The sequence below is a fragment of the Choristoneura fumiferana genome, chromosome 12, assembly GCF_025370935.1.
Source record: "Choristoneura fumiferana chromosome 12, NRCan_CFum_1, whole genome shotgun sequence".
NCBI classification, from domain to species: domain Eukaryota; kingdom Metazoa; phylum Arthropoda; class Insecta; order Lepidoptera; family Tortricidae; genus Choristoneura; species Choristoneura fumiferana.
The window spans coordinates 12,045,457-12,107,914 of record NC_133483.1 but is presented as its reverse complement, the minus strand read 5'-3'; the positions used below and the strand labels follow the sequence as shown (position 1 = coordinate 12,107,914).

General features: G+C 35.4%; 5 protein-coding genes and 1 pseudogene across 5 annotated transcripts in view; 4 read left to right on the top strand and 2 right to left on the bottom strand.

Moving 5' to 3' along the window:
• LOC141433688 (uncharacterized) overlaps positions 1-70 on the top strand; it is a 3,110-nt gene extending 3,040 nt beyond the window's left edge. The window contains exon 3 of the mRNA XM_074095786.1: positions 29-70. Coding sequence (XP_073951887.1) covers positions 29-70 — 42 coding nt within the window. The remainder of the gene's footprint in view (positions 1-28) is intronic.
• Positions 71-1,711: 1,641 nt separating this feature from the next.
• On the bottom strand, positions 1,712-9,802 carry LOC141433349 (protein odr-4 homolog). The gene is given in 8 exon segments (XM_074095346.1): positions 1,712-2,278; positions 4,776-4,952; positions 5,794-5,940; positions 5,943-6,000; positions 6,477-6,656; positions 8,459-8,808; positions 9,253-9,448; positions 9,579-9,802. Coding segments are annotated over 8 exon segments (1,398 nt in total). The 5' UTR covers positions 9,675-9,802; the 3' UTR covers positions 1,712-2,084.
• A 1,671-nt stretch (positions 9,803-11,473) lies between these two features.
• nudC (nuclear distribution C, dynein complex regulator) lies at positions 11,474-50,850 on the bottom strand. The gene is made up of 8 exons (XM_074095352.1): positions 50,483-50,850; positions 49,657-49,734; positions 48,516-48,732; positions 45,906-46,069; positions 13,886-14,074; positions 13,127-13,199; positions 12,616-12,745; positions 11,474-12,219 (listed from the first exon to the last, which is right to left on the bottom strand). The coding sequence occupies exons 1-8, from the start codon at positions 50,555-50,557 to the stop codon at positions 12,168-12,170; spliced, it is 978 nt and encodes a 325-aa protein (XP_073951453.1). The 5' UTR covers positions 50,558-50,850; the 3' UTR covers positions 11,474-12,167.
• On the top strand, positions 20,757-42,085 carry LOC141433355 (uncharacterized). Its single transcript, XM_074095353.1, has 4 exons — positions 20,757-21,299; positions 38,960-39,073; positions 39,714-40,110; positions 40,735-42,085. The coding sequence occupies exons 1-4, from the start codon at positions 21,282-21,284 to the stop codon at positions 40,773-40,775; spliced, it is 570 nt and encodes a 189-aa protein (XP_073951454.1). The 5' UTR covers positions 20,757-21,281; the 3' UTR covers positions 40,776-42,085.
• A 1,899-nt stretch (positions 50,851-52,749) lies between the features above and the next one.
• On the top strand, positions 52,750-55,910 carry LOC141433348 (uncharacterized). Its single transcript, XM_074095345.1, has 5 exons — positions 52,750-53,222; positions 53,616-53,792; positions 54,468-54,797; positions 54,889-55,039; positions 55,128-55,910. The coding sequence occupies exons 1-5, from the start codon at positions 53,043-53,045 to the stop codon at positions 55,700-55,702; spliced, it is 1,413 nt and encodes a 470-aa protein (XP_073951446.1). The 5' UTR covers positions 52,750-53,042; the 3' UTR covers positions 55,703-55,910.
• Positions 55,911-61,115: 5,205 nt separating this feature from the next.
• Positions 61,116-61,809, top strand: LOC141433687 (uncharacterized; annotated as a pseudogene).
• The last annotated feature ends 649 nt before the right edge of the window (positions 61,810-62,458 follow it).

Here is a 62,458-nt window from a genome sequence, read left to right as displayed (position 1 = left end):
GATCACTTTTGTACCTTGTTCCTTCCAGTCGTTACATGATTTCGTGTGGCTTTTCAAACACCACGTTTAAGTGACAAGGTACAAAAGTGATCACTTATTTATGACGTAAACTGTACACACAGTTATGAAGAAAGTGGCGCCCTCCTTCAATTCCTACTGTTATTTATGTATTTTCCAGCTATATATAACTCTTAGATAAAAATAAAAAAAAATAAAAAAAGATATTTTCAATACTCTTACTTCTACTCTTGAAAATCTAATATATAAAATGTGTTTGTGACCAAACTCCTCCGAAACGGCTTGACCAATTTTTACGTTTTTTTTTGTGTATATTATTATTATTGTTATATAAAAAATTAAATCTCAACATTGTTGTACATCAACAAATCAACTAATGGGATGGTAGGGGATTATGAAGACGATATTTATAAAAAACTCATTTTTATTATTAAAAATCACAATTCAAATTACACGATCTCTGTACATAAATAGCGATCAGTATAAAACGCTTAGCTTTAGCTTCGTCCAGGATAAAATCATAAATCTAATTATATGTACGTAGACTTTCAAATACATTATTTTCCTCGGTAAAAAACAGAATTTCATGACAGTATTTAAGTAAAAATACATAATTCGATGTGTCTTTTTCATCAGAAAACTGTCGAATTATACTAAAGTAAATGTACATTTTGTATTAATCTATCTAAACCAGCAACACAGCAGCAGCAGCCTTAAACGAGCAATTCTTGTATATATATAATTTCATGGATCTCGGAACGGCTCAAACGATTTTGATGAAATTTGGTGAGTAGGGGTTTTCGGGGATGAAAGATCGATCTAGCTTGGTCTTATCTCTGAGAAAACGCTTGTTATCGAGTTATAGCCCGAGCAAAGCTCGTTCGCCCCAGATACTTTTTATATTAAACCTCACTTTACAAAATTTTATATCATTCAATTGCCCAGTTTACAGAAAACTTCTTCATTTATCTATATTAAACTTTATTGCACAATAAAAAAAGATACAAAGCGAGGGCTTACGAGTACTTAACGGCAATAGATTAGGCATTCTGAGCCAGTCTGCCATCGAGCAAAACATCGTGGTGCAAAACTTACAAGCTGACTCTACAACATGTAGAGGTCTCTACACATTACACCGTATCATGCCATGTTGGTTATGAAACGTGCTAGTGGGCATAGTCTCATACTTATACTTTTCAATACAAATAATATATTTTTGCCTCGCACGTTGATATAACGGTCATGGTATGATACGGTGTAGTTTAATGTGTAGAGACCATAAACGCAGTTATTTATGAAACTGTATCGTAATAGGGGTCCTTAAAGCAAGAGTGTAGTTTTAAGGCCTAATTAGGGCAGAAGTACCGTTTGTGGCCACTGTACCGTTTTGGCCATTTATTGTTTAAATAAACATTTGAAATAAATTTATAGTAATAAAACATTATAAGCTTTATTCGTTTCAGTATAAACTTTTGAAAACTCAGTAAACATATTGTTTTAATACTATAACTTTTTATATATTACTTCAAATGTCTGCTGGCCAAAAACGGTGCCTCTACCCTACATACAGTTGCAAACAATATTTTATCTACATCCATGTATTAAATCCTCTATCATGTATTCAAGAACCATTGAGAATGACCTGCATTAACGAGAACTAGGTAGGTATGTCTGTCCACGAGCTGCGCCGCGACGACCTGCTGCTGCTCTTGCGCGCGACGCGACGCGCCCCGGTGCTGTAATGTTGTATGAAATCTCATCACGATACAGATATCTGATTGTAATGACCATTACGATACAGCCGTGTTCATAATAGAATCCAATGTCGTAATGCTGGTCATTATCTATGGTCTTTGTATTCATAATGGAGGATTTACTATATGGGTGTAGATAAAATATGTTAACTGGCCAATCCATCGCCTAGCACAAGTGACTGCGACTCGCTATTCCGCGTACCTACCGCTTTTTAACTACCCAGTAGGAAAGAATACAAACAAGCGACAAATCACGATTTGTGCTGTCTGTCAAAGTTACCAGGGTGTTCCGAGAATCCCATAAATAATAAATTAATTGGACTTGGACAGTAGTTTACCGATGACACCGACAATGGAATCGTAATAGTGGACTATAATTGAGATGACAAGGACGAGCATGGCGAAACAAATGCCTGTGATGTACATAAACTGGCTGGCCTCCTGTGGTGTCGCCAGCATTTCTTCGCTGCTACTGTCGCGGTCCAATGCGTCGAACTCTGACGTATCTGGAAATTAAAAAATTTTGTTTAAACTCTACATCATAATTTCATTTTGAACACTTTTCGACTAATAGAAGTGGACGAAATTCGACTTGCAACATTTGACCTGTCGCTGATCTAAATCAGATTTCCGCTGTTTTCCAATGCTATCTTTTAGACTGCGTTTGCACCGAAGATGTGCGAGGAATGTGTTTTTGGATGAACCAATAGAAACGCTTCATTTACCTATCCTCGCACAGCACATCTCTGGTGGAAACACCCGAGCGGAGCGAGGCTAGGCAAATAGAAGAAAGAAAGAAAATAAATTTTTCTACCAACTCTCTGCTCTAGAGCAGAAAAAATGTATGAAAATACTTTATTGCATTGTTTTACATTTTTTTTTAATTGCACCACCAAAGAGGTAACACAAGTATTTTTGCTATAAAATTAGCCTGCATAGTGTAAAAAAATCTAGCGTTAGGTTGCTCAATCTGACCGTCTTATAAAATTTAACAGCTTGCGTATAAAAAAGCCGTATATTTAAAAAAAATTTTGGGTATTTTGTTGGCCAACCTGGCGCCCATCCGAAATTTGGCAGATCGCGGGTAAAAATATCTGCTACTGGCTACTAACTCTGCCAAAAAAAAGTAAGAAATTAAAAAAAAATTGGCGGGAATCTTGCGAGTTTCATTTTTTAAGAGTGCAAATGTAAACAAAAATGGAATCATCGAGTGCTAGTGACATTTCTTTCCTATTAATTGTTTAGCATGAGTTTTTGTTTCGTCTACTATTCCAGTAATAGTTGAAAGAAAAGCAGATTATGCACCTCGCATTAAGGAATTTATATTGCCCTCGTGCTTTTTAAAGCCCTCGCTAACGCTAATAAATAACTTTCTGCTTGGTGCAACAATGTACTATATTTAACGCCATAAAATCATCACAATTAACATAACAATAGAAATAGAACAAAGACAAGACATACATGACGCTAAATAGGTCCCCACTCATAAATGAAGCGTTTCTATTGGTTCATCAAAAACACATTCCTCGCACATCTCTGGTGCAAACGGAGGAGCCTAGGTATATCCAAATACTAGGTACAAAGTACTAAGTACACAAGCAAATACTACAAGTTCAATATCTTATCCGTTACTTCTGCCGCTGAGTAGCAGACTAGCAGTGCCTACGCTGTTGTGTACCAGTGTAAAGGGTAAGATATCCGGGGAAAACTACTGGCACATGAGTTGCTCCATCTTAGTATTAAATTAAACCTTTTGAACGGCACAGTCTCGGCAACACATGACAGCTTTAAATCGTGCCATGGGCGCCACGAAATTGTTGTGTGTTGCGACTGTGGCGTTCAAAAAGTTAAAGTTGGCAAAGCATTAGCATTCAGGTATAGACTAAACACATTAAACATGATAATATCTTTGTGAGATTACGAATAAAGGTATTCTTTGTATTGAAAAGTATGATAATATGCCTATGGCTTTCCTAACCAACAGTCGCCGTCGCGTGTCATGTATTCGCTTGACATTCCGTTCCTGACGCGTTCCTATAACGGTCATGGCATAATACGATGTAGTGGGTAAAGACCTTAAGTAGTTAGTCCGTATTCCTTCCTTTTATTTTTCAAAATGTTTTTTAACATTTAAATACTGTTCCTTTTATAATATTCCTACGAGTAAATCCATAATAAAAAATCACTTAGCTTACGCAGTTTATGACAGTTCTCAAGTTTAATAATATTGTGTCATTAAACTGGTCCACAATAAAATGGCCATCCGCGCCTTTAGTACTGGTGTAATGACAAGGCCGATATAAATATGCAGGGGTCATGATTTTTTTATGATCTTTATAATAATAACGACTCTTTGAACTCATTACTCTTAAAATTCCTCGGGAATATTTCAGCAAGTGGTTGGTTTACTTTGACTGAATATCCTTGTAAATATGTATTTTACAGAACCTTTTAGCTGTAGTTATCAAATGTTTCCATAAATTGATCGAAGTAGATTGCACCGCGTTAGAAGCGTGACATTTTGATTCAAAAACATTTAAAGGGGTGATCCAAGTAATTCAGCCATCTGTTGAATGAAATTTTCCTGAGTAATTTTAAGACACCTTGAATATTTTGTACATGGCGACCGAGCTACGCTTTGCGTTTTTCGAGGATGCGGCGCAAAAGATATAACAATATTTGTTATAATGCTACATTTGATATAATTTGGTTTGCCCAAGAAGTAAACTTTACAGGATTATTATTAAGTCTTACTGATATGCATTCGTCAGCATAGGTCAGGTTTATTTTACATAACAATCATAGAAGCTTAGATACTTCTCGAGTAAATCGAATTATTTCAAATGTAGTATTATTCCAATATTACAGTTATATCAAATGTTGTTATACATATCTATCACTCGTTTTCAGAAGTAGTTGAGCTATACAAGCAAAATATAGCTTTTATCGAGATACTTCGGCTATTTCGCAATATTTATCGCCACAAAATAAATTTAATTTTACCAGCAGGAGTCTCCAAATCGCAGACTACTTCGGCCTCTGTGATCTGCAGATCGAGTAACTCTCTTACGGAGAGCAACGCTTCTGCGGGCGCTTCCCCGGGGAATAAATAATCGCAGAGGTACAACGAGCCCACTGGCACTAGGACACGGCGGGGTGGCTCGTTGAAACATACTTTTTCTGAAAAAAAAAATAGTCTTTGATCGTCACCATTGACAGCCGGAAGACGTCCACTGTTGAACAAAGACCTCTTTAGAGCACCACAATGACAACAAATTGCCACCTGCGATCGGTTATCCACAACTCTCGCGTGACGTTAATCTACCACTAATCACTACCTAGTGGGAGGTCCGTCAACGCTGCGTCTTTCGGATCCTTGTCGCCACTCGAGAACTTTTCTCCCCCAATGTTGATTGTATTTGAATCACTCAGATTCGAACCATTTTAGTTTCCGTGAAACGTAACCACCGCGTGGCAACATGCAAGTCTAGTTTAGGAAAACGCGACTTAGATACTGAACCGATTCAACCATATCAAATCAATCACAATTAGTCCCAGTTCCATTTTAAAGTTTAGTCAAGTATGTCTTCGATCACTGCTAGCCAATACATCAAAGTTAATTATAATTAACTACATATAGCAGCAAAAATTAGTAATTAAAGGCTGTTAACCCACAGCTGTATTAACTAAACTAGTTTTTACCCGCGTTTTCGCTCATGTTAACCATCAGATGTGGCATTTGAACTAAATTTTGAGATTTCGCGAAAATTCCCGTAAATATTCCCAAAGGTTAGATTGTTATCTTTATTAATGTTGCATAAAAACACTTGTGTCAAATCTCATGTTTCTAAACTAATAGATTGAGATTTCAGTATTTTATTCCGATCCGCGGGAATATCGGAATGAAAAGAAGTATATGTGTTATTAAAGACCCAGGTGTAGACACACCTCAAGATTAACTTTGGTGTAAGTTTTTTTACGCACATTCGCAAGATAAGCAAAACATAGATTTTTATCATACCTTCTGGTAGTAGGTTGTCATCAATCAAAGCATCACAGTGCATGGTAAAGCGAGAGGCTAGTGACCGTACTATGTCCTGTTTCACGGCCGTTATAGCCTCACTGACCGTTGCTTTCGGGTACATGAACACACTGGATGATACAACACGCTGAAGTGTATGCTACCGTCACACTCGAGGTATTCAACTGTCTCCGGTAAGGAATTTTCCTAAAAATATGTTAAAATTTAAAAAATGAAACCGAGATACAAAATTAAAGACGAAGAAAGACATACACATCTATCAAGATATTGAATTCAACTTTTGCAATTTTGAGTCACATTTGTAGGAATGAAGATCTGTGCCACACGGATCTAGTAGAGACAACAGCTCTGGACATATTTTCCAGCACATCCAGAATTAAAATTGCTTTCAAAATTTTTCTGTCAAATGGTATAAGATAAGGGTAGAAAGGGATGGTGAATGCATTATGAAAGAAAGAAAGAAAGATTTATTTGGTTCATTCAGTACCACCACCATACAGAATAAGACTAATATACTAAAACTAACAATAAAAACTAAAACAAACTAACTTATTATGCAAGTGCCAGTGTTTGAACATCACAATGGTTTTGTTATAAATAAAATATACTGGTTTATAGGATAAATCCAATATAGTAAATTAAAATAATATAGTTATACTTACAAATGGCACAAATAAAGACACTTGCATAGATTTTAGAACATCTTGCTGTGTTGGTTTAACATTTGTTTTTGGCTTTTTCTTCTTGTTTAAGTTTTCTAAAGCTTCTGAACCATTCTTCAGTTCTCCATCTATGAACATTACGCTTGTTTCAATTGTCTTATGGGCTGATTCCAATATTTGCTGAAAACATAAAAACTTGCTCTAAAAAGTTTCCTCTAAACTCACATGTATAGTCACCAGCACCAATATCTAACACAAAAAAGTGTGCATAATTATCTGACACAACTCTATTTCTAGGGCCGGTAGGTAGTGTGAGATATTTTTTCACACTCCTCTGTGGCAAATATTAAGGCTGATGACTGAACTTAACACTTCAACATATGTTTAAGGATGACTAAGTTTTTGTAACATGGGGAGCGAAATGTTATAATTTTGAATGTTGGCATCAAACTTATACAAAATATTACCAGACTTTTTACATATAATATCATAATATTATGGGTTTGAAGCAAAAGATTGTTCTTAAAATATGTGTTTGATAATCTATACTAATAATATGAAGAGGAAAGATTTGATTGTTTGTTTGGTTGCATTGAATAGGCTCCAAAACTACTGGACCCATAAAAAAAAATCTTTCACCGTTGGGAAGCTACAATAACTCTGAGTTACATAGGCTATATCATATTTTTTTTTTAATTAGGGATCAGTACTAAAACGTCAATAATGTAACCCAAGGTGTAAAAGAAATAGTTATAAAATGTTTTTCATCGCATGTGCTGCGGAAACTATTAAAGATAGAACAAAAATATGTTCTACAATATTCAAGAATGTAATTAATCTCTACAAAAACTTTGCTAAACCACATGTCCAACTATTGTAGTTATGTCACCATAACTACTTTTTTACATTTTAAAAGTTGATAGAAATGTTGAATAAAATCAGACCATTTTATATATATTAATCCTTATCTAAATAAATTATTTCATATTCAAGACTGTTTCAATACCTGTAGATTACTTTTGAATTATGTAAATCAGACGTTTCATTGAAAAAAAATCTATGCGCGGGTCGGGTGTAGTTTTTGGGAATGGAGCTGAAAAATGTCTGAAGTGCCCTTGATTAAAGACCTTTTAAGGATTCCGTGCGCCAAAGGGAAAAAAAGAGACCCTATTACTAAGACTCCACTGTCCCTTTGTCTGTCGCCAGGCTGGATCTCATGAACCGTGATTATCATATTCCCTATAACAATAAATACTAATAAATAAATAATTAAGTGGGGCTCCCTACATCTAACGTGTTTTTTTTTGGAGTTTTTTGTTCGATATTAATAACCGCAACAGGTAGATGCTGAAAATATTCACAGAATATATAGTTGTATATGGCACTATAAAGATAAATAATATTTTAAATTAATATAAAATAAATATTTAAGGGGAGCTTTGATACAACAAACGTGATTTTTTAACGATTTTTGCTAATGTCCAATGTTGTAAAGATAATGTTACGGAACCCTTCATGCGCGAGTTTGACTCACACTTGGCCAGTTTTTTTAAAAATTTTGCCCATACAAACTATGGGCTACCGGCACTGAGACTTTTTTCCCGACTGTCAAAAGGAGGGTTATTTTGAATATTGCACCTATGCGGTGCGGAGCCGGGGCAGGGCGCTAGTGAATGATATGCTGGCTAAGTTTTTATTGAAATATTTTAGTATACCCCTTAGCATAGGTATTACATTTATGTTAAAAAGGAACAACAGCATATTGTAAAATTAGTACTAAGTGAATGAAAAAAACGTTTTTTTTATCAAACAGCTGGCATCCGAGCAGGCAGGTCACTCGAGGTAAGTGATCACCGCCAAATTCTAATTTTAATTTTCATATGTAATTATTATAGGATATTTTCTATGAGATGCAGACAGCAAGAACCATTACTGAGTTCTACCTATCTAAATTTCATAGAAAATGCCTCTAAAAGACTTACCTGAAATTGTTGTTTCACAGAGATACCACTCTTCTTCACAATAACAGGGTAAACATCATCAAATTCAAAATAGCAGTCCAGCCTCTGCCATTGTTGGGCTTTTGGTAAAAATTTCCAATCAACAGGCTTCAGAACTGTGCTCTTAACTGGTCCAACCTCAACGCTTTTGCATGTTAATACTTTAGTACTCGTAGACATGTGCAAAATGAGTCTTTCAGATATTTCCAGACAGTTACCAAACATGTATGGATTTGTATTGAGTAATTTGTATGTGTAGTTTAATATGGCTCTTAGTTTGCTGAAGCAATTCGGATCTTCAAAAACATCTTCATCAGTTGTGACAAAAATACCTGTAATACATAATGTACACAAATTAAGTTAGAGTACCTGAACGACCAAGTAAAATCAGAAACATGTGTTTTCCTAGAGTTAAGGCAAGGCATAGCAAATTTATCAACATTTTTAGAGCTGTTTCCGAGATCCCCTAACTAAATAAATAACTATGTCAGTAATGCTTATTTATAGTTATCAAATGTGGTGATATAGTGTAAGTTGCCTGCAAATTTAATTTACCTAATAGTTGTTCTAATAGCCAATTTTTAGTCCAGGAGTAGTTAAGCTATGCATCGAAACCGACTTGGAATAACTTAATATGTATGACAAGCTAAATGCAAGTATGTATGTACGAACAAAAGTGTTGCTAAAAAAATTACAACATGTAAAGAGTGTCGGAAACTCCTGGTTCAGTCTGTAAGCAACACAGTATAGACAGCTAAGAAGCACTCTTCTCAAACCTTGAACAAACATTCCTCCAGGCAGCATTCTAGTGACATGTTTGGCGTGGTCGGCTACCCACGCTTCTGATACTCCCGACAAGTTTTTAACCGTCTCTGTTTTATCTGAAGAAAAACTGTTATCTGAAACAGTCTCAGGACTTTTCTCTTCAGGGGTGCGAGCCAAATGAATCACGTTCTCTCGTGCCGCGGTATTCTGCAATTTTAAGCAGGTTCTTTATTTTATTGACATCAGAGTAATATCGTAAACTCCCTGAAGAGCGAACGAGTGTGTTAATTTACTGATTATTTAAGAGGTATGTGTAGTATAATTTTGTGATACATGCCTGACCTAGAATAAGTCCTATAACGAAGGATTCCTGAGACGCGTACTGTTCTAGGTATTGAAGGCAGTACTCGGGGGAATACACTGTTCTAACCATTTTAAAGCTCTCAAATAATTTAATTACATACAGGAAGTTACACGATCGACATCAACAATATGGTTTTGACGGATTCGTTTAGTTTGCAGTGCCACCGCTGCACAATTATAACTACTGTCAAACAATCAAACGTCAAACTGTCAAGTCAGTTGACATGACATTGACAGCTACATTTTAGTTATCCCACCCTGGTAAGACAGAGAAATTGTGCCCATACAGTTTAATTATAATTTATTGTAAAATGCTGACGTGATATTTAAATGGCTTCTGGATTAAAATTTAACGAAACGGGTGCATCTAGTTGTATAGGTTTAATTTAGTTGTCCGTAGTAACGTTCAGTACGGTTATTGTAACGTAAATTACTTAATTAATTTTTCGGTTCTCATGCTGGTAAACTTCGTATTTATTCTAGATCCAAGTAACATAAAATAACTTTTTCACTTCTCATGCTCGTAAAGTTCGTGTTTAAGCTGTATGTGTGCATAAAATAAATTCTTCGTCTAAGACCAAGGTAATCAGGTCAACAGCCACAAACAAGTTTCTAAGTACATAATTTATTGAATCAGGCGTTACTTTGCGGAGGTCCATATCAATGAACTAAAAGAATGGGCAAGAAATGAGAAATGAAATGAGGGTGAGCAAGGAAATTCTTTTAGTTCATTAAGTTTCTACATATTTTTTTAAATAATTTTTATTTTTTATAAAACTAAAAATCAATCAAAATAAATGAATGAAATTAAAAAAAATAGAATTAAGATATGAAAAATAAAAGGTAGGTACAGTAAGCGTCAGAGAAAAGGAACCCCCCTGTGTGACACGTGACAGAACTGTCTGGCCCTGCGGTTAACTATCACGATCTCTGAGACAAGTGCATCATAGGGAGATGGTTCAAATCCACTTTTGTTTTATTTATCTCGGTTCAAATCCACTTTTTGTTTTATTTATTTTTTGGTATTTATTTTTGTAGTATTTTGATCATTTAAATAAGTAAAAAAAAATTAAAAAGGCATTGATCATTGATAATATTTTTTTTAACCACATTCGTTTTGATACGATCTTCGCAGGTGTGAGTGAGACAAGAGAACCTTAGCACTAAAAAGTAAATGTGTGTTAATAGTTAAATGGTTTATTTTTGCATTGGTAGGATAAGACCTGATACCGATGCTGAGGATGAATGCGATGATCTCTCACAATGTCCACTGATTCGCGAAATGGAATTCTGGTCATATGCGTTTCTGGTAGGTACTTTGCGTAAATAGATTTGTCTGGTAATTTTAGTATCGGGTCATTCGCGAAATGAATTCTGGCCATCTGCGTATCTGGTAGTTTGCGAAATGCACATCTGGTCATCCGCGTATAAGGTAATTTGCGTTTCTGGTACTAAGCGTCTGAGGGTTAAATATAGCTTGTAGTAGTTGGTAGGCCAAGATAGAAGCAAACATGCAAAAATGATTGCCATCCATCATCATCATCATGTCATCCGAAAGACGTCCACTGCTGGAGTTTTTTTTTAAAGTAGGGACGATTAGCATTATTAGCAGGTAGATAAGAATATTGAGTTTATAGTACGGTACGGTCAAGGACTTAATTCATGAGCCACCATGGAACCATTTCACAGTAAACGTCATAGTGACATCGAAGAAAGAAAGAAAGAAACATCGCATTAATTAACAACGAAAATTCCATTTCCGTGGTGACTCATGAATTTTAATTCATTTATTCTTTAGTCCTTGAGTGTACCTAGGTACTATCGAGCTGGGAATCTAGGATTTAGGGTCTAAAATAAGTATCATCTTCGTGCATCTCCAATAGTTTATTGAAAGAAACTTGTGTTTACTACATTTGACTTGCACTCCGCGCGTTGGTAGTAAAGTTGGTAGCAGTTGGTAGAAGAGAGATTGGGACAGCAGGGCCATACTACGAAGTGCAAAATTCGAACTTCGTATCTTGCCGTCCCGCTGATGCTTATATTAATAATACGAAAGTGAGAGGGACGGTACGATACCAACCAACTCCGATTTTCGAATTGCGTAGTAGCCCCCCAGAGTTGAGTTCCACAATACTCCATTTCGGTCTTAGCGCGCGGAATGAGGTTAGTAATAGTTTTGTATCGTTTTAATTTATTATCTTCACAAAACAATGCAATAGTTAAATGAAATATGGATGGAATATAACATTCTAGAAGGCAAATTCAAGTAGGTATAGTATACATTCAAATATAACCAAAATTATTTTCTCATAGCACAATCTATTTATTTGAATGGTGCATATAAAATAAAACTTATTTAACCAGGAGTGATTCACTTCGATTGTTTGTTGTAATATAATAATATGTACCTACTTGCACCAAAAATGTGAATACAGTACGGTTTTTATTATCTTTGTAAATTAAAGAATGATTCTTACGTAATGCTTTAAAGATGTCATGCCTAAGCTTAATTCATGCGCCATTACGAAAAGCATAACTATTAACACATTAAACATTTAATTGGTTAGTTGAATTTACATTTGGAGAAGTCCATTTCGGGATGTTGCTCCATGAACCTGAAAACAAATGAATTTATTAATGTTTTTAAAATAAACATACAAATTAAAATACCATTGAAATCAATTTTTATCGTCGCCGCCGCCGGACCATATTAAAAGTAGGTACTCGTAACAACCCTGTATTAAGCACCTACCATCTCGAAAACTGTTTAGGTTGCTTGCTAACAACATCGCAGTCTCCCGCCAACATAGCAACTGGCAAGAGATTATTTCAAACTATTACTTTTTCGCGACACTTCATTTATTTTCCAAACAAATGAGCACATTTTGCTACGTAACCCTGGACGTTGCATCGGCTCAAATTGTAATCTTTTTGTAAGTCACATTTTGATCAAATAAAATATAGGTTAAGTCTATCACGGTGGGGGATCTCAGGCTATTGTAGGAACTTACTTTTTGAGTACATCTTGCTTCTTTTGTTCCTCGCTGGTAGGAAGGCCCATTTCCTTCTGCCTCTGGTCGTACATCATCTTTTCCACCAGTCCACGTGTCTCACCGTCCAAATCGGATAACTTAGACGGTTCTGAAAAAGAAAATTATCAATGCCAAACATTAACTCCATGGTCTCCATGAAGATTCGTAATGATCAAATGGAATAGGTGGCTCTCTATCGTTTGCCCGAATTTCATATGCCCGAATGTATCGTTTTCTAGAATTTTCATTTGCCATAAAGTAATTTCTTCAGAGTTGATATTAACCTAACCTAACCTAACCTACTGCATTATACGGTTCTATATATTTTATGGCAAACGTTGGTATGGCAAGTGAAATTCGGGCAAGTAAAGGTAAACAGGAATAGGTATATTCTACTAAGAAAAACAATGATCTCTAGCCTAAATTTAAAGAAGACAATAGTTATAATACTTATATTGTATAAATATTGTTAGTAAATTAAAATACACACCTGGATTGATTTTCTTTGTAGATATTTCAGGGTCTGTCGTGACCAATCTTGACCACCAATTCATTTTGTTTACCTAGAACAAAATAACGGCACATAGTTAGCAACTGTAAGCTGGGTCATTAAATTTGATTGGATCCTCTAAGACACTGTTTCACGTAAATTACGAGTAACGCTAAAAATAAATTAGTCTCACCGTAAAGTGTTACAAGGTGTTCTAAGTTAAAAAGTATGCTGGCATTTTTGTAAAACATGGTAAAGGAAAATGCCGCTTAGCAATAAAAAGGTAAGGTCGGTCAGACTTATGACTACGGGGGCTTTGAAAACGAAATATTTAAAACAGTTGGAGCTCATAGAAAATAACAACGGTTCCAAAAGCTATAGACTTTCCCTTGTATTAAGTAGTCGCCTACTTTTTAAAAGCTTTTAGTCAACTTCGGTCATTCAGTCATTAGTCAAAATTTCTGTTTGGGTCATATGCTGAAGTTTGTCATTATTTACCGTTATCAGATTTCTTGAGAAGACTGTTTATATTAATATTTTAAGAGTCTTACAATACTATAGCTTGACTAAACTTATCTTAAAGAATTGTAGGTACATTGACAAATATTTAATATTAATTTTAACCTGAGAACCTTTTATCCTGAGTCCTGACTTTTTTTAACGAACTTAGTGCTTAAGACGTAGACGTGGTTAAGCTGCTTTGTTATTTTGGATATTATTTCAAAATTCTTGGAATTCTTTATTCAATGAACAATTTACCTTCTCCAAATTAACGAGCAAATTGCGTCCATCCTGTAGCACCCATGTCGATTCTTCAATCTTGACGTCAGAATCGAGCTCGCCGTCAATAATCAGCGGTTGACCCTTGATACCGATCTTCAGATGTTTCTTGGCGATCACTACGGTCAGGTCACGGGGTCTTAGAACTTGGCGGAGTGGAACTCTTAACTGTAAACGAAACACGTGACTTAACAAAAGAACAAGTATTAGTTTTCCAAAGATGGATACACCGCATTCTAGTATTACGATTATGATAACTGATGAGATGAGATGACTTATCAATGTCAATCTGTAAATAAGGCTTGGCTAGAATTCTTCGTCTATTCCTGCAGTTGCAGTTTCTAAATATTCGTAAATGGGGTGCTTAATGTATTTCAAAACAATGACATCCATGACGAGTGTTGTTTGGCCGAAAAAGGGTTATTCCCACCTGTTACCACAAATTTTTAACAGTGGTAACAGCTGGGATTTTTTCCCCATCTTTTACCACTAAAGTACTCAGTGGTAAATACTGGAAAAAAAAACCAGTAGTTACCTAAAGCAAGCAAGCCGTACACGGAGAATTAACAAAGGTTCCGTTTTTGCCTTTTTGACTAAGTACGATTTAAGCTCCGCTGTAATTGAGTCATGCCAGGATACGGTCGGAAAATCCCCAAGCTAACAACATTAAACGTTCGCATTATATCCTTCTGTAATTCTACCAATTTACCTTACATAGAGCTGGCATAAATAATCCAAAGTACTCATTTGAATGTACAAATCGTGGTTACTGGTTGCCATGTATGAATGCGGTTGTGTACTCCACATTGAATGGTTAAACATTCGTGTAGCGGATACGAATTGTAACGGTCGATTCACTGAGAAATAAGTTAAAGGTTAAGGGTATAGCATTTCAAAGCGGACCCAACAGTTTCGTTGTCGGCGCCGGTTGCGTCACTATCAAGTTTGTCATATTTCTGACGTCACAAATTGCTAACTACCACGTAGGGCGCCTTGACATTAAATGCAGCAACGTGTTACCGAATATGTCACACAAGTATTTACTTAATAAGAGCAAAAAAGTATCTCGAGAATTCTTATTCAAAAAATACCCCAATTGTAAATTAATGGCATCAAAAATCTAAATCAGACATCATCAATCATTAAAATACGAGCATTAAATTGTATTCAGTAAACTTATGAAACTCACCGAATCCAAAGAAAAATAAACAATTATTAGACTAATCATCCGTAATTAAAGGCGTAATTTGCAAGGTGTCAGCGTTTGGCCGACCGCGAGGTGGACAGGACAAGGTGCGACCCATGAACTAGCGTCATAATAACATGCATAGAATACGGAATGAACAGCACTAATACAACAATTATGTTTCACAAGAGGACCGTCACAAAAGAACACGACCGACTACTATACGAAGGCGTGATGACCTCGCATTCCTGGCAAGGACGATGTGCTCGCGTAGACCCGACCCTTGCCCGCCGCGACCGGACCTGACACTATACTTTGTGACTCATTTACATAGCTAAATTACTGCTTAATGACATCCCATCTTCACGTAATGATCACAAGGCGTCAAAGCGCTACTGACGGCCAAGGTAAATAACAATGCATCGGCCAGTGTAAAGAGTATTGTGCCTTTTTCGAAACATCAGTTTGCAACCACCAACACTAATTATGTAACCAGGTACTGCTAAACGCAATAAACACTTATTGAAGAGTGATGATTACATTCAAGAAATTTGCAAAACTTCCACATCATAGTTTATGAATGTACCTAATATAGAGATAAAAAAAAAAATAACTACGCTACTTGTAATATTACCTATTACCATAAAACTAAACAAAAACAACAGATTGAAAACTGACCATGATCATTATTCAGATATGCAAACAGAATCTATAAAAAATAACTTAACATAGTTGCGACACAGTTCAATGTTAAAGTTTAAAATAAATGAGAGGACACAAAACGTTTCGGAAATAAGAATCTTTCACTTATTTCTACTCTCGCCGCAACGGCCAAATCTTGAAAAATAATTATGTTATACTTAACATAGTACATGGAATAATTATAAATTTAGCTAACCTAACATTGAATAATAAAAACAATAACAGATTATATGTATGTTCGTTAAGTTTATAATAACAAACACTAAGCAAATGCAGGTGGTAGGACATTGTGCAAGGTCCGCCCGGATTGCTACCACCATCTTGCTCGCTAATCCTGCCGTGAAGCAGCAGTGCTTGCACTGTTGTGTTTCAGCGTGGAGAGTAAGACAGCCGGTGAAATTACTGGAACTTGAGGTATCCCATCTTATGCCTCTAGGTTGGCAACGCATCTGCAATACCCTTGGTGTTGCAGATGTTTATGGGCGGTGGTGATCTCTTACTATCAGGAGACCCACTTGCTCGTTTGCCATCGAGACGAATAAAAAAAAAAGTTATGACAACAAAAGTTTAAGTATTTGTAGCTGTTTCTTTGAATACTTTTTTGAATGGTGCAGTATAATCCTTAACGGATGCAACATCACGATCCAACATTTCTAAGCAATTACACGCCATCTTAAGTCAAATTCAGAGATAGGAGTGTTAATTTGTGAATGCTGCTAATTGTTTAATGATACAGTACGTAAAGTGAGTGATATAATTGCAATCCAATTGAAATTGAACAGTGCGTGCGACTGAGAAATTAAGCAATTCTTCAATGTTTTGTTACTCGAAGGAATTACTTCTCTTGCGAACCTTGTAGTCGGTTGTCTAGCTGAATGGTACAGTGTTGTATAATGGGTTCCTTCACACGCGCGCCTAATTACGACCCCGATCTATAATGGGAATCTCAATTCTGACTGGTCACATCATGCAAGTTTACAAACATCGCGTCCAGAAACATATATATTTTATATACAGAAATATATATATTTTATGAGTCACGTAACGGCAAGTAAAGATGATTCGGGGAAAATAAACCAAGCTGTTAGGAATAGCCGCAGAGATCATATTGATCTTTATATGGGTAAAGCCGTGCCTAAAGTACTTATGCTAAACTACAACATTGCACACGTACTGTAAACATGACACAAATATATTGTTTTATTTAAAATCAAGTTCATGTTAAGTAGCAATTAAAAATTAAGAAAAGTCAACTCATAGGCACGTCATTAAGTTAATAACAAACAGTCGTTACCTGCGGCACTGGTAACCGTTACTTGTTAAAGACATTGATTTAAGTTTTACACAAGGTCTGCAATTAGTTTGAAATCTCTAGGCCATGAATTTTTGCCAACTTAGAGAAATAAAATATGTTAACTAAACACGGGTAAATGTCAATCAACTCAACGGTAGGTAAGTATTTTAAGTTACGCGCATAAGTCAGAATGATTGTAGTAAATTATTGGGTAGGTGTTAAATCTGTTTGTAACTATAAAATCCTTGACCTAAAATACAGAGTAATTCAGGAAGAATTAACAACTTTGAATCAATTACAAAAATTACACCTTACACCATCAAACACTTAAGTCGTTTTATGAACCAATTCTTAACTTTTATAGAATAGACGGTGGAGGATGAATTATTTGTGATCCGCCATCTACTAGGATCCCTTAGTAATTAACTAGCAGAGTGGACCTAAGTGATTACCGCCAGTAAATACAATGGCTTTTGGTACACGGGAACTTGTTTTGAGGCTCATCATTCATAAATTACCCTGGCTAAAATATTTTTTTAGATACGATTCATGGGCATATGCAAGAACAGAAACAAGTAAACGTTTCAAGTAACTATATATGGGCGGAGGCGAAGGAGGAGCAGGACGACTTTAACGTGTATCTGAACACGAGTTAAATAAAAATGTTTTGAAATAATAGGCAGTAAAGCATTTGCCTGACATTTGATATGAGCAAAACATGAACCACGACATGCATAACTTACGTAACCCGAGGTTGGTTACCGCATATCAAAATCCTTGCTGATCCACTATTTGACCATCTGACGTGGCTTAAGTGGAGCAGAAGCTGAATTCGAATAAGATATTTTAAATCTATTTCAAATTTTACTTTTACAGTTCAACTAACGACATGATTGCTATTTTAATTGCCAATCCGTTGCAATGTGTATCAATTGACTGCATTGCAAACGGTACAGTTTTATGACAAATATCTAGTGATATTGTTAATTAAGACTGTAGTTATCGCGACGATGGGCTACTGAATGCACTGAAAATAATATTTGAAGAAACAACTAATGTTTGAAAATAATAAATGTACTAACGTAGAGGCACCAGTGATCGACACTTTCATGAGGTAGTGGGCTTCTTGATAAAATTAAAGTCATTTAAATAGTCATCTTTAAACCAAAAGTAATGATTGAGTATGGTAAGTGTTGCGTTCATTATTTGACAGAAACGTAAAAGTTGCGGACGCTAGGCGGCGCTGACGTCGTACACAATAATAGAACCACATGATCCGATAACAAACAAATTTATTTTAACAAGCAATACATAACATGTTTTTGCTTATTATTCAATCGTGAATAAACAGCAAAAACAGGAAATCAGAGTACGGAATCGATAATCAGTGTGATGCGTGAGCGTCAGATTCTTGTGAAAATCCCAAGGCGGTGCCAGCTCAGAGTCCTGTAATGTAATTCTGCAAGCGGTCAGTCTGTCCTCGGGTTGCACAACAGCGGCAATGGGGCACGTCGTTCGGTCCCACGCCGGTTACACCGGGGCCCAACTGCATTAAGCCTTACGTTACAACATAAGATATGTATCTTCATTGTTTCGTACATTTTAAAAAGGCAATGATTCTATGGTGACCGCAACTAACGTTCGGCCATAAAATATGAATGAAAGATTATTTTTGACGGGTAAATGCAAGAGTGCGGTTCAAGTGCTTGAGGCGGAGTGATGCATAGACGTATAGAATCGAACCAATCTTGTCTCTGCTTCAGTGTCGGATTCTTGGTGGTTGTGCAATAAGCTTATATTTTTTGTCATATTTAAGAGGAGTAATTTTTTTTACTTTTATTATTGTCTTATCACAAAATCTAGAAACGAAAATAGAAAGCAGTAGGTAATTACTTAGGTAATTACACCTGTATAAATCAAGTCTAGTACAGTATCTATAACTTAGGTAGGTACTTAAAAAGCATTTCTGATTTAGCAGGCTTCTAGTGCCACATTTAAATAACTCTAGTCTATCTTTAACTTCCGTCTTTCTACTTACGAAAACTATGCAATGGAGTCAGGTTAAAATTTAACAAAAAATAACACACAAGTGCGAATCGGATTCGTGCACCGAGGGTTCCGAACAAATTTGTAATTATGGCAAAATATGCGCTATGAAAGCCGTATATATAAAAACTTAGTATGAGCAGAGACCTGCATCTAAGCAAAATGTACGCAGTGTGGGGTCATTAATTGGACGAGCGCGAAGCGTCTCCGTTTAAGCTTAGGCAAAAACGCTTTCGTATGTCCAGATGTCTGTTCGGATATCTAGCCAATGCTATTGCTTTATCTATACTCTCTGAGACATGCTCAGAAGAAATTACTAAAGGTGCATACTACGGAAATATTTATCCATTACTTACTTATGGAGTCATATACTAATTGGGGAAACTCTACAAACGTCCAGTCAACTTTTTTCTACAAAAAAGATGTATACGCACTATTTATCGCATTAATAACAAGTATTATCTTAGAACAATTTTGAGGGAAAAAGGTTTTCTCACGCTGACTGGTATATATATTCTTGATTTATGTACTTTTGTCAAAAATAATCCTGAATATTTTGTTAAAAAATCTGCTTACACAAACAATTTACGTAATCAGTACAAACATAATTTAATTCTTCCAAGGGTAAAAACCAGAATTTATAAAAAAGTACATACATAAGCGCAATAAATGTATTTAATAACCTTCCTGTCGAACTTAAAACTCTGGAAGGCAATCAGTTCAGATACAAATTAAAATTGGCTAATACAAAAAGTGTTCTTCAATTTAAAAGAATTTTTTGAATGTGATGGTAGGAAATGAATAAAAATATTGTAAAAAAAAGTATTTAGCTGATAAAAAATATGTATGGTAGGGATATAAATATTGTACGCCGTACATTGGGTAACTGTTGGAACTATAATGTTATGTCATCTTTTGTACACAGTTTGACTATAAATAAATTCTATTCTATTCTATTCTATTCTGTTTTCCTCTATGGGTCGCATTTCTCAACCGACTCTAGTGAAATTTTGTGAGCAGGTTCTATAATTTATGGTTCAAGAGGTCTATGTATAGCTCACAGAGCCGTCAGTTTTATGTTGGTTGGTTAGGACGCCCTTTAATTTTTCATTTTATTTTTATTATAAAAAATTGTATTCCGCACGTCCGTCGAGGCCTGACCATACACAAACGTGGACTGAAAAAAGCTTCGACATTCAAACTCCCTCTTCTACAAATTGTGTATTAAGTTACATTGTTTTATCCTAAGTATCTTACGCCATGAGACTTATCGCAGTCGGATTCCGGTATAGGTGCACAACGTGACATTGCTGCTGTATTGCTTGCTTTAGTGTTTTCCTGTAGGAGTTAGTATAGCCATCGATCTGCAGGTATCCACGCACGCCATTACGACCCAACGTGTTTGCATTATTTGAAGAATTAAATAAATAAAGTTCTAAGGCACTTTGAAATTGGAATTTTTGGTCCAAGGATGCAATACTTAAGACAAATTATTAATTAAATTAAGTACCTATTTAATTCGTCCGAAAGGAAGAATTATTTACGTTAAGAAAGAATTAAAATTGCTGACACTTAGGTACTTTACATTTAAGTACTTATTTATATTTTCATAGCAAATGATTCCTTGACGTTTTCAATATTGGATCATTTTGAATTATTTTATTGTTAGTTATTTATATATTACTTACGTACAAACCAATACACTAGATGGGCAAAATAAGACCACAAAATTTTTAAAACCTCATTTCAGAATGATGATACTTTAATATGGGATTGTTAAAAAGATCAATAAATATTTTGTAAAAAACTACTTTACATAAACGACAAATTATTCACAACATCACATCAGAAAATTTCAAATTTATCATAAAAAACGGCAAAAAAATATAAACAGAAGTACAGCCGTGCAACCTCATATATAAACCTTGGCGATTGTTGCAACACTCTCAGTACGACTCTAGTCGCTTTGCCGCTTGGAGCAGGCGCGTTCATCGACGCCGGCACACGGAGAGGGCGAGAGAGCAACTCGACACAACTAAGAAGACTACCCCGACATGTGGACCAAGTGAATGCAGTGTTTTGTGACGTAATAGTGAGCAGCCTATCAGACGACATTGTAAAAGCGTGGAAGTGACACCCGGTAAACAATGGATACCAAAAGCTCGGTAAGTCGATGCAAGTAATTAAAACAATGAACCCTTGTAATTAGCCATGTGGTTGGCTACGGTGTGAAGTACAATGAGACGCGTAACAACGTAGGACGATGGCTAAAACATTCAAGTCTCGCGGACACAACGTTGTAACCGAAAATTATTTAAATTTTATAATTTATAATAATAATTTCAAATATGGCATTTCTGAGTGATCTGTTTTATCAATGTCAGCGAATAAGAAGATTGAAGTTTGGATCAGCTCGGTCCATAGAAGAAACAAATCTGGTTACGTACTTTCTTTCATCAACATCCGAATGAATGAAACGCAGTCATATTTGGCTCAATCTTAGTAGATTAAAAAAGGAGATGAAACGTTAAGTTTAGTAAAAAAAAAAACTATCGCATTGAAGTAACATCCGCTAGAATTGTTAATCGTATGCCGGAATGTTGTATAACAAACACATTCAGGACTGCTCCGACCGAAAAATAACAAATAAACCTACCTGGGTGCTATAATTTAGGCGCCGCCAAACTTAATTAGATCCTCCTAAAGACTAGCGAACTTTGTTTGCGCTACCACTTCTGTTTTATAATTAATATACGTGTGAAAATAAGTCTGTTTGATGCTAAATATTTGAGTAGCGTAACCAGAAGCGGTTGTGTGATTTTATTGTTTTTTAAGTTATAAATAAATGTACTAGAATAAAAACGCTATGTATGTAAAACAGCATTAAGCAAGGTCTTTTCTTATTACATATGTAATTTTAATGTCACATGCAAAGTGCATTCATCATTGTAGATCTGTCAATCTAGCTTCTCATTCATTTCCTAGCAAAGGAATAAGTAATTTTGAACCTAATCTATTTAAAGATATCTTCTAATTACAATGAAATATAAGAGAGTGATTATGCAACTTGTAACATTTTCGGAATCTGCAGTTTTAGTTAACACGACCAATAAAATCGTTTTGAGGTCAATGATACAGGTAGGATATACTTATACCTACCTATCTATTTTTGGCGCTACAAAATATTTACGTTATATCAATTGAACTAAAAGTAGTTTGTAAATCATAATTAAGAAATAATTATTTCAATAATTGGCAAGCGATATGAACTATCAATTTCGACTACCTACACTTGCCCATTTTGTTGAAGTAGATCGGTAAAAAGTAAAGAACTGTCGCAAGCACGTTTCCTATCATCACAAAAAGCATGCGAAATTTGCATCGTGGGTTTGTAATGAATTGAATGAATGAATTGCAAATGCCAGATAGGATATACGTGTCCTTGTTAAATGTAACACGGAAGGAAAGCAAACGGTATTAAAACAATGCACAGTGCCCGTCCACAAAGAGGTTGGTTTGAAAAAGTTCATTTTCGAAAGTAGGCGAGGCTAAGCGGGCCTGTGCAAACGGCTATTAGGCCCGAGCTAAATGGCACAGGGACTGACGCTAAAACCTGCCCTCGGCACACGACCTTCACATTTCACAAAACCCGGACTTGCGCATCCAGCCAATCCGGACTGCTGTGTGGTGCATTCAAGAAAAAAAACTTTGAAAGATAATAGCGTTGGTCTTGGTCAGTTAAAATCGTGTATTTTATTACTTATAAGGAAGCATAAGCATGCAAAATGCTAATATTCATAATTAATAACTAAAATAAATAATAAAATGATTATTGACTTTTAACACTTAAAATTTGCACTATTCATACGTGGATGCGTAAATTACTTAATACCAGCTATTGGACCGAACTCCGTTTGTGTACCGCGGGAACTTTAAACTTTCCAGGAAACTTGTACTATTATCTATTCTGTGCCAGGAATGAAAATTAATTTTTAATCAGAAATAACGTAGCTCCATATCGAAAATACAAACTGAAACATAGATGCACAGAAAAACCAGAAAAAGAGACCAGCGCTGGTAATCGAACCCAGGTCCTCAGCATCCGTGCTAAGTGCCATACCCCTACACTACCACTGGACAGGGGAGTACCGACACGAATTTCTTCTATGCACAACATATCTCAGCTTGTTTGTTTCTTATTTAGTCACTTAAGCAGCGACACTAGCGACATCTATGTAGTAGCCCTCATCGAGAATCTTTCAATACCCCATTGGAACTAACCGCTCACCCGGACTACGGCTATTAAGCAATCAAATTAAGATTGGTTTTTGGAGTGTTTTTGTATTTTTATTTTTATTTTTTTATTTTTGGTAGTGTAGGTTAATTCAATTGGCACGAAGCTCGGCAAAAGAAATACGCTAAAACAACTGAATAAAATAATGACTGGCCAATACAGGGGGCTACAACAATATTCGAAAATCGAAGTTCGTCTCGTACCGTCCCTCTCACTCTCGTATTAAATAATATTAGCGTCAGCAAAACGATACGAACTTCCATTTCGAATTGCATAGTAGCCCCCTGATTGTCACTTTTTTCGAGTCGTTTGCCATATATTTGGCTAGACGACTAAAAAAAAACTGTTTAGTTCGTCAGTTAGATAATTAAAAAATATTGTGCACGTATTTTTTCTTTTGTCTGTGAAATGAAATTAAAATGAAAATGTTTAGACACAAAATAATTTCTTTTTTACATTTTTTTTCTCGCATCGCAATGTGAAATGTGATGAAAATCATTATCTGTATCACGGGCCGTAAGGGGATTACAAACTCCGGCGCCGGGCTTCTAATAGACTCTCGTTAGTAATCCCCTTCTTATGCCCCTTAATGCACAATGTACATAACTTTTAAAGAAATGGAACAGTAATTGTTCGTGATGTCTAACTTTCAAACCGCTATAACTCAAAAAGTTGCTTACGTGACTAGACACGTTCTTTCCGTGGACCCTTCATTTGGAAGCAAATATATAAATCCCTTTTATTATCTATCACATAGGAATTTCAAAACATACTACGAAATGTACCAGGACACCTCTATGACCCTCGAAGAATATATTTTCCAAATATCGAATCTATATCTATATCAGCTAGTCAGTATTAAAAAAAAAACTGACGGAATTTCTAAAAATCCCTACTCAGTGCCTATATTTGGCAAGGAATATATTTGCCAAATTTTAAGTCTCAAGCTTCTGTGGTTTAGGTTAGGCTAAGCGTTATCCGAGTTAGTATAAAAAAGTCCTCTTATGTAGTTTCTAATCCCATAGAAATTTCGGAAACTCCTGAAATTTGTTTTAAGCTTATAAATAACCATCAACTTGCATGTCTTATTTGAATTCTTTAATAATTAAAGTTACGGAGATAGAGCCACTTTAAAACGAACTTTTTTATTATTTATTCCCTACTTCAAAAAATCCTTTTCGTATACCCGATAACCGTTAAGGAATATGTTTTCCAAATTTCAAGTCTCTAGCTTCAGCGGTTTAGGGTGTGCGTTATCTGTCGTCAGTCAATCACGTTACTCTTTTGTAGAAATAGCACTTAGATGACCGAGCTATGCTTGGCGTTCTTTTTTTAGCTAAAACTCGATAATGTGTGTTTTTCCAAAGACAAGACCAATCTAGATCGATTATTCGCCCATGAAAACCATATCATATTACATCGAAATCTTTTGAATTTCGGAGATTCCAAAAGAAAAGGAATTAGATCTATTAGTATCAATGTGTGTACGTCCGTTAGCAAATTTACACCGGTGATAGTGCGGCGTTGCATTGAATGGTAGAGTCGTATTCTACATAACGTAACTCAAAATAAATTTTACACTTTTTTTAAGATTTACAGAAATATGACGAAATATATTTGTTTATTAAAGCATATTTTCAGTTAAGTATTACCATGCTTTTTAATCTGGATGTTACTTGAGTAAAAGTTGATCAAGATATACTTTCTCATCCTGAGGTTCAATGCCAAGTCGTATACAATAAAATGTCAAGTTTAAATTCACTTTCACACAAATGTCTCAGTTAGTGTTCGAAACATTATCGGCCAAGAGAAATTTTAGTTAAACATGCGGTTTAGTATTACATTAAAATTGAATTATTTTATTGATTTATAGCCAAGCTTGAATGCATCAAGTATACTAATTAATCAATGAAATTTTAAGTTAGTCTAATCTTGAGATTGATCGGATGATAAAGTGAATCGTGTATGACTAGATATTAGGTTTCAAAGTACACAGTGATTTAAGGAATCTTTGGACGCACGATTGCTCACGCTCCTACAAAATTCCGAAAAATGGTTTTATTCTTGGCACCTATTTTTGACATTCAACCCGACGATGTGACTAAGCTATACTTTTTTTTTACGAGTTTGGTACGACTTATTTTCAACCCTGATAATTATAAAAAGTAACGAAATACAGACACATGTCTTGACCTCAACTCACTAAGACTCAATATTATATAGTTTAAGAACCTAATTACATGAAAAAGTTATTAAAATAAATTATTCCAGTTGGAGAATAGGTCAGCCCTCGGTACTTTACTCGTACATAACTAATAAATTAAAATGGTAACAATTACATCCTGTCAATTCCTGTCACAGTTATTTTTCCGCTTTGTAGCGAAAACTGCCTATGAACAGAGAACGCGCCTAGCGGGTTCTTGGCACTGAATGTGTTAATAATTTCAGTCATAAGAATGGTTGAATTTGAAAAATGATTTAAGAACGAAAATTAAAATTACACTTAAAAATTACGTGTGAATTAATTGTTCTGTACCCTTACCTAAACTTAAAATAAATTTCAGATAGTTTCAAGACTTTACTACTGCCACTTATATTATGTATAACGGTTTTTTTGAGGTAAACGAACATTAAGATAATGCAAGGCCAACAGAAAGTGCATTAAGTAATTTGATTTGTAAGTACGCAGGTATTGTAGCATTTGTACAGTGCCTAAGTTTGCTATTAATTTCATTTCATACGTATAAAATTATTGTAGACGTTTCGTCAAAATTAAAAGAATCCGAGCCATATGATTAGAAGATTCAAATTCTACGAACATTGCGACGAAGATATTAATTACCAATTTAGGTGCAAGCCCTCACCCAAAGTTATGGGGGCGTTTAAGTTACATCACATGCGTCACACAACACATGACACAATACGTCATTGGCCATAATGTCATAAGCAATTATTGAGTAGGTCAGTTGGCACTTGCATTGCACGAAAGTGCTTTGGTACTGTTGCGGCCTTATTAGGAATCGGATCACTCCTACGCTTACATGACCAAATAGTGGGAAATTTATAAAGCTTCCACAGAGCTAACAAACTCTAGAAACAAATAATGAGTAACGATAAAGCGATAAATACGACTATTTGTGACTGAAAAAACTCAAGGTAGAAAATGTGATGTTGGTATGTTAAGAACTACATAGCACAAACATAATGACATAACGTGATTCCCGGCAGTATGAATACGCAGCACAAAAAGTTTCAATGTCAAGGAGCCAATAATTTCCGTGAAACCGATGTCCTATACGACAGTGACTAATAGATACACTGCTCATTGGTATATTTTGTCAAGCATATTACTTTAAGATAGGAAATTATATAAAAATAATATACGCATGTACCATCAGCCAAATATGTGGTCTACCATCCTAAAGTTGATAATCGTTTGCATGTCATCCCACTAATATAATAAATGCGATAGTTTGTAAGTCTGTTTGTTTGTTTTGTTTGTTACTTTATCACGTCTAAACCGATGAACAGATTTAGATGAAATTCGGTATACCAGATAGTTTGAGTCCCGGGGAAGGACATAGGATAGTTTTATCCCGGAAAATTTCATAGTTCCAGCGGGATAGTGAAAACCAGTAACATCATTACAGTTAATATCTAATACGCTGTAAAATTCAAACACACAGACAAAATAATTATAATTATACTCAAAAAGACAAACCTAAAAAACAAAAACGACTTCCAATAAAAACCTATAAAAATATATATCATGTAAAATTACATTTCTTGTAAGTTTACCTATTCAAGGAACAAAAAGATGACACGAAAAAAAGAAAGGAAACACGACAAATTCTCATATTGATGTAACTAAAAATGAATCTTTTACAAATAGTACAGTCAAGTGTAAAAATATGAACTTATTCAACGTTTCAAATATATGTCCCACCGACTCTTATTCCGACTTGACACTTGACTGTACCTACCCCGCAAAAATGCTTTAGGTTCGTACCTAATAACAGGAGTAAAAAAAAAATAATCATCATCGATAGTTGTTGATAATGATACGAGTAACTCGTTATTGTATTTAAGTGAAGAACAACAAACTAACGTTTAGGACGAAAATGGAAACATTCTGTGCACAAAAAACAAATCTTCACTCTAAACGCATTTACCTTCTTACTTAGTTCCGTCGTGAGAAAATAGTATCACCATTCACCAGTTGTACCAAATTCATAAAATGTTTACGATTTGTTGCCATAGACTCAAGTGCAGATTGGTCTGCAAAAGTATGTCGTGTTTACAAAGGTGTTTACATTATAAGTAGCTCTATCTATAATGGAAAGCAACCCCAAAATATATTCTTACTTAACATATTTCCTTAATCAGTATACATACCGATAAAGCAATTGCAAAACCGAAATAAGTTATTTTTATCTCCTTATGATGCATTTTATAAACGTGTCAAGGACGTACAACTTAATCCGTCCGAAAATATGCTGATTCTTAAACGAACTTCGGGTTGTCGCGCTGGCTATGGCAAGGTAAACGAACTTTTTTCTTAATTCTTAGTGGTCTTCCGTTAGTGGTTTTATATAATACATGAGATTAGTAAAATCGCTTGGTCATGTAAGATGTAAAATTTTACATAAGCAAATAATTCTAGTTCTAGCAGAAGTGCACTTAGATTGAAAATACAGGAATCCTACGTAATATACATATTATCGCATACAAAGACAAGTACTTACTGTAGGTGAAATCTTTGCGTTTTTATTCATGTACAGTCACCAGCACCAATACCTGACACAACAAGCGTGCATAAATATCTGATAGGACTCTATTTCTAGGGCCGGAAGGACGTGTCAGATATTTTTACACGCTCCGCTGTGGCAGATATTAATGCTGGTGACTGTTACATAATATATATAAACGTGATAATCTCATAATGGCAGGCATTTCAATACAATGTGTTGGTCCAAGTAGTTTGCGAAAACGGATATGTTATACAAAGTGACACATGATGTAATTGCTTTAATTTACATAGTGACAAAGAAACGTAAAAACCATGGATTAGCCAGCAACGAACTTTGAATTACCAAGACCCTGAATGTAGGATGTCCCCAAGCCAAGATAAATTAATAGTTGTAGCCGTGATATTATTCGATGGAATTGAGTTTTATCTTTTTAGAATTACTCACATTTAGAACCAGAACTGTACATCAGAGCTATAAGACTTCCAAACTAGACAGGTCGCAAAATTTTTCTTTAAACAAAGTACAGACAAGTTTTGTATAATTTACGAGTATGTGTATCAAATATCTAATCAAACAAAATGTAGTTATTATAGTTCAACCGTCGGAATAGCCGAGAATCGTCTACGACCCGTTTCTGTTTGTCCCAGACTCGAATATCATGAACATGTATAATAAAATAATGTGAATGTCATGCATAAATAAATAGAAATGGCGATTCCGGGTATTTTGTGCGACTAGATAGTAGGTACAGTCAGCAGCAGCAGTGCGTTCTATACGGTACTCAAAATGATCTACACATGACTCGACTGCCAAGGCAATAAGAGTATTTAGATCATTGTGAGCACCACAACTGCTCATCTGCTTCTGCTGCCGACTATACCAGGTTAAGCTAACATTCAACATTTTAGGTTTTACAGATTAACAGTTAGAGTAATCGGGATTTCCCGTGCAAGGTCTGTTAAGTATTTTTATCTCTGTAAAAATGCACGTGACGACATCGAAAACGGGTTTTCTGATTACGAAATACTTATTTGGTCAACAACAATTTTTCGCGCCACTGAACGATCGATGTTCGCATAGCAGACACACGCAAATGAAGGTCACCGATTTACCTCTTTCGAAAAAAGCTGCTGCACGTAGGTACATAACATATTAACACGTATTTCACTAGATTAAGAAATAGCAAAGAATTTACTAAGGGTCAACTTATTTGTCAAATATTTTTAAGTACATACTAGGTGTCGTAACGTAGGCGTCATCTACGATGCTCAGAATGAATGGTGTTATAGAATCACGTGAAAGTCATAAGTGGGACCGGTCTTCTAATCAAAACAAGGATAAAATATTATTTTCTTATAACGATATTAATGCAAACTAGTTGAATTTAACGTGGTGCTGCGCTGCTGTCTATTTTTGGTTACAGTATTTTAAGGTTAATCAATCGATACATCTAACGGGCTACCAAATGGAACCATGTTTCGAGAAAACACCACATGTGATATGTTAATTCATCCGTGAACGAACTAGATTTCGACACGATATGGAACCGAAGTGACCTTAATCTCAATTAACACTGGAGACGAGTCCGTGTTTGTCAGCTAGTTAACAAGATAGCCAGGAAGCGTCGGTACTTGAGAACTATTTTACAAAGACTCAAACCCGTCAAGGTAATGAGCTTTTGTAACTAGTTGCTGGACAAAATGATGACTATACTTGCAGTTGTAAAGACCTTTGTATTTATTCATTACACATATACCTACAATATGCGAGAATATAAATACTAAATAAGTAAATTAAGTTTGAGCGAATAACAGCGAAATTATACAATTATAGGTACTTATTTCCATTCTAATCAGTCATCATTAAAAAAAAACCGGCCAAGAGCGTGTCGGACACGCCCAAAATAGGGTTCCGTAGCCATTACGGAAAAATTAAGTAATATTTTTCTAAGGATTTCGTATTTTATACGGAATCTTCCAAGTTTAGGTATATTTTATACCTTAGGCTGCTATTTAGCCGTTATAGTTTTCCTTGAAAGTTTGATATACTTGCTACCATCCTGATTTTTTTTTTAAATTCCACCCACCGGTTTAGATTTCAGAGGGGGGGGGGACCCTCGATTTGAATGAAAATTTGCACTTTAAAGTTGAATATTTCGCAAACAAACCACTGAATCGAAAAATCGTTTTAGCAACCCCCTAATGGTTTTAATGGTTTTAAAAGACCTATCCAACGATACCCCACACTATAGGGTTGGATGAGAAAAAAAAAATCACCACCACTTTACGTCTATGGGAGGAACCCTAAAATTTTTTTTTTTTAATTTTTAGTTGTACTATTTTGTCGGCATAGTTTACTTATATATCCGTGCAAAATTACAGCTTTCTAGCATTGATAGTCTCTGAGCAAAGCCGCGGACGGACAGACATGGCAAAACTATAAGGGTTCCGTTTTTGCCATTTTGGCTCCGGAACCCTAAGAAACAAGCCCGAAATATTAAACGCAGTATGTAATGTAATATAACAGCAAATTGTAGACGTCAGCAAATGATGGTGATGTCATGATAACGTGAGTAGACGAAGAATCCGGCTATGTAGTCCATTCCATGGCCACTTTTTCTACAGTATCATCCTACTAGAAGTATGAGATGAGCGTTAATAGAGGCTAATCACTGTAAAGAATGCAGCACGATGATCGGGCCTCTATCGAGAAGATATTACAACCATTAATTAAAATCTCCACATATAGGTTCCGGAATTACATTTTTTTGCTATCAAATCAATAAAATAGTATAAGTGTTTTATATAATTGATACTCTCAACATTCAATTTATCTATTTATTATAAAACAAATTGGTTATTTGATTCAATTCATCTCAGACGGCTCATTTGATCGACATCGAATCAATCTACATTTATCAGCATCAGTTTTATAAATAATAATATATTAGCAAGTCATTGTCAGTCAGTAGTCAAGCAGCTTCCACAGTAATTTGCATTGACACGATTCCCGTTAGCTTCATAAATACAACCAATTGAGTTCAAGGACGCCCGTAAGCATCATGTCAGTCTGTGACCAGCGTGAACAATGAGTTATGCTGCGGCATCCTCATGCAATCGCGTATAAAATATGATAATTGGACGCTCGAACGCACGTCTCGTTCTTGTCATACCAACTTCTAAAGATTTTAGTACCGAACAACGCTACATATTTACTAAGATGCAGTTGACTGATGAGACCTCGCCAAAGACATTTTGACTCGTGCATTTTAATGAGACCAACATACAGCACGAGAAAAATGACAGACATTATCTGTAATTGACAAAACAGAGAGAAGATTCTTTCAAAAATGTTAACCAATAAGACGTTAATGGATTTTATGTTGGTCATCATAAGATTTGAGCATTGGAAATCTGTGATGAATAGAACGTGAATCAAAAGTATCGAAATCACGGACCGTCCGTTATCCATTGTGACATTTGCATCTCCGAAAGTGTTCCAAGAAGTGAGATGCAAGGAAGAATGTGTGTACGCTTTCTCTTCTTAAGGAGAACAGTCTGGTTAGGCGTTAACTGATTATCATAGTAAGTGTAGCGGGCATTGTTTGAGATTATGAAAGTTGTGTTGCGATGGGTTCTCAAAGCCGCGGATTTGAACCATTCAGCTTCCTCTTTGAATAAAGGCATTTATTTAATCACGAGAAACGACATAATATTTTATGTAACCATTAGAATTAAGTCTAAAGATCGTATTGTCTCAACACAAGACAGGCAATTCGTAATGAAATGATAATCGCATTATACCGGTGATGTTTCATTCAAGCTTTAACATAGATATGTAGCTGATAAAAGGCTCCAAAATGTGACAAATATTTACGCAATTACAATAATCATTTTACGGAGTATCTTGTGACGGTATTTTAATAAGCCTGTCACAAACAAATCATTGCAAGTGCCGCAGAGATTATCGTAAAACGACTCTATTATAGCGTCAACTTTTTTTTTTCATTTTTTCACAAGCCCTTTGATTGAAAGAAACACTGCTGACGGAAGTTGATTTGATAATTTATTTGTATCTTTAGCAACAACACACAAAACTCATGAAAATAGTGTTAACGAAAGGCTAACATTCGATTTCATTCAACTTCAATACATTGTAAAGATTATCTACTCGTGAGATTTCGGGGCTTGCGAACACTCAGTTAATAAGTTCCGTGATTACAATAAACCGTTATGGACACGCCGTGCATGTATTGACTGTTGATTCGTGAAGATTACCGCTGTTGCATAACTAGACTGTCTCGTTGAGTTGAGCTGTACATGTTTCACAACAGCTCTGCACCTGTTATTGTGTTAACTGAACTGTTACAGTACGTAGGTAGGTACTGCCCTAAAAATATGCATATTATCACCTATTGACAGTACACACGATTACCGGCATTCGTTTTCAATTGTTTAGCATTGCAAATATCGCACGTGTACAGCGTCACGTGAAGTGCATAATAAAATAAATCCTTAAACTGGATTTAAAAAAACTCCACTTTATATTCCAAATTACAAAAGGTTTCAAATTACCTATTCATTTATCTTAGTATTTGTACCTACTTATATAAATATTTATTTATATTATAGGTATGTAACAATTGATGGCATTAAATATTTTTATTATTAATTACCTATTAATTTTCATTTATCATGTCGATTTGTTTTCGCGACCTACTTTATTTTCTTTGTATTTATTTACTAGCGTTTACCCGCGGCTTCGCACGCGTAAATCATTATATACAGCAGTTGAATTGAAATTCCGGGATTATATTAAATTCTCGTGGGAATTCCCTAAAATTACAAAGCGGTTTTCATTGACGTTAAATTAAAACACCCATGCCAAATTTCATGCCTCTAAACCCAGCGGTTGTTATTTCAAGATTTTATCCCTATCCCGTGGGAACATCGGGATAAAAGTAGTAGCCTGTGTTATTCCAGATGTCCAGTAAGTATCTACATACCAAAATTCATGACTAAGCCCAGCGGTTGTTATTTAGAGATTTTATCCCTATTCCGTGGGAATATTGGGATAAAAAGTATTATATATGTGTTATTCTAGATGTCCAGCTATCTACATACCAAATTTCATGACTCTAAGCCCAGCGGTTATTAGTTCGAGATTTTATCCCAATCCCGTGGGAACATCAGGATAAAAAGTAGTCTATGTGTTATTCCAGACGTCCAGCTACCTTACATACCAAAATTCATGACTAAGCCCAGCGGTTGTTATTTAGAGATTTCATCCCTATCCCGTCGGAATATCGGGATAAAAAGTATCCTATGTTATAATCCAGGTTATAAACTAACTTTTTGCCAAATTTCATCCAAATTCGTCCAGCCATTTCAGCGTGAAGAAGTAACAAACATACTCACTCACTCACTTACAAACTTTCGCACTTATAATATTAGTAGGATTTATAATTTGTCAACAAACACCAATGCGCTGTAAAATTCAAATTATACAAAACAATAACAGGTACGCAAAGACATAAACTACACAAAAATTACACACCCTCCGGCCAGAAATCGATTCGCGGAGTCAAGATGTCCATAATGTTTCCGTATGCAATGGTTTTCTGGAAGAGATCGCTTTTAAGCGACAAGAGCGCCTATCTATTGTCTACATTGCATAAAATTAATATTTCATTTTGTGTTTCACTGTATTGATTTGTGGTGCTCAATGAAGATTATTATCGTATTTTGTTGTAACTTATGGTATCAAAAATATAACCCCAGGGAAATTACATTATTAAGAGACTTGTAACTCTCTTTTTTTGCTGAATATCAGATCAGGTATAAATTTTATAAAACTAACAATTTTGAAAAAATCCAGACACGTATTTATTGTAAAATAATTTTTCAACTATATCGGTTCAGCAGTTTCGAAGCCAATCGGCTGTGACAGACGGACAGACAGACACGCGAGTGATCCTATAAATAAGGGTTCTATTTATTCCTTTTGAAGAACGGGCCCTTAAAATTAATCAACGATTTGTTTGTTAATAAATTTGTTACGCATGCAATCTGTTCAATTATCTTGCATCTCACGTGTCTACTAAAGTCATGTGGACAAATGCACGTTGCAATATAAAGTTTAAATATGTAAATAAACTTTAGTTTACATATAACGAGTAACCGAGTGTACACAAACGTGTCCACACCACGTGCTGATATATTAATTATAAACTGAATCATGTCGGCGCACATCCGTAACTAACTAAGCACGTGCCCCGTGCGATACCCTGAACATACAAATAAGTGCATTATATTTTAATTTAGCAAACTTTGAATTTATTAAGTAGATATTTCGATTTGTTGCAATTTACTCATAAAATTCGATGTACACTCAGCAGCAGTTGTGGTGCTCAAAAATGATCTACATTACTTATATACAAGGTGTTAATTAAATAACTGAAAACCTCAGACACCCCAAAAATATTTTTTCATTTTAAGTCAGTTGATTGCATTGCATTTATTTTTGAATACCATCATTATTTTAAAAGATATTCGTGTGTTTTGCTTAGTCAGTAATTCTAGTTCATTTCTAACTCTACACTTATAATTTGTACCTTCTTGTCAGTTGCGCTTTGACGTTTTTAGAAGAAAATCACACATTGACAGCAAAACGGCCAGTATTAAATTATCGAAATAGTATGCAACCTCGCTAAAATATTTAGGGTAGTATTTAAACGCACATCAAAAAAAGACCCTTTTTTATCCAAAGAATAATAATGGTGGCTTTTAGATATCAGACAACACAAAACTGTTTATTGAAAAAATATGTTATGTTAATTGCGGATTCATATGCGGAATAAAATAAAAAATAAACAGTTTTTGAGTTAACAGTTTTATTGCAGTTTTTTTAAGTATGTTTGTCAATCGCAGCTGCTAAGTCTTGACTCGCACCATTACAAATATTAAGACGACAAATAATTACTCGGTACAAGTAAGTTTCGAATCTGTCTTATGGGTCAAAATCTTGAACAGTAAGACAACATTGGCTAATGCTTTACCAATAACAAAGTACACTCTGGTATTTCTACATCGTGTCGAGACAAAGCAACTTGAACAATTCGACCGAGTTCCCACCTGTTTTACAGTTGGTCTAGTTTGAACGGAGTATGCGTATCGCAGGATCAATTCTCATACTGAGAGCGAAAGCGTTGGAGCATGCCATAATATTTTCAATACTCTCCGTTGTGTCGCATACCGTAACGACGCCAGCTAAGGAACCGGTTGTGTGCATTTAGCGAAACATTTTGCAACACGTCCCCACTGTACTTGGCGTTGGTTGTTGGAGGTACACTTCACTCCGTCCTACTAAACCTACGTCTGGAAGACTTGCAAAATATTTTGTTACAAATGTCATGTACGACTTGCTTGTTGAATTTGAAATCCTCACGTCTGCCTATCAATAAATTTCAAATAGGTTTTTATGTACTCTGATAAACCAATTTGATTTGAACATAATCATCTTTTATTTATAACTTTGCCTAGTGGCACTATAAGTCGTTATTAGCATTCTGAAATCGAATCCATTCTTTGCCCTCAACCCAACCAACAAGTTACCAAAAAGGGGAAGCAAAATTAAAGGTCGTAGGCGATTAATAAGAAATAGGAAATATATGTATGATGTATGTGTATCCCAATGACTTGAACTAAGTAGAACTTGAAAGATAAGTGACCAAAATACCAAAACTACAGGCATGATTGCAACAGTCTGTCCATACAAAGAGGCTGCTGAGGCTTTAACGTTGCATTGAAGCAGACTAGTGCCGTTCCTTTTATCTCGCAGTAATCAAAGTTAATTTAACCCACCAGGTACGCTAAAGTTCATGTTTACTATTTGGTAATCCTCATTACTCGCGTAAATAAAGAAGAACAAACGAAAATTATCAACCTTGACCTTGTCGTGGCTATAAAAGAAATTCATTAAGATACTGGCTGGCATACCTAAGATGCCTATCCATCATATTATCAAAGTAACAAAGAGGACCATGAAGCCGAAAGCAAAGCTGAGATTTATTGCGTCAGAGGCCGACGAAACGAGACCGCAAATAAAGAGAACGCGAACCTTGAACACCGTATCTGACAAAATCAATCGGACTCTGAACAAAACTTGACCCAAAAATGTAATTGATGAAACTTAACGAACAATGGTACTTAAGTAGTAAACACTCATGTACGTTAATTGTTGCTAAGATCCCATAAGTAAGTATCAATCAACTCAACATAAAGGAGCAGATGAACTCTACTCCAAAGTGTATACAGCTTGAATTTATTGACAGACATTATACGGATGATTGTCCATCAAACGATTTAATTATTATAAACTTAATTGCTAGCTTTATTATCAGTATTATATAATCCATAACAATTTTTTTTTCTGATTTTCCTTATTTGTAAATTTAATCATCGATACAAATTGGTTGTAGTCACGCCGCCTTCTTAGTCCATAACAGAACTTTACCAAAACAAGGAACTAGACCTGAAATGTTACCAGACGACACTAATCTGCGAAAAGGTGATGAGGATGAATTGATCACTGCAAGCATTCGTAACTAACACCTACACTTATTTGCGTTACACAACAACACAGGTAATATGTAGTTTTTATGTCAACACTATTGTACATAAACCACGAACAAAGGTTCTTTTATTTGAGTATAAATCAAGCGTGGAGGAACTTGCATGAGTATGACAAACCGCAATGCTTACGCGAAGCTTGGCCCCAATTTCATTTCTTTTTTTCATATTTTGCTAGTTATGTACCTACAGTCTAATTGTTACAGCTTGGTTTTCAGTAGGTACAATATGAAGAAGTTCAATAATTTTGAATTAAATTAAATTAGAACCAAATGGAAGAAGAAGAAGAAGCTGTTTGACTTTGATGATGGTGCTGCCCTACCACACTCCGACTGACAGACTGACTTGACCATTTTTTCTTAGTTAACCTGTCCTCTCCCAGAGGCACAAATTTGTGCCCAAATTCCTTTGATCCTGTTATCCTGGGAGATGACAGATTAATCAATTTATTAGTCTTCCATTTTTATTTGTTATTACTTTCTAATGTATCTTTCTATGTATAGTTTATAGAAAATATGTAAATAAATCATATTTTATCTCCTAATTAAATTAGAACCAACGAGAATCCTAGTCTTCGTCGTTATATTTTTAAGAGTAGTCTTTAGGAAGACAAAATTAAAATATTTCTTTTCTGGGTGAATCTATCTAACAAAACTTTGAGTAGGTTAGGTATTAACTTTTTGTAATATAGTACAGTACATTTTTTGCACGTCGTACCTATCACCTTTTAGATAGTTAAAACAAAGTAGGTACCTACCGTCAAGAGGTTTTTAAGCTTAATGACTGGGTACCGTGTATTTATTAATTACCCCGTTTTTGCATTCCACTTCGACAAGTTAAAAAAAAAACAAAGATTGGCAAACAAAATTTAGTGGAAGAGACTAATTTATTTTTAAATAAAAGCAAGTACGCGACTCATAATATTATTCCGATTTATACGAGTAGGTACGTCATCTATTTTCTATCTATACTAATATTATAAAGAGGAAAGCTTCGGATTTTTGGAATTTTTTGATGTTTGTTACGAATTAACTCATAACCTTACCAACAAAACCGGTCAAGAGCGTGTCGTACACGCCCAAAATAGGGTTTCGTAGCCATTACGAAAAAATAAGAAATATTTTTCTAAGGATTTCGTATTTTATACGGAATCTTCCAAGATACCATATAAGGAAATACCGGCCCTGTTTTTTGTATACACGCCCACAGAAACTGATAGGAGCTTCTATGGGCGTGTACACAAAAAAAAGGGTCGGTATTTCCATCCCGGTATTATCCGGGCCGGGAAAGAGTGTCACCCGTTTTTTTGCCGTTTTATGTTAATGTCTAATGTTGTATAGGTACGGAACCCTTCGTACGAGAGTCCGACTCGCACTTGGCCGTTTATTTATTTATTTTGCCCGTGCGAAGCCGGGGCGGGTCGCTAGTAATATATAAGATAAGAATCTTTTGTCGGTTAGTCTAGTCGTTGTTGAAGTTATGAATAATAATAACATGCAAACGAAGAACTATAGGGCCAGAGCTAGATAGTAGGTAAATAGTAATTTATCTTCAGAACGCAAATCTTTTATGTACAGGTTGTCATTTTTAACATAATGCATTAGCGTTACTAACTCAGCTAATGCTAGACAACAATGCATTAAATTATACAATATTTTTGTTAGTCTTACCTATATTTAAATTACGGTGTTTATACTGTAACTGTGATTTAATTTCAATGAGGGTTTTCAATCGTGAGGTCCGTTTGACGTTTGCTTGCGATTAGCTCATTTAAGTAGTTATTTAACTAATCACGAGCAAACGTCGAACGGATCTCATGATACTAACGCCACCTAGTGATATTTCGCCTCTGTGAAAACCCTCATTGAATCAGAAAAATTGAAAAAATTAAATTCGTGCGTAAGAGATGCTATTTTGTAACACGAAAAATCTCACCCACTTACAAGCTTACGACTGCAGTTTCGCTTCCGTGGCAGAACTGTGGGAATTTTGCAAAAACTGCCTTTATACCTTATTTATTTACTTACATGAAATAAAAAGCCTCTTAAAAAATTAAGCTTTCTTGGCGTAAATGTTTGCGCTAGGCGCATAAGTCAGTCAACCAGGACTTTTCTACTGTACGTTTTTATAATTTATAAGTATTGTTGCAGATTTCTTCACACGAGTGGCACATCCCGCGGCCGTCATTGTCTGGTAGCAGTGACGCGCGCTCGCGAGGCGGCTCCGCCTCCAGTCAAGGCTCTTCTAGTAACCACAGCACCCACGTAAGGCTAACTCATACCTACGTCACATCCATCATCATAATGAGACCAATTACGAAAAAACTCGATCCGTCTCGATTTTTTTCACACCTCAATCAACTTACAAGATAAAGGTAAAGTCCAATAAAAAGCGCGTTTTTACAAGAATAAGATAATAATGGAGGGGTCAACAAACGAATTACAAATTAGTACAGCCGTGTCCGGTACATGATCTACCTGTCAGTTCTTGTTACATTCCATACGCGTGATAGGATTCGTTAATTTAGGAGCTGACAGCAACTGATGGATTCACGAACATGTAACGACTTTATTTATTGCTACAATTAGTTTATGACTTAACTCTATAATAGGTAGGTACTTGTTAGAAATCAAATTTGACCTTATTCAGGCCTTAACTAACCTTTTGTAGCTACCAGGCGAAGTCGAATATATTACATATGTTGTAAAATCGCAATATAATTCACAAGATCGTGGTAAACTTTACGTGTCAACTGACGATCAAGAACATAAGAGCCTTTTACTGCAATTCAACTATACTTCCTCAAGCAATTCAAATCGAATTAATGCCAACCTACTTTTACGGGCACATTAATGTTAGGCTCGATCTGTTCGTTATGTTAATCTTAAATCCGCATTTTTGCAGAGTGTATCATCGGGCTCTTTGCTACTGAGCGCCGCCCACCTGGCCCGCATGCACGGAAGAACCCCTGGCCAAACGGAGCACCAGCCTCATCCCACCAGATTAGGCAGCTACGGCCGCAAATCTAATTTTTCTGAGGCTGCCGTGGTCACTATACCAGAAGAAACAAGAGATCCCGCGGAAAGTTTCTGGACAGATGTAAAAAGGGCGCCCGAGCCAGACACGGCGTCGATAGCCAGCTCTACCCACTTTACGGTCGTAAATGGGTTTACGAAGCACCGACCAACCAAGGAACCAAAAACCTGCTGTTGCAGCCATTCCCACCAGATCACCGTTCTCGTCATATCGATGACAATACTGTTCTCTGCGTGCATTCTTGCAGCTATATGCTTCGTTGAAAGTTAGTATCTACCTATTACACAATATTGTTGCGTTCATCCATCGTGAATCTTATACATACCTACTAACCGGCTTCGCGCAATTGGTTAGATGCTGTTAATTTATAACATTTTAGAATCGTTAAATACATTTTATAGATATAATAAAATGCGATATTTACGCAACATTTGAATCATTAGATAAATGTTAATTATGCAAAATGAAAGGCACCGCCAATCTTGGAAGTTAATTACAAAAGGCTACTTGAGAATAGAAAACCATACATATAAAACCATAACTGTTTAAAACTCATACTCCGGTATAATAATAATGAATGAATGTCTCAAAACTACTGCTATTCTACTTAATACTGAATTAAATCATGAAGTAGTAGTATGTAGGTAAACTGCTATTTTTTTCACTTTTATACCTAAGCATTTAATAGGATTCAGGTGACAGAGAAATCTTTCAATACAAGTCAATTTTCATCCGGAGTTGCCGAACTTTGACATTAAAAAAAAATTAAAAATTAAAATTAAAATTATTTATTTTCAACTTTTGTTTTAAAAACTAGTGTTGAATCCTCCTGCATGCTTCTCTATTTATGTATTCTCTGTATTAAATTGATCTTTTTCTATTTTTACAGTGCGAATGCGGAAGGAGACCGGAATCTACAAATATTCTTAGATTTATATAAGTCTTAAGTCGACAAAATATCTATGCAGACGACAGCCAATCTTCTTGTTATTCAACTCAACGCAACTTAGGATTTTGCTTATTTCCGCGAATATAATACACACCTATTAAAAAAAAACCAGTTAAACTTTTAAAACATCATAAACAAGCTACATGTTAACATTCATTTGTATTTGTCGACTTAAGAATATTATAGCAGCACGATTTGGAGGACCCGCGACATAGTATTATAAAATTAATGTGTACTTAGTAAAAACAAACAGTCATGATACTTGTACGAATTATCATGATTTTATGTAGTTAACTAGATTATAGGTAAACTGTTTTTCAGCACATAAATACATTTATTTATGTGTTAGCAATACGAAAACTTTAACCAGTGACCTTAGGATATACAACGCGATTAGAAAATATTTAGACGCAAATCTAGCTGTTTATAATGCAATCTGAGTTCATTTGGCTGTGGTGGCAAGAAACAATTATTTTGTCTTGTTGATATAATGCAAGAATAGGTACCTCCTTGCGATAGGTACTTAAAATATTCGGATAGATTATTAATTATTTCAATATTGTTATAGGTTTTTAAACATACAGCTTGTTGAATATACTTAAATTATCATTAATGGACACTGGTTAGATAAACAATTAGTGCAATATATCATTATCCAGTAAATTATGTAGAACAATTTAGCTATGAATATTTATATTAATTGGTGTTAAACTATTATTTATGTGTCAGCGTGTATGAAGATGAGTTAGAATTTTCTTGCATATTGTTAAATAAGGGTGAATAAATGATATACAAAGTAATAATTCAGTGATAGATAAATAATAAAAATTAAGGTCAATTTCATACATCTAAGCGTTTTCACAAAGTGAATTAGTTATATTGTTCTTTTGTTTCATATCTAAACAAGGTCAATAATTCTACGTGTGGCCGTTCTTACGGAGAAGTAATTTATCTTTTATCTTTAGTATACGCCTGGCTGAAACGAGTTTTTATTTAATTTAAATGGTGATTGAAAACGTTTAACCCGGTATACCTACTGCCATCCACGAAGACGCGTGATTTTGTCAAAATTAAACATTAATGACATTAGAACAATGGCACTCATCGTGAATGACTCTACCTATATCAGGCTAAGCTTTATCAAGGAAACAGGCGAGAAAGTTGCAAATTTTCGTAAAATGTTATGAAAATTTGCATCTTTTAGAATTGCACCCAATTCCTTAGGACATTTTACCCTGTCGAATATGGTTAAGGAAAAACTGTGATAAAATTAAACAGAATATATCCATAATTGTTGTTTCCTTTTTACATTACTTGCACGACAAAGCGTTCGCTATTTGTCAGGAATTTTGTGTAGATGTTACAAAAGATTATCACAGCTATCTACTAATTAAATGCCCATTCTTTCTGAAATTTAAAAACAGACGCTACTGCAAAATGAGTCTTTTGAAAATTCGACGTAAGTACATAAGATTTTTACAAGATCGAAAGAGACGCCTACAATAAGCCTAACCGATCGATACGTATTTTTGCAATGTTATTGCGTGAGCATTAATTTTTTATTATCGATTTAGCCTATTCCGTGTAGCTATTAGCTATGTAGTATCACAAAATTAATCTGACATATTTCAAGTTGTAGAGACAGAGCCCACAGCAGCTACGAGGGCGGGTTGATAAATTTCCGAAATGAAAAATTTAAAAATAATAAATTAAAAAAGTAATAATGGCATTATAATCTCCTGACTTTTACGTAAATACAGAGTTATTAACATAAAAATAATAATTTATAATAGTGATACTAAGAAAAGCTGTTTTCATTTTCGTGAAAATGGAAAAATCTGAGGTGCGTGCTGTGATTAAGTATTATGTTTTGAAAGGCAAAACCTTCAAAAGAACGTGTTTTCCACATTTTGCACCAAAATTTGGAAATGAATAAGCTTTGTGCTCGTTGGGTGCCGTGTCTGTTACAATGCAAGGATGTTTCGGAGGAATGTTTGGAGAAGTACAGGCGTAATTCTAACGAGTTTTTACGTCGATACATAACAGTTGACGAGACGTGGATCGACCACTACACGCCGGAGACAAAAGAACAATCTAGGCAGTGGATGAATCGGGGTGAGCTCGCCCCAAAGAAGGCAAAAGCGATTTGGCAGCCGGTAAAGTAATGGCGACCATATTCTGGAATTCCAAAGAAGTCATTTTTGTAGATTACCTCGAAAAAGGAAGAACGATAAACGCCCAATATTATGTTGATCTGCCACAAAATCTCAGTGACACAATAAAAGAGCATTAGCGATTCCTCCGCATTAGCGATCCCTTCAAATAGCGAACCTACTGTGTTAAAAATAAAGTTGCGTTAAATACTTGTGATGTTGTGTAAATACATTTGATAATATTGTAAATCTGTTTAAAAAAAATATACCTCGTTGAGTTTCTTGCCGGATTCTTCTCAACAGAGGTTTTTTCGAACCGGTGGTAGATTTTTTTTTGACATTCATAAGTGCTTGTTATAGCCTAAATTGAATAAAGATATTTTGACTTTGACTTTGAGAGAAAAGGCCTCACTTGAACAAGAAGAAATTTTCACCGCACCAAGACAACGCCCCTGTTCACACGGCTAAAGTCGCAATGGACAAAATCGAGGAGTTGCACTTCTAATTGTTACCCCCGTTTAGGGGCATACATGTCCAAATGTCAGAACGTCCAGGTGTCACATTGTCCATTGTCAAAAAGTTCGAAGGTTATAATGCCTTAATGTCGGATAGTCCATATGTCCGAGAGTCCAGGTGTCACATTGTCCATTGTCAAAGAGTTCGAAGGTTATAATGCCTAATGTCGGATAGTCCATATGTCCGATAGTCCAGGTGTCACATTGTCCATTGTCAAAAAGTTCGAAGGTTATAATGCCCTAATGTCGGATAGTCCATATGTCCGAGAGTCCAGGGGTCTCGTTCTATTTTGGTTTTATTTACACCTATTTCAATGGAATTGTTTTCGACTCGATCGCCTTTACTGTCAAGTCAATAAGAGCTGCCACTACGTAGACAATACGATAACAATATGGAAAGAGACAATGTAGAATGAGGCCCCAGTCCATCTGCATGACTGGACCAGCTGGTCAATTCGCGTTGACTCGACACGACATGTACGAAGCATCATAGATGCATCTGGATCTTACCGAGAATGGGCCTCAGGGTGTTAGATAATAGACTGGAAATAATGCAGATGAGCAATCTAGCTCTCTAATCTATTTCAGTTATATTTATCATTTACTCGTAGTTGTGTTAGTCACATCTTTATACAATGAGACATTATGGGATTCAGGCCTTCAGAACTAGGACGTTTAATCCTCGGACTTTTTGACCATGGACTTTTTGACGCTAGGACTTTCAGACACTATGATGTTTCATCCTTCGGACTTTTTGACCATGGACTTTTTGACGCTAGGACTTTCAGACACTAGGACGTTTAATCCTTCGGAATTTTTGACGCTAGGACTTTTGCACACTAGGACGTTTCATCCTTCGGACTTTTTGACCATGGACAATGTGACACCTGGACTTTCTGACATTTGGACATGTATGCCCCTAAGCGAGGCGGACAAAAATATTCCTCGAACACTGAAGTCATTGAAGTTGTAAATGGGTATTTTGAGGGACTTGAAGAATCATTCTTTTGAAATGGGATAATAGCCTTGGAGAAACGTTGGGCTAAGTGCGTGGACTTAGAAAGTACCTACGTTGAAAAATAAAACATTATCAGCCTTATTCATAAAAAGTTCGAGCCTCCTTGAAGGCTCCTTGAAAGCCCGATGCTAAAAAACATGATTCATAAACGTCTGTTAGCGCTAATCAGTCGATCAAGGCTCTGCTAAAGTTATAGGATCGTAGACCCTCCTTTATCTCCCTGCTAAGTCATAAAATGGCCGCCACAAGTTTGAACAGCTGACTTTGATAAGAGCAAAAAACCATACCGAAGATATTTTTAGTGAAGGGAGGGTTACGCAAAGATTTTAAAAAATCAAGGAAAATTTATTTTCAGGAATTTGTATTTAAAAATCCTCTAAATTAGGTATGCTTATGTACTGCTACTTTACTACTTTACTAACAATAAGTATGAAAAAAATAAAATTAGGATGAATAACATAATTACGGCTCGTTGCACTTAGGTAGGTACAACATAAACATGCGGATCGGAAATGGCGGGAAAACAAACATCTCGCTTTTTATTTATTTTTTCCTGCTAATTGGAAAGAAAGAAAGAAAGAAAGAAAACATTTATTCGTGACAAACATAAGAACAGTGGATAAAAAAAAATAAAGAAAAATATAGTTTTATGTATGCCACGAAATGGTCCCAAATCAGCAATCTGCCGGGTCTTGCGAACGGCGCTGGTCTTCCTTTGGGACCATCTGGTCATCATACATTAAAAAAATTACATAATAAAATACAGTGAGTGTGCTGTAATTTTTTTTTTAATTGTCGATGAGGCAATTTTTTGTCTTTGATTTGTCAAGATGGCCAACATAACGCGTCTAATCCGTCTATCAGCAGCTCAACAACTAGCAGACTGCTAGCAAGCGTTTATGAATCATACTTCTTGACAACCATCTAACAAGCTTAATCAGTCTGCTAAGTAACAGACCGATCAAACCTCCATTACTTAAGGATTTTTGATGAATAAGGCTGTATATTTTTATATATTGTATTATTTATGTGCCGTTTCGGAAACGTATCAACCCGCCCTCGTAGACTTTTGTTATAGTATAAAGGCTATTTTTTTTTGTATCATGTTACTAACGCAGTTACCTAAGAGCTATTGAGCTTTTGAAAATATTACGTATCAAACGTCATAACATTTCACTTCAATTTTTCTTACTATAAAACTCAATTTTTATATACTGAGCGGCAAAAAATCTGGCCCTCAAATGTATACAGAATCGGTTATTTTTTCCAAAGCGCTTAGTATTCAAATTTCATAGTTGGGAATCGTTCTTACCTGCGTGTTAAAAATATTTGTGTTCAATTAGACTCACTCAACCGTTGGACAAAATATTACAGATTAGTTTTATGATATTTTGTATCCATAACAAAATTATATGATCTACTTACCTCAACTTCTTCTAATGTCTGTGTCCATCTGTAATGTTCTAGGTCGCAACCATTTCCAGAATTAGGCTTCAGTTTATTCTTCTCTTTAGGATCATCATCATCATCCGGAGTCTTCGCGGCTTCACTGCTAGATTCAGCACCATCGCCACTTCCAAGTTCAGGCTCTGAAATATGAAATGCTTCATTGAATTAAAATATTCAGAGTAAGACATGAGTGCGTGTGAGCTAAATTTGGGGGCGGCAGACGTGAGCTTACTTTCGGAATCCAAAAGCTTAATGGTTACTTGACCTGAAATGTATATTTGAGAATTAAATTATTGTTATTTATTTTTTTAATTTAAGACGGTGGAAGCATTATAAAATTCCACTGAACATAGCTATAGTTAGTGTTTAGTTTTGTAACTAAGGGACCCCATACATCCCTGTATTATTATTATTTTTTTGGATTCTTTTTCTTTAATAGTAGTAGTTTTTAAGTATTTTATTTTGAAAAAATGACTTTCTGCCAAGTTTCTTGCGGCGCATTCTTCTTGGCAATGATGGTTTTTCAGAAAGCACTGGAAGTTTAAAAAATGACGTGTCAAAATGCCCATTGCGGCCTATTTACTGAATAAATTATTTGAATTTGAATTTGAAAATTGCCACTCCCAAAACTCCCTGGTCCTACTCTTTTGTAAAAAACAAGTGTCCGATTTTTTTAACAGTGCTGGATGAAATAAATCATACACGAAAACCATCTTTTCTTATACAACTTTTTTGTTTATTTCGTCATATTGGGACCTACTGTACCGACTATACGGAAAAAAAACTGGTTTAGGGTGTGGCGTAAACCTGGCGAAGCTTTAGCAGAACGAAATATCCAAAAAACTGTAAAGCTTGGTGGAGGCAATGTTTATGGTATGCGACTCATTTGCATGGTCTGGAATGGGTAGTTTAGCTCGAATTAATGGAATAATGACTGACTAAAGATTATGTCAACATTTTGCGAGAAAATTTAGAGATTTCATTGCTTACTCCATAATCTGACATAATCATAATCAAATCAATATAATGTAATGATAAATGCATGATTTTTAATTTAGTTTAAAGTATTATTGTGTGCCCTTGCAGGGCGTCATGGACTGACCTATGCAACTGTAACATCCTTTTGAAATGTATGTGACTTTAACAGTGAAATAAATAAATGAAAAAATAAATGTGGCTTGCAGGGCTGGTATGTATTTCAATAAGATAATGTGTATAGAGTTGGGATGTTTGGTGGCAATTTTTAACAGAGTGCAGTGGAGTCGTTATTATAGATATTTTTATGAATGAATGAATGATGCATAAGAATTTGAACAAAACCATGTTGTTTAAATTGTCATGGAATTAAATGTCTTGAATAATAGTAGAGAATATAAAATAAACATGTTTTTTGAAACTTCAAAAAAATTTGTAGAGAAAACATGCTGCCCTTAAGAATCAAACAATGCCTGAAGCCAAAAAATATGCTACCCCATAAAGTTAGTTTCATTTCATTTCAATAAGTTACTTTCAATGGGTACTTAAATTTTAATTTAATAATACTTAGCTTACAAAAAAAATAATAAGTAACATTACTTTTTACAAACATATGTATTAGTCGTTTAATTACAATTAATTTCACCATACAATGTTAATTGTTAATCGACTGTTAGTTCATACATTTTGACAGCTGAATGTATGAACTAACATCCATTAACATTTAAGATCGTATAGCTATTAGAGTAAACCAACAGGTTTTTGAAGTATAAATTCCGGTAGGAATTCCCAACACATCTATCTGAACTATGACGTGGAACAAGTAGCAATTGGAATGAAACTTTCAAAATCTCTTATCTTAGGATTAAAAAAAAAACAGGCCAAGAGCGTGTCGGACACGCCCGAAATAGAATAAACCTAAGTAATATTTTTCTAAGGATTTCGTATTGTGTACGGAATATTCCAAGTTTAGGTATATTTAATACCTTACGCTGCTATTTACTCTTAAACTACTAATAATTCTCAAAAAAACTTAACCATTATAGTTTTGCTTGTAAGTTTGATATACTTACTACCATCCTGAATTTTTTCAAATTTTTCCACCCACCAGTTTATCCGAGTACCTTTGAGTTAGTACTATCTATATAAACACCGTTTATATAATACCAATTTTCGATTTAGATTAAGCAAGTATGTCGCTGACAATAGTTTTGGTTATGGAATTTTGATTGTTTACATATTTTAGATTATCACATTGGATATATAATTATGGTTATTAGTGTATACATATTTTTGGACTTTAAGGTGTTTCTAAGTTTATGGTTTAATAAATGAGGACACCTATTATTGCAACTGGTGTATGCATACTTCTCTCAAACCATGTTTACTAATTTATGTACATTCCTATGTTGCCGAATTTATGACTATTTAGATGACTATGCTTTTTGTCACTCTGTGGTGTATGTAACTTTGACCTGGACTGTACATAATATGATAAAATAAAAGGCAATCTGTGACCTAATCTGTAGACATGCGCAGGTCTGCAATAAACAGTAGAGCGACACCACTGCATTGAGCAACTAGTCATTTAAGGAAACAAAGGGTACTTACTATTTTTCTCTTTATCTAAATCAGCTTGCAGTTTATCTGCTTCCTGATCCGTGAGTTCCACTACCTTGGCAGGTTCAAAGTCCTGCACAAGCCGCTCTTTCTCTTTCTTCTGCTGTATTTCTTTCAGTCTCTTGGCTTCTTCTTCTTTTTCTCTCTTTATCTTGTCAGATGCCTCACGAGCTTTAGCAGCATAGGGATAGAATGTGTCCTTAACAACCTGAAATGGGAGGCAAGCTTGATTAATATTTTAACCAATATTTAAGCAAATTAAATTAAACATGACTAGAATTATGTAGGTATATATACCAAATTATGACTTTGTTGTGTTAGCTTTATGGAAAACCATGGAAAGAATATACAAACACGCTATCATTCAGAACCAGTTTTTTTTTATATGTAAGTATAGAAATAGGCTTGTGTGTCAACCACAATCATGCCTGATGGTAAGGGAACATATTTAGTATATTTCAACAAGCAAGTAATAAGTTATCTACTAGTTCACCTGGTATTGGTATATGAATAAATTAGCATTGTCAACTGTCTTATTTCTTGGGGTACCATGAGGTGTCCTAAATAATTTTAAGAAGTGTAAGTGGGGTTTAAATTTTTTAAAATGCCTGATAGTCATTTTAAACTTGGTGCACTAGTTTTAACATTGAAGGCAAACACTGTTTCCATGGTTACAGGCCATATGGCTCACAAGTGTCAGTCTTGCCCATTGTATTGATTTTTTAAACATCTAATCTCGATTTTTTTTAATTTGTTTGCAACCCAAATCTCCACACTGCATAGTAATGATCTACAAGGCCATAGTACACTCTCATGTTATGTAATAAAATAACACACACACTTTAAAAAATACAAGTGAGTCAATGGGGTCAATAACTGAGGCAGAAAATTTGGATGACGTTTTTATTTTGTGACATAGTTTAGTTTATATATAGTTTTAGTGAGAATTGGAAGATATTTTATGTAATGATAATAAAATGAATGGGCCCGCGTGGGAACTATGGCCCAAGCCCTCTAGTTCTGAGAGGAAGCCTGTGCCCAGCAGTGGGACGTATATAGGCTGGGAGGATTAATAAAATGAATTATGCATATATTTTCAAATCATGACTAGATGATTCATCAAATAACTTACTTTTTCCCACTCTCCTTCCTTTCCTCCAGTGAAGAAGTCAGTTTTTCTTGCAAGGAAGCTAACAATGGTCTGCAGGAGCTGCAAATACATAAACTAAAAGTCATATTTATTACAAAATAAAGAAATAAAAATCACTATACACACTATGAAAAAATCTCTTTCTCTCCTTATCAATGGTGCAATGATTTCATTCCATGGATTGATTTATTGTTGGAATCAGCCATCCCTCATCAATCATTCATCCATCAAATGAACAATTTTGTTTAATTATTTATTTATGTCAAGGATCCACGAAATTGTTCTAGCAATTTCTATAAGATTGCTGACATGGATTTTTTTAACATGAGTTTTAGCAAAAAAAAGGAACTTGATATAAATTGCTATCATATATTTGTGACAAATAAATATTCAATATTAACAAATATACCTAGTTAAAATGAGAACACCGTAAGAACTACCATTCAATATGTACTATTTTGGATTTAAGGAAGCCAATTGCTTAACTTAACTTAAATGTAAAATGTGTAGGTAGCAGGACACAGCAAAAATTATAAAAATTCCAGAGAATTAACAAAGAAATGTGAACAACTGAAAGTCAACTGAAGTTGAATAATATGTAATAAAAGTATATTCAAAATGAAAAGAATGACTAGATTTTTTTTACCTACAGCAAAATATATTTAAACAGAGCGTATATATCTTTTCAAGGGGATAAAGTGGATAAGAATAAGACACCAGTCATTCTGAATCAACCTAACCTAACACTTGGTTGGGTTTAAACAAAGAATAGAAGCAAGTTTCGATCTAACTGATTGTCATTACTTACATCTTTAACACCACCTTCATGTTGCTGTGCCATTGCCAGCAGCATAGAATCAAATCTTTCAGGATCGTTAGCCATTATTGTAAATTATCCAAGTTCTGCTTTGAACGAGACTATTTTTGAAACTCAAATAAGTAACGTATTTAGTTTCACTTTGCTAGGAATACTATGACGGTGTGAAGTTTTTCTTTTCTCTGTAAAAGTAGTTCTGTTTTGTTTCCAATTGGTAGTCACCGGTTACCGCGTTGCTCTGTTTTTCGTTCGATGCAAGCAACATAGATGGCAAGGAAGCAATGCGCAAATTGTCAATTTGTCAGATTGTGACACAGACAGACGTCAGTAATTTCGAGAATCGGAAGGAGAATAACAAAAAAAAATACAAATGGGAATGACAACCAATGGGTGTAGTTAATGTACGACTTGTTAATGCAATTTTATGACTGACCTCGTAACGACTTAGACCTAGCCTAAAAAAAACCTAACGAAGGGCGAGAGCGGTGAGCGAGGCTACCGCCTCGCTTGCACGCCCTCGCCCTTCAACCTAACCCGGCCAGGTCAGTTCTGCTCCGACTATATCGATTTCGCTCGCTGCGCTCGCTCGATCCGCGGCGAAAAATGTCTATTCATTCGAATCGATTGGATTCAGATTATCACGACGTACATTATCACTACGTACGTACATTACAGCGCGCGCAAAATTTTGTACGCCCTGATAATGCGCGACCATGATAATGTACGGCATGATAATCGGAAGCAATAATGCTTCAGATTATCATGTCGTACATTATTGCGCGTACATTCCGAGTTGTACATTATTGTTTCCCCAACCAATGACATTGACAATCTAACTAACTAGTGAGTTTTTTTTTTCTAACCAATTATAGGCATTGGAAACACGTTCATTAGTGAAACCTATTTTCTAAAATATTGTAATAACGTAACAAATAATAAACTTCAAAAATAACTTGAGTTTTATTTGCCTAATTCTATTGACTATCACTTATTAATAGAGTGACGTTAACTGCTGGTTTATGCTAGGTTTACACGGGCTTAGTACTTGTCATTAGCGTAGTGTTTAAAGTTGGTTTAGAGACTTGTCATACGTTAATATCTCTTAGGCCTTAAGGCCGCCATCAAGGGGAATAATAATAATATCTCTTCGTAGTGTGTGGAGTGGACTTGTCTACAGAGTGACAAGTAGCCCTTTTTGTTAGAGAATGGTACTACATAGGTACTTATACTCTTTGGAATGGTATTAACCGTTAGGCATATCAATTTAAAGTTGTACCCTGAGTTTATCTCTCCGATATGCATATTATTTTAGTGATAATGATGCGAGAGGAACCCCAAAACCATTGATATTAATTTGCTCTGCCACTTCTTGATTTGCCGATTCTCTGGCTTGCTTATTTTTAAATAAGTATAGCTTATTTTTGGGGTCATAATAGTGGGTCTTTATCGGCTCGCATGCTTATTGAGTCCGAATGTAATTGTATACTTTGAGCGTTTTTTAAAGTGTGTCGAGCATTTTTATCCAATATCCAACACGCACGGTACGTTACACGGGGATACGCTTGGAATACGATACGTGCGATGGGCAGGGCTTGTTAACGTTACCAATTTCACACTATTAGTAACGTTAAATAACGGTAAAAATACCTAGTACCGGTATTAAAATTTAACGTTAATTGATAACTTAACATTATTTAACGTTACCTAATTACCGATATTTTTACCGGTAAATTTACTTTACATTGTAGGGCTTGTTAACGTTACCCAATTCACATTATTATAACGATACCGAAGTTACACTATCGGTAATTTTTGCTATGCTACCGAGTGTTGCCAATTTAGCGCGTGCATACTCGATCGATAAATGAGGATAATCTGCCATTTAACGTTACCCAAACTTACCGGTAGATAGTAATATAAATACCGTTAAAATGATTTAACGATACTTTTGAATTAACGTTACTTTAATTAATAGCTGATAACGTTACCATTTTTTATACCGGTAAAAAGTTGTATAAGTAACGGTAAATCGTTTAACGTTAATTATCATTTAACGTTAAATCGGTTTGACAGTTGGTAACGTTACCACTTTTTAACGGTATTTAAAGCCTTGGCGATGGGTGACACTCTTTCCCGGCCCGAATAGTACCGACATAGAAATACCAACCCTGTTTTTCGTGATAACGACCATAGAATCTGACATTAGCTTCGAAAGGCGTATACACAAAAAACAGGGTCTGTATTTCTATATCGGTATTATCAAGGCCGGGAGTGTCACCCCGAACGTAGGTACAACACGAGCGCGCGCGCCCTCGAGTGAAAAAGAATCAATGGAGGTCATTCATTGCATTTTTGTGCATTTCAAACGACCGATAACAAATTGTTGAATCGAAAAGTTACAGTTTTGAGTGAAAGTCTTATTTCAATCGTTGTAATGTGTATTTCTTACAAGGCAAAATGTAGTACAGTGTCCTTTCTAAAAAAACAATCGTATTGCCGTGTGTCAAAATAAAGGTGGCCAGCAAGCGGAGTATTTTGTAAAAACGTAACCATGGCAGATCAGTTTTGTTTACGTTGGAACAATTTCCAGACAAATATAGTTAGTGCGTTGGATTCATTGAAATGTTCTGAGGATCTGGTGGATGTGACACTCACCTGCGAAGGGCGAAATATCAAGGCTCATAAAGTTATTCTGTCAGCTTGCAGTCCCTACTTCAGGAATGTGTTCAAGGTGAATGACTCGCTACATTAATAACCTTGGAGTTCAGTTTGTACAGCACCTCTGTTGTAAAAGTACAATTCCAAGGACTTTGTAGTTGCCATGATGCAACAAATGCATGTACCTTTTTGTTTACTAATCTAAACTTTGATCTGTTTCATGTGAAAAATATTGAGTTTTATCTTGAGAGTAAATATCAGAGTAAACATATAAATAAAAACGGTTGAAACATGTAAATTTATTACAATTAATACAAACAGTAAATATGTTGTAAAATATTTCTGTAATTATCTGGTTTTAAGTCCAGTTTTTATCAAATTTAAGACTCATTTGTTGAAAGTATTTAAAACTATAACTTGCACGCCTATTTTATTGGCACTAATTATATATTTTATTATATTTTAGGAAAACCCATGTCAGCATCCAGTGATAATTCTCAAAGATGTGTCAGCAGATGATATTGTCAGTTTATTGTCATATATGTACCAAGGGGAGGTGTTTATTGAAGAGAGCAAGTTGTCATCATTCCTGCACACGGCAGCACTGTTGCAAGTTAAAGGCTTGACAGGAGTAACTCAACAGGTATGTTAGCAGTAAATCTAAACTAGATCTTATTGGTTCAAAGGAAGCGATGGCATAATTAGCCTGCGATCTGTTGACTATTTTGATTCAACTATTTTTGATATTGCCCATTATCAAAATAATGACACATGCAGCCCTTCTATACCTCATTTTGCTACTATCTAGCTCTTCCCTGCCAAATTAAGGTACCTCCCAGGTCAAAATATGGTAAGAATTAATACATTCTGTGCCAGTGTTCGTAGGCAGTTTTCGCTACAAAGCGGAAAAGTGCTGCTACGCGCTATGAGTGTAGCGCCGTAGCGCATGTGGCCGCGAATGTGTTGAGAAATCAGGTATAGTTGAACTATTTGATTCCTGACCCACCGTAGAATGCTTTCACTATGATTTTTTCTATGAAAAGCTTCCGCAGTGGGTCATAATTCAGTTGGTTTGCTAATACGTAAGTAAGTAGTATCTTGGTGATTGAGCTTTGCTCGGGCTAAAACTCGATTATAAGCGTTTTCCCAGAGATAAGATCAAGCTAGATCAATTTGTCCACCCCCGAAAACCCCCACATACCTAATTTCATCGAAGTCATTGGAGCCGTTTCTGAGATTCTGATTATACATACAAGAATTGCTCATTTGTAGTAGATAGACAGATAAGAAGAGGACCTACTAAGTTTTTTTATTGCAGAAAGAGAACTTCACATCCCCCAACACTTCAAACAAACTTTATACACAACTAACAATATCAGCAAAGACCCAACTTGGTGCCACAAACAAAGAAGTCAAAATGCCGGCACTGAAAAAGAGAAGAAGCAGTACTTCAGACAAACCTAATGATATTGGAGAAGGTCACAAAAAGAGTAAATTAGTAGAATCATGTGATATTTATACTAAAAGTCACTTATCACATTTAATGGTAGAGAATCCAGTTTTTGCAGTGGAAAAAAAAATTGACAAGAAGATTGAGAATTCATCAGAACCAATCTTAGCTAATGGAAAGAACTCCAAATTAAATCAGGTAACATTTTTCTGCAATTAATTTAATTAAATGCTTTATCTTTACTTTTAAAGTAATAATTTACATAATTACTTATATTTTTTTATTATAGATTAATGCTCAAGGTGACAACATTCCTTTATTAATTAAAACCGAACAGAATGATGATAACTCCCCAATATCTGGACCCACAACAAACTTAGAAAATGATGACAGTCTTCCAGATTACGAGAACAGTATGCTTGCCAGGTCATTACTATCAGGTAAGCATAATTTATGTAAAAGTAAACAACAACAGGTAATTTTAAAAAGATGTGCTTGGAATTAGGAATTAAACTGGATTTTTTTCAGGAATAAACCCATCGAAGAGTGACCTCAGTGCCAATATTAATTCATCAGCTAAAAAAGTGACGAATGTAACAGATGTTTGTGCATCACGAAGTAAAGATACTATTAATGATTCTCCATCATGTACCAATTCTACAACAAAGAGTCCTATAAAAGTGGTTCCCAGTGACGAACTTTTTGTGAAGCCTGAAAAACAATCACCAAAATCTGACATTGAATATGAACCAGAAGTGCTGCTATCAGAGCAGCAGGACAGCATGGATGCTGATAATAATTTCTCATCGGAACAGTCTCAAGCTCTGTTGCTTCTGGCTGGTATGTCTAGTGTCTCAGGGCTGGCTTCAGGAGCTTCCACCTCACAAGGAGTGTCACACCAGCAGTCAAACCATGCCGCAATTTGTGGGGACTGCCCACATTGTGGCATGAAGTATTCCAACCAATCAGCTCTCAAATACCATGTGAGGCTCATGCACTCCGATCTTACTAATAGGTTATGTTGCTACCTTTGCCCTCGATCATTTACAATGCGAGAGACATTTAAAGAACATATGTGGACAAGTCATGGTCAAAGAAATTAGCCTACATATTCTTAAAAAAATCTAAATATAATTATTTTTCAACAAAAATGGTGTTAGAATGGATTGCTGTTGAAAATTAATATACATATATTTATGGTGGTTAAAAATGATTCAAAATGATTCAATTGTGCCTTAATTTTGTATAAATATGTATTTACAGGTATCAATGTTAATGTGCCTTGAAAACAAATTTGCCGTCCTACACCAATTATCAAAGGCTACCTTATTTTAATGCTAATTGTTTTAATGTTATCTACATGTAATTTTCTGGTTTTCCTATGAATCAGAATTACAGGTCCTACCTATTAACATAATTTATTATTTATTAATTTTATGTTGTAAAATTAATAGGTGAAGTTCTAAAAATTAGACACCTCTATGCTAGTTAAAATTTGTATAAGTTTTCCGCTGCCCGTTTTGTATGCTTAGCTGCGATTTAAAGTGGTCGAACTTTTTGCTCTCCACCCAAATATAGTTCAAAACTGAAAAAGTTGCTAATTTACTTTATTGTATTACTTTTTCATTATGTTATCTTAGTTTTTGAAAATGAACATATTTAAAATTAGTTTAAATATTTAAACTCAGGAATGTGAGCGAATATATTTAATTTATTAAACAATTAAGTTATTTTTGTATGTAATCGGTGCTAATAGAAATGTGCGTTACTATCCCATTTAGTATTACTGTGCTGTAAAGTTAAATTCGAATAACTAAACAATGAATTTTAAATACATAGTTTCAATGAGTTTAAACTAACTTTTGAGACTCACAACGTGTTTGTGATATTATTAGAAATAAGAAAAAACCAGCCAAGACACAAGGAGGGTTCCGTACCGACGTATAGTCATCCAATAAATTCCTTTACCACCTTAAGGTTTAATGTCATTTGTAGCGCTTAAACCATCAAAACCTTATTGTTTAATTTCTGAAGTAGGAACTGTCATTAAAATTGGTAAAGCACTTTCTTGGTCGATTATACATACGCCATCAAAACTAGACACTGAAAAAAACTCGTTTTATTACACTTTTTAACTTTATTATTTTATTATTAAGTGTCGGTCGCCGTGTCAGCCATACTTCCTATAACATGTAACAATGTTTATACAATATGTAGGTAACAACATAGATTTAAAGTAAGTACGGAACTATGGGTACGGAACCCTAAAACTTTGTCAAGTATCAATTTAAGTTGGTTATAATATAATTAAGGGTATCAGTATTGAGAAACAATCGAAAGTCAGAATAGGAGGTAAAAATATTAGGCACATACATTTTTGAAATGTAAACTTTATTCATTTTAGTTATTTTTAATGGCTCAAAATTTATTTCATTTGTTAGTTGACTTTTCTAAACAAAATTTATCATCAGTTAATAATTATAATGTTGTATGTAACTGGCAAATATTAGGAATCAATAATGTACAATTGTAAAATAACCATTTATTTATACACTACTTATACAGAAATATGTTTTACGCCAAATAATAAGCATGACTTGATTGATAAAATTTTTGGTAGTAAGTGCCAAAATTATATTTCAACAAAAATATTTAGTGAATGTTATGGTTTTGTAACTTCTATAATTTTCTTATTTTCTTAGTTTACTGTTAAATTAAATATAATTATAAGTTATTTAATGTACTAGTAGATTTATCGAGCTTAATTTTTAAATCAATGTTTCTGTTCTGTTTTTATTGCGTATAAGTGTTTCTGTTTGTAGATGGAAATTTTAAACAAATTTACCATTTTATGTGTTGAATGCCATTAGTGAAATATTAAGATATTATAAGAATCTTAACTTTGAATAGTGGTTAGTTGGTTACGTAATTTAAGTAAACTATATTTAATATATTTACGTTAATGTGTATTGTTATACATTTTATTCAGAAATTTACAAAATTTTACATTTTGAACTATGTTATTAAAAAGATGAATAAAAATGAACGCTTCTATTCGTCACTTTATTTTCCTCGCGTAGTTTATTTATAGTGAATCTTTACACTTTAGTGCTTTGTCTTTGAACATGAAACTACCGTGAGAAACTACCTACTCATTAATCCGTAGCCCGAAACTGTCGGGCTAAACTCGATTTAAGACGTGAGTTATCTGGGTCAATATATTTAATACTTTGTCTTTGTATTAACTTCTGATAATTTTGTACTAAAGTTCAAATACGAAGTGATAGGGACAAGGTAGTATAGTGTATACATATCTTTGACCTCGACCGTTACATTTAAGTAATTAGCGGCCAGAAGTTGAAAATACGCGTTTTCCCAGAGATGCCTAATCATGTCTTCCACTAATGAAGGGTAATAAGCGGAAACTGAGGTATTGGACTCGGCAGACCAGAGTAACAAGCTTCTGGAAGCACAATATCATCATCTATGCAGTTCGTCATCACGAATTAAGAGTCGCCAGTGCGCTCGCCGCTGGTCGCATTTTCATACAAAAGAAGTTTCGTTCTAATTTACAAACAACACACTGAAACAAAATAAAAAAGTTTTGTACGAGCAATGAAAATTCATTATTGTTTTTTACCGTTACATTTTATTTTAACCAAACCTAATTATAAGTATAGTAATAGCTGCTCCGATTATAGTTGCAAAGTTGCGTTTTGGTCTGTAGTGCTGCTTGTAAATTAGAACGAAACTACGTTTGGTAAGTATGGGGACGCGAGCGTATTGGGGGCTCTTAAACCGACTGCGTATGGAGTCCGCTCCGCTTCCAGTGGAAGGTGGGTATAAGACCAAAGCTAGATAGATTATTCGCCTCCATAAACAAGCATTTTTATTGAAATAGTTACAGTAAAAAAATATTCAAGGATTGCTCGTTTAAGGGTATTAATAGTTGGATATCATAACTTGTGTGTCAATTTCTATTCGGACCGCTTCAGCGCTACATTCAATGACAAACTGATAATAGTGATAGATAATAGTCTTACTTTACGACTTGCGGCATCTTATTGTACCTAGGTATATTGTTTAGTTACTTAACTTTCAAAGATTCAGTAAATATAATGTTAGTTCTACCTACCTATCTAATATTATTATAGGTGAACAGCGCGTTCTCGACCGTAAAACGGGACCTGTGTTTAGCTCGGTCAAAAAGCTATTCCGTTTCTACACAAACAAGCACAACAAAATCTCAAAATACGTTTGTCGTCATGACCAAAGTGGTCATTTAGGTTGGTACTTTAGAAGAAAGTGCCTGCTTCTGTCGCTACGCTAGAGGTTTGTAGACATATTAACGACGTTTAGAGTAAAATTTATACCTAGGTAAGTAGGCATATCGATACTACGTCCTACCCGACCAACGCACATTGGATCAATTAACCTAAGCCTAAACTAAGCAAATATTGTTTTAAATACCTATAAGTAGGTACTAGGCAACAGACAGACATATTTCTATAGATATGTAAATTCCTACACGATTAAACACCTTGAACATCCAAGACTCGATAGTAAAGGTTCGATTTTTCAAGCAATAAGCCTCGAGCTCTTAGGTAAATCAGTACAGGTGAATTAATTTTAAGGGAGGGATTGGTTCTCTAACCAATACCAAGCTCTTCTTTTTATTTTATTTTTTATTCGGCTGGATGGCAAACTAGCAAGTGGGTCTCCTGATGGTAAGAGATCACCACCGCCCATAGACACCTGCGACACCAGGGGGGTTGCAGATGCGTTGCCAATATAGAGGCCTAAGATGAGATACCTCAAGTGCCAGTAATTTTACCGGTTGTCTTACTCTCCACGCCGAAACACAACAGTGCAAGCACTGCTGCTTCACGGCAGAATTAGCGAGCAAGATGGTGGTAGCAATCCAGGCGGACCTTGCACAAGGTCCTACCATCTGCTAGCACCTGGTTCTCTAACCAATACCTCTAAGCATAAGTATAAAATTGAGACGTACCTAGCAATAACATAAAATTATTATTTTTTAATCTATAAAAGTCTCTACTTTACGGAGTATCATAAGGTTTTTTGCCAAATAAATAAAAAATAAATCATTAAGTAAACTATTATTTCAGGGAAGGCTTGAGAAGGATGTCTCTGCCTTCGTTTTTATATTCTTACTAGCTTTGACCCGTGCCAGCCACGGCTTCGCTTGCGTGAACCATAAACATTTCATAGAAGCCAATTAAGCAAGCATGCAATTGAGCATGTAAGCAAGCATGCAAGCAACCCTGCAAGCAAGCTTGCAAGCAAGCATATACCTAAGCAAATATGCATGCAAGCATGCATGCCAGAATGCAAGCAAGCATGCAAACAACAGATCAAGCAAGCATACTCCCGAATGTGCAAGAAATAGTGCAAGCAACCATGCATTCAAGCATGTAAGTAACCAAGCATGCAAACAATAGATCAAGCACACCCAAAGGTGCAAGCAACATGCAAGTTATTTACTTTAAATATTTATCACTTCGCTCGTGTTTACTACATATAGGTACAGCGCTACAGCGGTTGAATTGAGATTCTGGGATTTTACAAAATTCCCGTGGGAATTCCCGAAAATTACTTACATCGTAGTTTTCATTGACGTTGCATTAAAAGCAACCATCCCAAATTTCTTTCATTACCCTAAGTTCAGCGGTTGTTATTTCGATATTTTATCCCTATCCCGCGGGAATATTGGAACAAAAAGTAGCCTATGTTTTTTTCTCAATGTCCAGCTATCTACATACCAAATTTCATCCAAATCCGTCCAGCCGTTTCAGCGTGAAGGAGTAAAAAACATGCTCACAAATTAAATCTATGTCACGGGGAAAGTCTCCTGACCATGACGGCCTTAGTGTGGAACATCTCAGGTGCGCTGGCCCACATTTGCCTAGAGTTCTGGCATTATTTTACAGTCTGTGCATGTCATTCATATTTGCCGGACGCGCTGATGAAGACTGTAGTGGTGCCAATAGTCAAAAACAGGAGTGGCGATGCGGGAGACATAACCAATTATAGACCAATCTCGCTGGCGACTGTAGTCGCCAAAGTGCTTGATAGTCTGTTTTGGTCACAACTTGATAAGTATCTGAATATTCATCAGAATCAGTTCGGGTTTAGGCCAGGGCTTTCGACTGAAATGGCTATTTTGTCGCTCAAGCAGACGGTCAAGTATTACACGGACCGCCGGACAGCTGTCTATGCTTGTTTTCTCGACCTTTCGAAGGCGTTCGACCTGGTTAATTATGACATATTGTGGCAAAAGGTGACTAATATAAATATGCCAACAGAGCTGTATCGTATCTTTAGGTTCTGGTATCTTAACCAGGCGAACGTTGTGCGATCGTCGAATTCATATTCGGAGCCGTACAGGTTGGAGTGCGGGGAAGGCAGGGGGGAATAACCTCACCCAAGCTCTTCAACCTGTATGTCAATGCGTTGATTGAGGAGCTTAGTAGCACCTATGTCAGCTGCCGAGTCGATGGTGTCTGTCTAAATAACATTAGCTATGCGGACGACATGGTGCTACTGAGTGCCTCACCTTGTGGTCTCACGACACTGCTGGGCATCTGCGAAAAGTATGCACTTAGTCATGGCTTGCATTATAATGTCAAGAAAAGTGAGTGTATGGTCTTTCAGGTCCGAGGTAAGTCGCTGCCGCCTGTACCACCGATACGTATATATGGCACGCCATTAAACAGGGTTAACAGCTTTAAATATCTTGGTCATGTGGTTACATCGGATTTGAACGACAATGAAGACATAAAGCGAAAACGGAGGGCGTTGTCAGTTAGAGCGAACATGATGGCCCGCAGATTTGCTCGTTGCTCACCAGGGGTAAAACTGACTCTTTTTAGAGCCTTTTGTACCAATTTTTATACGAGCAGTCTGTGGATCGCGTGTGCGCAAAGGCAATTACAGCGCCCTACGTGTTCAGTACAACAATGCTTTCAGGGTGTTGATGGGGCTTCCACGGTTCTGCAGTGCATCGGGGATGTTTGCTGCAGCAAGAGTGGACTGCTTTTACACAATAATGCGCAAGCGGTGCACATCCCTAATGCGCAGGGTGGAGGGGAGCGCTAACGGCATCCTGAGGACATTCGCAGATAGGATTGATTTTCAGTACCTGAATCATTGTCATATGATTCATGTACTGACAAACAAGCCTATGTAGGTACTAGTAAAAGTGCTGATCTATTTTATCTTTATTTTATTTTTCTTTATTTCTTTGTTTCACTAACAATACGGTAAGCATCGTACATTTAACTAACACCATGTACCTAACATATTTATAATAATAATTTATAACTGATGGATCCTAGTTATCTGAATAAATAAATTTTATTATTATTATACAAACTTTCGCATTTATAATATTAAGTAGGAAGGATATATTATATTATGTATTACGGTTATTATATATATTGTACTGTATAGTTATAAATGTAGTAGGTGGTTTATATTTTTATATATATAAAAGAAGAAACTGATTGACTGACTGACTGACTGACTGATTTATAGATCAACGCACAGCCCAAACCGCTGGGCCTAGGAACTTGAAATTTGGTACAGGGGTTCTTTTTATGATGTAAGTGAGCACTAAGAAAGGATTTTTAGAAATTCATTCCCTAAGGTGGTGAAATAGGGGGGTGAAGTTTATATGGGATTTTCTCATTTCTGGACTTAGAACTATGTAAATAGGTGTAAGTATAAGTTCTCGATTACAATTAAAAATTATCAATCTAGGTGAAATGAAATGGATAAAATTCCCCCTTAAAGGGGTAAAATGGGGGGTAAAGTTTGTATGGAAATTTTCTCATTTC

Coding starts and splice junctions, on each gene's coding strand:
- nudC (XM_074095352.1), bottom strand. CDS start 50,557: ATGGCTAACGATCCTGAAAGATTTGATTCTATGCTGCTGGCAATGGCA. Junction 14,075..45,905: donor AGACATTAGAAGAAGTTGAG/GTAAGTAGATCA, acceptor TTTCGTTTACAG/TTAAGAGTTCCACTCCGCCA. Junction 12,746..13,126: donor TACAAAGAAAATCAATCCAG/GTGTGTATTTTA, acceptor TTTCTTTTTCAG/AACCGTCTAAGTTATCCGAT.
- LOC141433348 (XM_074095345.1), top strand. CDS start 53,043: ATGGCAGATCAGTTTTGTTTACGTTGGAACAATTTCCAGACAAATATA. Junction 53,223..53,615: donor ACTTCAGGAATGTGTTCAAG/GTGAATGACTCG, acceptor ATTATATTTTAG/GAAAACCCATGTCAGCATCC. Junction 55,040..55,127: donor TGCCAGGTCATTACTATCAG/GTAAGCATAATT, acceptor GATTTTTTTCAG/GAATAAACCCATCGAAGAGT.
- LOC141433355 (XM_074095353.1), top strand. Junction 39,074..39,713: donor CTAGTAACCACAGCACCCAC/GTAAGGCTAACT, acceptor GCATTTTTGCAG/AGTGTATCATCGGGCTCTTT. Junction 40,111..40,734: donor AGCTATATGCTTCGTTGAAA/GTTAGTATCTAC, acceptor CTATTTTTACAG/TGCGAATGCGGAAGGAGACC.